Below are 50558 nucleotides of genomic sequence, written 5' to 3'. Positions count from 1 at the left end.
GTCGTTGGGTGTCTTTTGACAGTTGAAGGGCTCTATTTATACAAGCGAATGGTCCGTCTGAGTGAGTCGCGAGAGAGAGGTAGCGGCCGAGTAGGGGTGAATGGGCGATTTGTTTTGAGTCAAAATGGTTGGACCAAGAGTCCAATCGTTCATTTGCACTAGACTTTTATTACGGGATATTTTTCACTGTTTTGGCACATTTCACCGGCTTACCAAAAAAGCGTTATTTAATCACTAGGGAGGTGGGATATTATAAGTTGATGTCATATGATCACCAAAACAAGGCAAGGGATTTATTTTTTTCTTTTGCTTCATGGGCTACACAATGGGGTAGCCCATCCCCCATCCCCCATCCCCCATCCCATGGGCCATGGTGCATGTTGGGTTCTACGAAACCCCCATCATCTGTTATCATCCAATTCTCTCCATTGGCATGGGGGTTTCTTGAATCATTAGAGTGATGTAGGAATGGCAATCAGACGGATTCAGGTTAAGATACGAGTTCAAATCAGCCCCCCATATCACAATGTCCCACAGCATATCCCTGTCGTGTATTGGGAATATCTCTCGATGATGACATCATCATTTATGGGATTATCATCGGGAGATGTTCCCAATACACGACGGGGATGTGCTGTGGGACGTTGTGGGGGGTTGGTTTGGTCTCCTAAGATGCCCCTCTCCATTCTCGCCCAGTCCTAGGTGGTAGAGCGGGTTCGGGGCAATACCCAATTCCTGAATTTTCTCCCACAAGTCCACCACCTAAAAATACATTATATATGAGGGTATTTTAAAAATGTGATTATGAGGATTTGGGGTATTTCAAAATCTGGATAATAAGAATCTGGAGGTATTTTAAAAATTGGATTATGGGATGATCATAAAGGTTCTAGAGATTTGGGAGAAATTTAGGAATGTTTTAGAAATTAAATTAAACTTACACATACTTTAATAATTTACCATTGAATTTGGGGAATTATATGTAAATTCCATCCTCATTTAGGATTGGGGAAAACCTGTCAAATTACTCAATTAGGGGTGAGGTGGAACAAGGGCTAGATCTATGGAGAAAGTTGTCATCCCAAAAATGATGTATTTATTGACTTGCTAATCTTGATGATCTTGAATCACTACAGTACTAAAGCAAGAAGTCAAGGTCTTTGATTTATTGTTGCACCTTACCAATATGTCAGCTCATTTAATTCAAGGTAGGGCCACATCAATAAATCAAAGGCTTTGATTTTATTGTTTCAATGCAGAGCTACCATACTATGGTAGCAAATTTGATTTGAACACACACACACAAACAAAAAAAAAGTGATGTGATACACTGAAATTTGAAAAACTGATAGCTTTAAACACCCAAATGGCATTCATTTCCAGCAAATTGGTTTTTTATGTCTCTTTGAGGAAAAATAAAGGAGATGGTGTTCTTGATTCTTGGTAGAAAGGAACACATATGATACATCAGTGCCAAACACCCTCTTTATTACCTAAATCTCCCCTATAATTTCTAACATCTGCTTAAACCTCCCTTGAATATTGACCTTTAAGAAAATCTATCACATTTCACGTAAATTTAAACAAATTGATCCATATGATTAGTTTGACATTGAGTTGTAAACACAAAAAAAGCCGATATCGCAGTTTTAAATATAAATAAAATTCCAATTATACTCGAAGATTCATTTGTTGTGACTGAATTGCCCAACACTATTTTATATGTTTTGTATTTTTTACTTGCATGAATTCACAACAGAAATTTCTACCAAAACAAGTGATCAATTAAAACATTGAAGGTTTGAGTAGATTTGATTATAGCGCCATCACCATGACCATGGCCAAATGAACAACACAGAGGAGGTTCGAGCAGGTTACTTGCAGCAACATAACCATGGCTTGAACTAGAATTTTACACTACTTCAAGCTTGGGCCCATTCAAAATTTTGGCAAAAATCCAACTCGACTACTCGATCCCGCCAGAATTGCACCTCTCACTTTCATTTCATGCATAACCCAAGATGTGGGTTCTTTTTGCAGTGACAACACTTGCTATTGGACGTGTTAAAGTAAGCACCCTCCACCACCAGCAATGTTTCTTCTTGGCTTATGCCAAGGCATTCAGGCTACAATCATATTACATAGAAAATCAAGGCTAAGTATGGAAGTGATCAACTTGTCTAATTTACCCTTAGTATGGAGGGAGGTTTTTTTATAGGTCAAAGTTTATGAGAGACTTAAGTAGTTGTCAAAAACTAAGGACATCATAACTTGTTAGGCATTGCAATTGGGTGAATTTTCAGGTTGGGTTGGCAAAATGCTAGACCATAACCCTAAATATTTTGGTTAGGGTTGCCTCATGGGTCAGATGGGTCAATGGTTCAACCACCTAAGCCATTAGGTTTTTGATCAAATCAACGCTTTTTACCAAAAAAACATGGGTTTAACCATTCAATTGATCAAATGGTTCAACCATATGGATCAACTAATAGTTTGAAAACATTGGTTTGAAAAGAGGTGACCAAAACTTGACCCAAATTCTTTTGGGGTCACCAGGTTGGATCAGTTTGCCTTCTAGTTCGGGTTGCTAGCTAGATAGGGGACCCTGACCCACTTTTCAGGTCATAGCGGGTCAAGATCGTGGATTGGGTCAAATTTTTTCCAGGTCTACAACTTGTTGATGCTTGACGGCTTTCCTTTCTTACATGCAACTTTGTTTTAGGTACAAAGAATTTAATCATTTTTATCCAAATGATGTATTTAAATCAATACTTTTTATCCATTAGCTCATTTTCTATTGTCCTCCTTTTTAGTTTTGTAATTTTAGTTACATGATGGCATTAAGAATTGGAGAAAACATATGAGGCTCCATGAAAAGATGATGTGGTAGATTTTAGAAGAGAATGGATTGAGTTCCAAATAGGTATATTTACTGAATATAGAAAAGGTATATTTACTTGATTATGAGTTCATAAGGTGTAAAACAGGTCGTGCCTCCCTCCCGTGGGATATTTTGGGGGGTCGGCCTGGCCCGGCCCGGCCTGGCCCATGGCCCAAGGCAATGCGGTCCCATGCTGGGCCGAGCTGGTCCGTGGACCGACCCTTGGGCCAGGCCAGACCGTGTAAATCGGCAGCACAACCCGATTTACACCTCTAGACTATGATTAGGAATGGCAGCGGGGTGGGTATGGGGCAGGGCACTCCCTCCCCATCCCCGCCTCGTGGCAAAAATCCCCCAACTCATCCCTGCCCCGTCCCTGATATCGGGGTAAAGATTCAACCCCCATCTTCGGCCCCGTCGGGTATGGGGAATCCTCGACATGTCCCCGCCCCGTAATCATTAAACTTGGGGACGCGTAATTCCTGACATATCCCCGCTCTAATGATTGTATTATTCCAAAAGAAATGTATCTCTTCTTTTATGCTATCAATTTCTCACTGAGCTTTTCTGCAATCAATCCTATAACTTATCCAATCTTGAGTTGGCTCCAAGATGAGCCTAAGATGTATGAACTTTTCAAGCTCCAACTCCTCAACATTGATCCCATGCAGCCTACACTTTTTTGCATTGTTACTATAATGACTTAACATTTATCAAATAGGCATATTACCGCCTCTTTTTTGTGAGACTAAAAGTATATTCCATTACCAAGTAGAAAAAAATAGAAATGAACAAGATTCCTTAGGACTAATTATAATATTCTTTTCCTGAAAAAAAAAGAATAGATAATACAACGAACTTCAAGCAACATTCACACATAAAGCTATGGATAAGGCAAGAGTACCAGGAAGAAGCATAACCATTACTTTGCTTAAGATAAATCATTATGTACATTCTAACTTCAACTAGAAACAACAAGGACAACTGTATTACTCCAATAGGAAACTTTAGTTGAAAACATCAAACAACATTCAAAAGATTCTTCTGAAATAGGTCCATTTGGAGAAAATGACTGTGGATTGACATTTCCTTTGTCATAAACCACTTAGATGTTGTAGACATCTTGGCCCTGCAAAAGAGGTAATCATAGAAAAGTTTCAAGAGGTAATCATAGCTGCTCTAATGATACAATTATACAAAGTTTTAGATTTTCAATCCATTATGCAGTAGCATATAAATCTTCTAAATATTGTAACTAGCTATGCTCATTTACATGGAACGCTTACATACCATGCATAAATATGTAATCCAAAATAGGCAGATTATGTGACGTGCACTTTTTTTAATTGCATTTTCTAAAATTTCTGAGGCAAGAAAATCTTCTAATTATTTTCAAATATTATTTTCTTGATCCTTTCTTATAAATTATTGATGTCCATGCTTATGCCCCTAGAATTTGCTTCCAAGATGAACTTGAACAATAAGCTTCCATGCTATGGTTGGTTGATAAAATGTGTTTCATAAAAAATGCAAGAACAATAAGATTCCCTGCTCATATGCATCTTGTGCTTGGCATAAGGTAAGTTAACCACCTCTTTAACTACTATGATTTTGCTATGAGCATATGCCTCTATTAGCATTCATTGGTGTGTATGCGTGAGTATGATGCCTAAATAATGGTACTATCATGGATGTAGATATAGGAAATATGGACAAAACTCCTTTTCCATAATATGGTTTTTCTAAAACCAAAAAAGTTGTCAATGCTTTAAAAATATAAAGTTCATTTCCTAATATCTTATTACCCTCAAATCAAACCATTTATGATAGGGGATGGGTTTTAGATGGTTTACAATTTTACATCGATTTTCAAAACAAAGTTGTGGAGTGGCTCTCAAGTGATCATGGGTGGTTAAAGGGGGGTTGGTTAATCTTAGGAATTTCAAAGGCTTCACTTTGGATGCAACCTTTAACAAATTTACAAAGTTGAACTCAAACAAACCCTAAACTTGAACCAGAAAACTGGAAGAACACCAACAGAGCTGATGTACAAGAAGAATAACAAAAAGCTTCGTCAAAGTTCCTAGAGCAACACTTTAAGAGTTAGTGCATGGAGATTAAGTTAAAACTAACCTGATAGAACTGTCATCCAGGCTCCATCTCACTCAAACAATTTTCTACTTTAATCCACAACCCCATTTCCTTGAAACAATTAAAAAAAAAACAAGAGAGTATATGGAGATTAAGTTAAAATTATATCAGAATCATCACTATTTAAATACTTCATCTATATTCAAATCATCACTATTAATTGTGTTATAAGTGTAAGGATCCTTACCAATAGGAGCATCTACATAAAAGAAAAAAGTTAATTATAAAGGTGAAATGATGAACATTCAATTTTTTCAATATGAATATTCAATTTAAATAACATTACTTGGAATTTCATACACCATCCAATTTTAAGCACACATCAATGCCTCCAATGTCTTGGCATGAATTCTACTATGGTATAGACCTATTAGCCTTCCCCCAGTGCTAAAGGCAAACTTTGAAGCAATTGTGAAAATAGGAATTGCTAGCATATCCCTAGCAATTGTTTGTAAGGTAGGATACTTCCATTTAACTACTATAAAGCTAAAATATCAAAGTTTTGAATTCTAGGCAGTACATTTTCTTCCAAATAATGGTCCAACTATAACTTTACAATCAAAATTACTTGAATTCTTATTAATAAAAAAGTAATAATTGGAAAGTGGATCTTGTTCTTCCATATCAATATTTTCAGATGTGCAAACCGGATTAACTAAAGTTTCACTATCATGTCCAACTTCTTTATTATTGGATTTGGATTGGTACTCATGAAGCAAATCATAATACAATTGAAGAATCTTCTCAATCTCATTTAATGTACCATCCACATATATTATAGGAAAATAATACTCCATCAACTTCATCTTATATTTTGGATATAACACTACTGCCACACCCAAAATGCCATTAATCACATACCAATACTTGTTAAATTTCTCCAACATTTTCAACCCCATCTTCCTTACAACCTCACATGAACATCTAAGCCACTGAGATAATGCTATTCTGATCTCACAAACCTTGAGAAAATATAAATTTGTTATGGGATACTTGGTCCCTAAGAATAACTCGATCACATTATAAAATAACTTTAACCTCTCGCAAATTTATTTTTCCAATTCCCACTCTTCCTTACATGACAAACATTTAAATTGTGATTCACGTTGTCTTAAGCGAAATAAAACATCCTTATAAATCAAAGCAGTATGAAGCATCTCATATATTGAATTTCATATAGTTTTACAATCAAAAGACAATTTCTTACTACATTGAATTTGCAATTATCGGGATGTTTCCTCAAATTTTTGTTCTTTTTTGGGGGTTGCTTTCCAATACACAATATTGTCATAAATTTTCTCAATGTCATCTCCAACCACAACTAATCCATCATGTACAACAACGTAAGTATATGTGCACACCAATGTATATGCAAGAATCTTCCATCCAAGATAAGTGAACTCATTGAAAGCTTATCCATAATATCATTGAAAATGACATCATTTGTAAAGCAATTATCAACAGTAATTGTAGATAATTTTTTATCAATATTTCAATCTAAAAAACATTATACTAACATATCTACAAGAACCTCTTTTGTTTGGCACCTAAACAAACCTATAATAATAGATAAAATGGGAAAAAAAACTAAGCGACAAAAATAAATACAAAAAAAAGGCAAAACTTACTTAAGAATACTAAATACTATTAATGAAATATTATATAAAAAATGCATACCTTATAATTCGACATTGTAAATCCCAATCAACATCAATGAAATGTGTTGTGACAGCCATGAACCCTTTCTTCTGATTATAAACAGCCCACATGTCAGTTGTGATTGTTACTCTACTCTCATTCTTTTTAACCATTTTAATTGTCTTTTTCTCTTCTTACTAAAAAATCTTCAGTTTAATTATGTTTCTCGAAACCACTGTAAATGTAGGTTGTAGACTAAATGAATACGTCCCAAATATATTGTGATTGACTATAGAGAGAGGATACTTATGTGGAATGATCATATTAGCAAGTTCTCTCATTGAGTTTTCTGGATCAAAGGTGTTTTATGTGACTTTAAACTTTTCATCCTTATTTTGACTTTCCCCCGAACATTGTTGCCTTATATCCTATTTATTACGCCTTGGGCACTTATGGAAATACTCATGCAAATGTTTAGTTACACTTTTTGAATCCCCGCCAAGCTTCTTATTACAGTAATTACAAACTGACTTGACGTGTCTATCAATAGTTACTTTTTTAAAATGTTTCCATACAATAGAGATGATTCTCTTTTTAGATGGTGCCTCTGAAATTTTGGTACTTGAACTTCTTTTGCCAACATCATTCTTAGAGCTTGAAGATGAAGAAGCTATTGTAATTATATCTTTTGGGTTGAAACAAGAGATGAGATAACATTTTGGCTAACTGGTACTAGTAGAGAGTCCGAATTATTTCCTTGTCCAGACATCAAGACTAACCTTAAAGAAAAAATATATATTTTATATGTAATTAAAAATGTTAGATAAATAAAGAACAAGATAGAAAATAGTGACAACAAAATTAGGTTCTTATAAAGAATTAGAGACAAGGGCAAACCAAAAAAGGACTTGGATCGGGGCCATAAGACATTATTTGGCGGACCATAGTTTAATACTATATATGACACTAAATATAGTGGAATTACCAAATAACATTCATGTAAACTCCCTCCTTACCTCATATAGTTGGAACAAGCATTAACTACTAAATCATGGAGTGTGTGTCTATTGTGATTGATAGTGTTAGTCAATGGATCATGCAATAAATCAATCATTTTATTGAGAGGTTTCAAAGAAGAGGACCCCTCTCACCTTACATATTTTTTTTCCTTGATCTAATGTGATTTTCTAAAAATTTGAACAATCTAGCCTAAAGTAATGGTTTTTTAGGAATCAAAATTTGTAAAAACAAAGAAAAAAAAACAAAAAACTTTTGTCCACCATGTCTTCTTTGCAAATGGTATTTACATTTTTTAAGAATATTTTTCAATGAAGGATAAGAGATTCTGAAAGTGATGAAAAGATATTAAAGAGTTTTTAGGTAGAAAGTTAATTTCCAAAAGTCCAAAAATTTCTTTAATAATATATATATATATGTATATATATATATATATATATATATATATGCATCATAAAATTAAAAAAAAAAACATTGCCAAAAGTTTGGGCTTCAAATTTGTCCAGAGCCCTAGTAAATACTTAAGCCTCCCAATTAATCTAGACTAATCAAACAAGGAATGTATTTTTAGTATCTTAATGATAGAATCAAAAGCAAGACTAATGGATGGGGTCAATTATTTTTCTCGTCTTGAATAGGAAAATATGTTAAAAAGTTATAATCAACTAAATTCTAACTTATATCATATTTTGTTGTCTCCTTTTAAAATCAGGTTTTAATGAAATGACCAAGAACCAAAGATCCTTCTAGCATAAAGGGATTCTAGATAAATACAAAATTAATTAGGTTAGATGGGAATTGATTTGCAATGGTAACGTCGAGGGTAGTGTTGGGTTTAAGGACCCTTATTCTTTTAATTTGGCTTTGTTGGTAAATCTTGTTTGGAAGTTTTATAGGAATTTTAGAAATGTTTGGGTCTAAGTTCTTAAGGTAAGATACTTCAAAAATAAGGATTTCTTAAGAGAATCATTGCCAATGAATGGTTGTTGGGGGTAGAAAAGTGTATTACTGGGTAAAATAAAAGTGAATGACCTTATAAATAGTAGTTATAGGAGTTAGAACAATGAAACTCTGAATTAATTTTTTTTTGTGCCTCGAGGGTATACTTTTATGGATAGTAGAAAAATGTGTTATGTGGTTAAGCTAGCTGCCCCTTAAGCAAACTGAATTATGATGGATGCTTAAGTTCATAGGGTATACTTTTATGGATAATTATTATGAGTTTCGAGGGTGGTTAAAACTAACCCCCCCCTGAGCAAGCTAGTTGAAAGCCTCCAAACCCAAGGTGGTTGAAATTGAATTATGATAAGGTCTTTAAGTTCGTAGAGTGCATTTTTTTGGAATAATTCTTATGAGTTCTAAGGGTTGTGTTTTGTCTACAGTTTGTGACTTCAATAATGGTTATTGTTTGCTATATAAAGGATCCCAGAGAGAGTTTGTTTTTGTCTCCTTATGATGTTAAATTAGAGTGCAAGGTTTTAGATATCTATTTTAGTTTTTGTGCCTAGTTCTCTTAATGTGATACATTGCCTATTGGCTTGGTATGGTTTTGTGTATCTTTTTAATGTTTAATGGGGATGTTCCATTTTAGTTATCTAAAGTATTTTGACTTTAAAAAGTGAACTATTGTTTCTTAGTTTGTGGTGAGTCTTTTTTGCTTGCTTATGATATATTTGGTCTTTGTATATTTTCTTGTTCCTAGTGCACTAATGAATCTTTTTACTACTTTTTCTACCAAATAAATAATTGGAAAAAAAGACATTTAGACCCATTTGGGAGGGCTTTTGGGATGCAACTTCTGATTTCGAGTTAGGCCCCACCCGGGAATGCCAGAAGCTACATTTTGTGAAAATCCAAAAAGCATGCCACTACATTCCAAACACACGACTGCAATACAAAGCTACTCTAGGTATATTCTCCAGAATACAAGTGTTCAACCACCACTATTCTGGCATCGCAAGTTCGTAACTCACATTTGATGCAAAAATTGTACCAAACAAGTTCTTAATTTGGAATGACTTCACAAATAAAGTTGATAATTTTAACTCCGGTTTTTGTTAAAAAAAATATTTTATTATAGTTTATAATCTAATAATTTTATTCTTTTTGCTTACATGGTTGTTGTTTTTGTTTTAGGAAACAAAACTTTTTTCCATGTAAAAGACAAAATATCCATTCACCAAACTAAAAGTCTTGATGCAAAGTGTAATCCTTGGTGAATAGAGAAACAATAAAATCTAAAGGATTTTAAAGCTAGATAAAAGAAGAGGAATGATCCAAGAAGTGGCATGATTGGCATCCCTTTTGTTATAGTAAAAATCCTATTCAAAGACCTCACATAATAGCTTAAACTTTTAGGTTGAACATTTCTTTGAGATGGTTTAACATTACTCATCATTGTCCTTATTATAATTAATTAAATTTTAGCACAAGGTATGGTTGGGCCTATGTCTATCCATGCTTCAAGCCTAATGGACTTTCGTGTGAGGGGGCGTGTTAGATAAAAAAACATATTCAAATTATTCACATAATAGCTTAAGCTTTTAGATTGAATAGTTCTTTGAGACCTTCTTGAAAAACAATTTAGACTTCGTAAAAAATGAGAGAAAAGATTCTTATACTTGGCAATCACAATGTGAATGTACCAATGGGAAATGTAATTTTCTTTTAACCTGAAATGAACAACATCATTTACTTCACCTTCAAAGATAACTTTGGAGAGAGAGAGAGAGAATGTAGCTTTAATTTTCAAAAAATGCTTTAGCCTTGGCTTCTTTCACTACACAAGTGTTAACCTGCATGATCCCTCACAACAATCCCCATCTTCACCTTTGAGTGTGTTGTAGATGCATTCACATTCATCCTCCACCAGCAATGTGGTTAGGAAAACAAGAAATAGTGACAAAAGATATCGGGAAACAAAATGATTCACATTGGCAATCACCCCCTTAAATTTTGAATGTTTTTATTATTATAATTTTATTTCTTATACAATAAGTTATCAAATGTCATATTTAGTAACCAAACATATAATTTGTTCAATGACATTATTTTTATAGATGTCAATGGGTCGAGTTTGGCATGGGTTTGCCTCAACCTTAACCCGACCCTCTAGTGCCCCAACCCGAACCCGACCTAACCCACCTTTAAAATGCATAATTTTTAAACCCGATCCAGCCCTATAGGATATAACCTGATGCCAACTTTGATCCGACCCATAACATTTCAATTGTACTCTTTAACACGTTTTGAAGATCTAGAATCCATGAATTTAAGTTAGGAAATTGTTTTATAGATTTTAAGGTGTTACTTTTCCCATTAAAAAAAAAGATCAACACATAAATAAATCTCAAACTTTAAAATTATAGAGTTAGAAGTAAAAAAATTACAACAATACGTTGTATATATGCAGGGTATCATGACTTGGTGGGGTAGACTTGTTCATGGGCCCAATTCGAAGTCCAAGCCTGATACAATGTAAAATTAGGCATGAAGCTGGGCCCTTGAATAGGTATACAATGGAGTGGGTTTCCCAAAACCAAACTCGATTTGGGTCAAATAATCAAAACCCTAACTCGACCCAAAAGCTAAATATGCTTGACTTTATTTGTTTTAAAGAAAATATACATTATTTCATACTTATAAAAATATGAAAAATATGCTTTTTAGGTTGAAAAATATGCTAATTATTTGGATAAATATATAATGCATGAATATTGAGTAACATAATGATTTTTTAAAAAGGGGTAGGGCTTTTGGCTATCTATGTCTGATTGAGTGAGGCCCACACAGACAACTTATAATCTATTCTTGGTGAAAAACCCAAGAGAGCCAAACTAGTTGTTCATTACTCCATATGCTAGTTGAAGGGCTCTTAGCTAGCTTTCATTCTCTCTAAATAATTACTAGTATGTATGTATGTACTTTACACATGATAAATTTTATGATGATGATGATGATAGTATATAACAATTTTCAAAATTTTCTACAATTTTTTTTAATATTTCTGTGTTGATGAAAGTTACTCTTATTTGTGTGTGTGTGTGTGTTCTTGTCTTTTTAAAATATTATTATTTAATTATAAACTTTACGGGTTGACACATTTGACCTAAAATGTTGAATTGATTTACCACCAAATAGGAAAACAATTTCATTTTTGGGTTGGTTTTGAATTACGAGTTTTATTTATATTATCAATAAAAAGTTAAAAACAATTTTTTATTGTGTCTAATTTGTAATATGATTAATATAAAATATTAGAGATGTGTCCAAATGTTTTCTATATAATTTTTATCTTTTTTTAATTTTTATTATTTAATTATGAAATCAATGATTGACGCATATGACCCAAAAGGTTGAATTGTTGACTTGTCACCGGGAAAACAATTTCACTTTTGGGTTGTCTTTAAATTTTATATTTTATTTCCAACATCAATAAAGAAATTATTATTCATCACATTATTTTTCTTTAATATGATTAATATATGTGTATGTGTGCAAAATAGTTTTCTTTTTAAGTTAGTTTAGTTTTTAACTATATTTTTTATCATTAATAAAAATAGCTCTTATCTATCACACTTATTTTTGTTTAATATGATGAATACATTAATAGTTAGGGCAAATTTCTAAAACTACCCCTATTATTTAGCTAATTGACAAAATGTACCCTTACTGTTTAACTATTGTCTTAAACAAACCCTATTATTTCTGATAATTGACATCATCGTTAAGTGCTAATGGAAAAAAAAACAAAATGTCAAATTTTCCCTTCATTATTCTTCCAATTTTCAAAATAAAACCCAAGTTTCAAGTAGTAGATCGCTACTCTATCTCCGTTTCTGTCTGCAACTAACGGGAAGCAGTTTCCCAGCAAGCCCAAATGGAGAGAGAACCCCTTCTTCCATGCGTAAGCCTCGGCAAGAAACTATATCCACACTCTTCAACGCCTCTCTCGCTAGGATTTCCGGCATTTAGGCTGAGAGCCCAACCTGAAAGGACCTCTGGCTAAGCCCAACTTCTGAGAGCCCAATTTGTGGACTAACTAAATTGTTTGTAACTATAAGTAATTTAAAATCCAAATACATATTGGATATATCAATAGGAGGATTAGTCACTACAATTTTTGTAATAGTGCCAAGGAAGAGTTTTAATCCTTCCATGTATTTGATCTTAAAAAGATTCACGCTTTCTAAAACTTCACTAATAATGACAATCCTTAACATATCTGGAGCCCCATTTCTTAAAGATAGAGCAACATTGATTACTTCTAAGGAATCACATGGCAAAAGTGCCTTAAGAAACATTGAAACCAAACCTATAAGTCCATTGTACGTGGCTTTTCCATGCATTTCTGCTTCAGTAGGAAGAATCAATGTATCAAGCCTATCCTTTGAAGAACCCTGCAAGCTACAAACAAAGAGAACCAAAAATTTTTCCTTCTATAGTGGATGAGAAATCTATCTCCATGATAGCTTTAATGCTTTGAGGATCAGTCTCCCATTTGTCATGGGGCCTAATTTCCACCTCTAGTGGACCAGCTTGACCATTCTTAATCTCCCGCAATTCCTTAACATTCAGAAAAGAATTCAACTTATCAAAAGCCCCAGAATTGTCCAATTTACAAGAAGATAGTTAAATGGATTACTTTGTCAATGTCCTTTTCTTTATAGAAGATAGTTAAATGGATGTATGCAGTTCTTTTCTTTTCCCATTTTTCCTTTTGGAGAACTATATAGATATTGGATTGGATTGAAATGACAACCCACCATTCACTTATGGGGAGCCACAACAGCAGCAAGATCCTCCTAGTTTACCAAGTTTCTCAGTGTCTTACCTCAAGTTGGGTAGGGTGTTTGGTTTACCTCAAGCCCCTGGTTCCATTGGGATGAGCTGTCTTTTCAGGGGATTACCTTTTTTTGGCTTTTAAGTTTTAAATATTTGTTATATTGCAATATACACTATGATTTGTACTTTGCTTTCTTATCCTTGGTCTTTCTGAACTTTTGCTAGGCGTATGATCCCCAGACTGGCTATGATGTAGCATTTTTTAGACCCCTAATAGATGAAAACGTAGAAAGACAGGGTTTGTCGTCCCCCTAGGAGGTATGTTTATGCATAAGAAATTCTTGAATATTTTCATATATTTGCAAAATGCTCTTACTGTTTTATGAAAAATTAACTAGCAATGCATGCAAATGTTTCCTATTTTAAGTTTCTCATATTTAACTTTATTCACATCATTAAATCCAGGACATTTAATGCATCTTATGATCTGCAGGATTTGATCTCACACTTGTTAGCATTTAATAAAAAAAAGGCAAGAACTGAATTCAACAAAAATACATCAAAATTTACATTCAATTGATTACCACTGCCATGCTTTGCACTAATTCAAATGAAAACACCATCACAAGATTCATATCTTGCCTTCTGTTGAGGGCCCACACACTATGGCCTCATTCCTATTGGAATGCCCACCGCAAAGACCACAACTACTAGACTACAATGGGATTTGAGTAAGTAACTCACATTCTATCAATTTTCACTAACCAAATAATTGGACTATTTTAGTTTTTTATGCTAACTAGGGCTGTCAATGGACCAAATATTGGTATAATCTGATCCGGTCCTATATGTGTCCATTGCAGATGGACTAGATCCAATCCAATCCGATGAATACTTTTGACCAATTTGGATTGGTCCAATTTAATGTCTTAACCATCTAATCTGTTACAGATTGGTTTTAATTTACACTGTTTCCAACCCAAACTTGGTCCATCAAAACATGTATTCTTATCTTCTATCAATGAATTGGATATTGGTTCAATATGACCCAATCCAATATAAGTCCATTATGGGTGGACTAGGTCCAATCCAATCCAATTAATACTTTGCACCATTTCATCCATTTCAATGTCATATTGGTTCGTCCAATCCATTCAAATTGATTTTGATTTGGACAGGTTCAACCCAAAATTGGTCCATTCACACCCTTAATGCTAACTAATCACACTTAACATGATTGTGATAGTGCATCTCCCTTGTTAATATGAGCTTTAATTTCTTTATGTTAATCTCCAACTGATACGGAGATGAGGTTTGATGGTTTGATTAGTACATCCAACATCACTAGGGAGAAAAAGATCATAGTGCGAATAGATTTAGATCTCATCCGGACAATATCCATTAAAAAGCTGGAGTGAATCCATCTATGGCTGTTAATATGCCACTATTGGACCAGAACTATCCACTGTAATACTATAGATATTTTTAATGCAGACTGCAAAGGCCTCCTTTATTTGGAATTTTTGTTACAAGTAGGTTTATGTTTGGTGTTTATGCCCATCTTTGTCTTAACCAATTTCCTATGAACAAATAATTAGTGAATGATCTTTGTAATGTGATTATCCCATATGATGACAACTCAACCTAGGTATAGTTGTAAATAGGTGAGATTCAAATCCAACATGCATAGATATGAATTCAATCTGATTACATATTTTCTATATGCAACATCTACCAATTTGACCTAAATCCAACTAGCTGAAATAGAGGACAACAAGAACAGGATCTGAAGAAACCACAACTACTAGAAAATAACATACATAATCCCTCGACATCAGAAAGAGTTTTCACTTTGGAGATAGTTTCTTGTGGCTTCACCCCAATCTTTATACCAAGGACAACAACTGCTAGACAACATTCTACAACCCAGTTGTTGTAATTTGTTGCAACAGTTACTGCTTTCTGAAATTCTGCCAAGGAATGAACTAATCTCCTTATTGGTATTGATTTCACAAAGAGCAATGAGTGGACAGGTTTTCCCTTGTCTATATGCTTGTTTGCAACTTATTGTAAGTATTATGAGACATGCTTAATCTACTGTCAAAACTAGGCACAAGATCATTCAACAATCAAAACCTACATCACATTGGAGTCACCCATAATCCTTATGAGAAAGCAATATCAATAATTGGAAGAACCTTAACTGCATTTGACAATGATAACTTGATTTCATGTTTTAGATTTGGAGATGGTATTTTCTTATGAAGATGTATCTCACCAAATTGTTTAATCACGTTTTATCTGGATTATTGAGAAAATGGTGTCCCTTTTATATACATTGGCAACATTAACGCTTGATCAAGATGTATTCAACTTCTATCTAGATGAGAGATCATGCAACGGATTTGAGAAGGTTTTGAAACGATATAGAGAAATTGTGTCGTATCTAAAACTAGATGATCGCCATTCAATTATGTCATTGCCTTAATGATACTTGTGAAGAGTTTAAGCATTTTGGTTATTATAAAATATGAATTTCTGTTTTCTTGAGCCATGACCAACATCATTTGTCCCTATAATTGAAATGGCTATGACCATTGTTGAGCAAATAAGTGGCCAGTACCATGTTTTACTAATGACAATTACTGATGGACAGGTGATTCTTTTAAGGTTCAACCATGTAATCTTTTTATAGTAAAATGGACATAGATCTTTTTTTGAAGTACTTCAGTTATTATTTTTACCTCTTTTACAGAAAAAAAAAATTATACTTTTCATTTTAATAACAAGGAGAACAAGGTTTTAATCATATATGCTAAAGAAATGTCTTAAATATTTCAGTCCGATAAAGGAGAAAGGCAGCTAAACCCACAATGTCCTTTGTTCACAGGTCATAAGAAGTGTTGATACAGAAGAAGGGCAGCTAAGCCCACAAGAGTAGAAGACCCTAGAAGCAATTGTAGAAGCAAGGTAATAGCTTGTTTCCTTTAGTCATTTTCTTTGGAAATTTACATTCCCTTGTGTTTTTTTTTTCTTGCAACAAATACCCTTGTCCATTATCTGAGTTGGAGTTGGGGATGGCCCTTGGGACATAATGATGGAATTTGATGATAACATCCTTGTTCGGGCCTTTGATAATTTCTAGGTATGTGGTACATATGGTTTATGGAATTTAAACTTTTATCCTTTGTTAATTTGTCATACTCTAATTAATAGTTGTCTAAGTTATTTTTCTGGGGATGATTGCTTTTCCTTATTCAGTTTGTAAATTTTATAGTAATCATGTCGAGGAATATACCAACTTATAAAAGAGAGGCAGAGTTTGCTCTAGTGGCTTTGATGGAAATACCTTCACAGTATAAAACAATAATGAGGCTTGATGCTCAATTCATGTAACTTTAATTTTTGTATACATGTAATTTTAATTTGTAAATAAGTTGCAAAAAGAAGGGCCACTTGATGCTTGATTCATTTTGTTTTGTTTTTTGACTTATTATATTTTATTTTTTGAAGGAATGAGACATGCTCCAAGTATTCCATCACAAGACAGTTACATGTAAAATAAAGTTGGAGCTCTTTAAGATGTGGAATCAACCTCTCATGAGCTATTCATCATTTTCAATTCGTTACTATGGTTACTTAGCCGAAGAACTTTAGATATGTAGGTGGATACATTGGACCAAATTTGTATGTATTAATTGTATTATTTATGATAACAATTTAGAAATTGTAATATAATTTTAACACATTTGTGTATAAATACAGTTGGGATGTATTTTAATAACAGTTCACAAGGTTTGTTGCTTAAAATATTTATGAGAAACATTTATTCAATTGTGGCCACTTTACAATTAGCAATGTTTGATTTGATTGTTGTGTGTGGAAGCTTAAGGTAACAAGTGCTTAATTGTTATTAATTCAACATCAATTTGTAAAAATTGTTTCCATAAATATTTGTAAGAAACAATTGTTCAGTTGTTGCTAATTTACAATTGACAACAATTAACTTAATCATTGTATAAGGAACTTTGGGGCAACAATTGTTTGATTGTTTCCCATTCAACAACAGTTTATACAAATTGTTGCCTAAGATGATTGTTAGATACAAATCTTCAACTATTGCAAATTTAGGATTAGCAATAGCTAACATGATTGTTAGGGATGGTACCATTAGACAACAAGTAATCAGTTGTTGCTAAAAAACTATATGGGCAACAACTTTTTATGCATTGTTGCTAAAAGAATTTGTTTGGTGACGGTTGCAAATGGTTGTTGCAAAACACTATTTTTTCTAGCAATTAGATTGATTGTTGTGAAAAAACATATTTCGCAACACTTGATTGTTGCAAAACACTTTTAATAATGGCTTTGCTAGCAACAACTCATTTAGTTGTAACAGTTTTTCATATATTAGAAATAATTTTTGACTGTTGCCAAAGGTCATTTTTCTTGTAGTGTGACCAGAATAGAAAATTTAGAGATTTGGGCTTTGTGGATTATCAGAATTGCCGATGATGTTGATGCCTTTTTAAATAGGGTTCAATGCCTCGAAGCACACCAACACTCTTTTTTGCTAGGTTTTCTAAATGATTTTGTGTGTCTCCTTCAATGTTTGCTGTTGATCAACATGAAACCACCAATGGCACCGATGGTTGTTATTTTAAGGTTTCTTCTTCTTTTCTTCCCATGTTCTGATCTAAGGGAAGATGCAACGGTTTCTTCTTTGAATCAACAAGCTCCATTTTGATTTTCGAGACCGTTTGTTTAGTGGTTCAAGAAGGTGAACATGGGAGGTCTATTATGGCGGTGGAGAGAAGGGGAGAGAGAAGAAGAAAAAAGGAGGGGAGACAGAGTGAGAGATATAGAGAGAGGGAAAGAAGGGAGACTAAGAGGGAAAAGATAGAAGCACCCCACTGCTAGAAGTTACAGCAATGGAGGTATTTTGACTCAGACAAAAAACATAAAAGCACCCCCAGTCTAATTGGTCTCCCTGCCTTCGCTTGCTTACTGGCTCCAACCCCATTTTGATGTCAAACCACAGTTGCAATTGTGGGACCTATAATCAGCATTAGCGTTTAGCTTGTAAATAATTGATTTGGGGATCGAAGCTGTAGCTTTGGCGAGGATGAAGGGTAATATTGGGATTTTAAAAAAAATTATATGTTATGTGGTGTCACATGTGTACGGATTCTTACGAAACATTAATGGACACTAACGACAGGGGTAGAGCTAGTTAATTGTCAAAAATAGTAGGGGTAATTTAAGACAATAATTAAACACTAAGGATACAGTTTGTCAATTAGCTAAACAATAAGGATAGTTTAAGAAATTTGCCCTAATATTAAAGATGCACCTAAATGTTTTTTACAAAATTTCTATGTTTTTAATAATTTTTGTGTCTATCTTTTTTAAATATTTATTATTTATTATGATATCATGGGTTAATCCATTTGACCTAAAAGGTGGAATCATTGAGCCACCACTTGAACAGGAAATGGTTTCATTTTTTGGTTAGTTTTAAATCTTGCATTTAATTTCCATATAATAAAAATAATTTTAATTTGCATGCTTAATGTTATTTGATATGATAGATAGATAATATTAGAAATGCACCTAATTTTTTATAATTTTTGTTATATTTATATTTATTTAAAATTTTATTATTTAACTATAATAACATTGGTTGACCCATTTAATGCCAATGGTTGATCTATTTACTTACCATTAAGTTAAAAGGGTGGTTTATTTAATTATTTTTCATATTGGTTTTGGACATAGGTTTTATATTATTAAAAATATTAGATATATATTTACTTTGTAGAATTTATTGGCGATAAAAATATTTCAAATAAAGTATCTAAGGAGAATGAATGATAGTTAATGAGAGGAAATTTAATGAAGTGGAAAGTAATAGTACTTTAAATTACATTTTTGGCCAACATAGTTAAAGAGGTATTAAATTCATAAATATGGGTGTTTTAGTCAAGAAAAGTCCACAAAACTCATTTATTTAGTGCGTCTTAGATATAATATTTAATGAAAGGAAACAAAGAATTAATATCTTAAATATAGGACTTAATGATGAGGAGTATAATGAATTTAATAAAAGTAGTAGTTCCAAGCTATGTTTTTGACCCTCATAAATATGGGGAAACCAAGTTCAAAGAGTAAGGGTATTTTAGTAAAAAATCCAAAATCTAGACCTCTTTTGCATTTTTAACAGCAACATTGATAAAGATGGTATACATAAGCATTAAACAAAAAATTGTAAAATGACTAGCTTGTTTTTCAATTATAGAACAAAAAAGGTACTTTTGTGTCAATTTATTAAATAAGTAGTAATAAATGAAAATGCAAAATAACATTTTTTTTTTCATTAGAAGAAATCCTAACTTGGGTTGAAGCACAATGGCATCTAGGTTTTTAAATTGGGTCCCACACATACCACCTACATCTGCAAGTTATGTTAGTTGAAAAATGAAGAAAGCTCAAAATGATTAGTAACCCAATCATTATAGAAGGGCTTTCCACCTTAGTCTACATTTGGCATTCCTTATTTTAAGGACTTATCTCCTTTTTTGCAATTAAAAACTTGGTGTTCATAAGGGCATTTTAAATAGAAAAAGGAGATGTGTCATTTAAAATAAGGAATGCCAAATGCAGCCTCAGCCTTTTTAAATAATTTATCTGGAGTGTTTCAAATCAATTGAACCAGCTTAATTGAATATTTTGTTTAGCCCTTGCAGAAATAGTTGAATCAAGGGCTGTTCATTGTTTGGTTCAAACTACAAAATTGAACTGAATCAAACTAAATTTATAGTTTGCTTCGGTTTGTACGTGAAAACAGTTTGGTCCGGTTTCATATTTTGCTAAATTGCGGTTGTAGTTTCGGTTTGGTTTCTTGGACTTTATAAACCGAACTACATCGTAAACCACACACACACACACACACACACATATATATATATATATATATATAAATGGTGTATAAATATTTATATAATAATACAATATATCTAAACTGAATGTATAAAATTATAAATATATAACAAACTCTTTCATTTTATAATAAAATAATAAGTAAAATTTTAAGTTTTAATTTTAAGGGTGCTATTTGGGCTTTCTAATTGGGTTAAGACCAATAGAATCAAAGAATGATCCAAAGTTCCCTAAACCGTATTAAAAACCACACCAAATCGTAATAGAATGGTTTGTTCTGGTTTGGTTTCCATGCCAAAATAATTTGATTTGGTTTGTGAATTTCTCAAACCGTAATTTAATGGTTTGATTTGATATATTCTCTAAACCGTATCAAACCAGACCGTGAACACCGTAGTTGAACCAAAACAGCCACTTCAAAGCAACTGAACTAGATTAGTTAAACTGAAGATTCCGTTGCTTTGAAGTGTTCTTGTTAAAACCATTCAAAGATGATTAAATGGACAACGCTTTTGATAACCGACTGACGTCCGATTTAGCTTGTCGGTGTTTGGATTTTTACCCAAATAAACTTACAAGCTATCCATATGGGTACAATGGTCCATTACAGAAAGCCAAGAGTTGCTCATAAAAAGTCAAAAAACCTAACTGAAAAATGTTGCTACCAAATTGATCGATTTAGTTTTGGTTCGTATTTCTGAAAAACCGAATGACGATTCAGTTTTTGGTTGACCTAAAAAAATTGGTGGTTAATTAAGCCGATCAATTATATAATTGTATGTATATTATATATTTAATACGTGCCACATATTATTTATAATATACAATATATTGTATATATTTATAGTATTTATAATATAATATACACATTTATAATATATTATATATTGATTTATAATATATTTGAAAAACTAAATAATCAAACTGGTAAAAAATCGAAATTAATAAACCGGTTATCATTTTGATTTCAGAAAAGTACGATCAGACCCAATGCAGATATTTGATTCCCACTGTACAGCTATAAATATTCAAAACATCCAAAAACTACATCTATGCACTCATACTTATCCGTAAATTGGTATAAATTTCGAGCTGACCCCTATCTCAAATATACTAAACCTACAAATTCTGACCCTAGGCTGAACCGTCATTCTCTCATTTGATTTCGGTAAAAAACCAATAAGACCGATTCGGTTTATAAAAATTGTCTATGGTTCGGTTAACCGAACCGTGAGCACCCCTCAGCCGCTCGATGCGTTTCAGTCCTCTCAAATGGGCCCTGAGTGGTCGGCTAGCGGGCTAGGCCTAGCGTTACTCTTTGGAGTTTGGATAACTAATTCCAAAGCCCAATAGCCCATTTTACGCACCGTGTAGGTTAACCCCTAACTAAAACCCCTCGTGCTCGTTCGATTCTCTATTGCCCATCAGCTGAAACGCCTGAAACGCCAGTACGCGCATTGAAGCAGAAATCATGGCGAGCAGACGATGCCTCAACGCTCTCACTCATCAGCTTCGATCTCTAGCCTCCTTAAACTCATCGTTTCAAAGCGTTAGAGCTCTTCATCAACTTCGCACCCTTGTTGCATCTGATCCTCTCTTGCTTGAAAATCCCACCTCAATCACCTATCGTATCGGTCATACATTCGAATCTACGTCCTGCATTCAGTCCCAAACCGTTCGCCCTTACTCATCTGGAAGGAGAAATTCTAGTAAACCCCAGAACGACGACGATGACAACGAGGCCGACGAAGATGATGATATAGACGAAGACGAAGACGAAAACGAAAACGAAGAAGAAATGGGAGAAAGCAGTGATGGCGACGGAGAAGGAGACCATATTCCGGTGTCAAATTGTGTATCGAACAGATCTTATTCATTAGAGGAGACAGAGAAGGAAGCAGATGCAATAGGGTATAAAGTGGTCGGGCCTCTTGGTCCTTCGGAGAGGCCTTTTAAACCATGGGAGCCAGTTTTTGCCGTTGTTCAGGTTTTGTGCATTTTCCATTTATTTGGTTGATTTAGACTTATGCAGTAGCATAACTGTGATTATCTATGTTGTACATGATGGAATTCACCCATTATTAATGTGCTTGATGTTTTTTTTTTTTTAATATTATTATTTGGATAGATTGGTTCTCATCAGTTCAAAGTGAGCAGTGGGGATTGCATTTATACCGAGAGGCTGAAATTCTGCGAGGTCAATGATAAGGTCAAATTCCCTCATTTTTTTTCTGTTTTAATTTTAAAAGTTAGATCACAAATTAGTAATTTAGCATTCGATGTGTGTCTTACTACTTTTTTTGGTTGCTTGACATCTGAAAAAATTTCCCTGCTATTGTATTGACTCGTATGAACAATAACCTTAAACTTTTATGTGGTTTGACTTGATTGATTAGACTGTGGGCGTAAAAGTTTTCTAGTTGAAATATTTGAGCTATATATTCATCCCTTATACAAAGATGACGTTGTTTCCGTTGCCATTTACTTGAAACCAAATTAGAGGGGCAGGGGTGGAAATGGCAACTGAAATTAAAACGTTCAGAAGATTTTCAAGGGAGATGCATTTGGTAATTCAGTGGACTCCAAGAGTGGCTAACAGTCTAGCAGACCAGTTAGCAAAACAAGGAGTTAACAAGGCACATTGTTTTTGGGCTCAGTTGTAGGATTAAAGAACTCAAGGTTTATAGCTTTTTTTTTACAGTCTTGAGTTTACAGGGGGGAGTAGCCGAGGCTACCATGATTTGTACATGTTCTAAGTTCATTAAATAATAAAATTTACTTCTGTTACTTATAAAAAAATGACAACTGAAATAGTTCAGCCTGAAAAGTGTTATGCCCATTTCTTGATCAATAGTTTTATGTCCATTTTACAGAGGAAAAAATGGAGTCTTAAGGAAGTTGATTGTAAATTTTTGAATACATGGTATTGTTATGTAGGTGTCTTTTCTTCTAAGATTCAATGGTACACTCTTAGGAGAGAGAGAGTGTGTCTGGAGTTACTGGCTCATAGGCCTCCTCCAAATCCTATAGATGACTTGCAGCTGGGGAGCACTGAGTGTAGGAGCTAGGAATGGAACCCATGTCCAGGTGGCCTGAGCCAAAGGTGAAAATGTCTGTATGAGGTCAGAAAGGGGGCATTTTATATTCTTATTGAGGGTTGAATTAGGGTTTGTGAGAGAAAAAAACATATTTCTTGGGAACTAGAACGAGAAGTTAGGTTTGTAACTGTAATTGAGATTATATCGAATTTTCACAGGGAATTCGTCCATGGATTTATGCAACCATTGCTGAAGTACATTAAAAGCATGTTAAATCTCGTGTTTTCTGTGGGTTTGCTTTCTTGTTTTTTTTTATGGTTTTATTTACTTTTATTTTTACAGGCACAATATTTTTGAATTTCAAATTATCAGAACTATGGCAGCCTTACTGTAAATTTCATTCCTCATGTTTTCTTATGCCAATCTCAATGTTTATCTTTTTATTACACCATGTATATTGATACTCCACACGCTCATAAGGCTTTCCCACAAATTGTCAACTGAAAAAGTAACTTCCCTATTTAGCACCCCATATTGCATCAAGTGGTTCTTTTGGAGCTAAGTGTGTCTAGGTTTCAATGCTTTTGTTGGTAAAGTTAGCTTGATGTGGCCCATAACAAGTGTTCACCAACCATGGTTATTGTATTCCCTTGCTGTTGATGGGAGTAATAGCATATCTATCTCAAAAGTAAGTAGAATGGTTCTTGTCAGAATTTCTAATTCAAGCTTCCATATTTACTCCTCCTTAAGATGCAGGCTGTTACTGTAGATAGACTTGCAGGCTCCAAAAGGCTCTCTCATGGCCATGTGATACTGGGATTTTGAAGTAGCTTCAATGGATTGTGTAATAGTTTGCTGAATGAAAGAAGCGGGTGTAGTTATGAAGATACAACTTATATGGAGGCTTATGTTGTGGCATTACCGGGAAATAGTGTTAGAGAGAGGTTATTCTTTATAAATAGTGTTAGAGACAAGTTTTTTGAGGATAACACTAGCCCTACATTTCTTGGCTGTGAGTTTTTTTTGGGTTCTTTTAAGCACCCTTGGTTGTTTATACAGAATCTCACTGTGCAGAGGGCTGTAAATAATTTTTCAATGTTAACATGATACTTTACCTTCTCAAAATAAAAGTAGTAAACTAGTCATGTCAAGGACTTGGAAGGAGGCCAAGTGGTTTAAATTACAACTTTGGGGTTTGGATGAAGATTCAGTTGGTTTGTGAGAAGCCCATTGTCCATTCATGGAAATAGGTATAACATGAAAGTTTGGGTAGAAGTCATTGTGTGGAGGATGTGTTGTTGTAGATTGCAGGTTCTGGGACGTTTCCTTGGCATTAGACCTGTTCATGCCAGGCTGGGATTTGCCTCTTTATTAACAGAAAATGTCCAGGCTTGGGCCCGAGCCTGGCCTGACCATCAGGCCTAGATCTTGAGCCCGAGCCCGAGCCCGACCCCTTATATAAAGCCTAGTATGAATAGGAACATGCAAATTTTATTATATGTTGTTACTAGTATATATATATATATATATTTACTAATAATAATATATGAGTAGATGCAAACTAATGTTCAAAAGTGTGGGGTGTGTTGCTGTTCACTCCCACAAAGAAATATTTAAATTATGAGAAAATTACACATATGCCCTTAGCATGCCCAAATACAAAAAATGACCAAGAAAGACAAATAAGCCCTTACAAATAAAACATATTTTCAACACGACCCCCCTTAAGCTGAGCATAGATATCTATCATGCCCAGCTTGCCAAGATTGTTGTCGAGTTTCAGTTTGGGAACCCCCTTGGTTAAACAATCAAATAGTTGATCTTCTAACTTTACAAAAGGTAGGAAAATCTCTCCACTAGCAATTCTCTCTCTAATAAAGTGTCTGTCCACTTCAATATGTTTTTTCCGTCACAAGGGCGGAGCTAGGGGGACTCAGGGGAGCCATGGCCCCCCCTATGGTCTAAAAACACCACATGTAATGCATTTTCCCATGTATGTTTCCTCCCTCTCCCCACTTTCCACCCAATGGTTGCACCCCCTATGGCCCATCCATAAGTTTTGGCCCTCATAAAAAATTCCTGGCTACGCCCTTATGCGGTCATGTTGGACAGGATTATATGCAATGTTTATGGCAGCTTGATTGTCATTGTATAGACGCATTAGAGGTTCTGCTTGTATTCCAATATCTACCAACAAACTTTTCAACCATAGCAATTCTGATACCCCATGAGCCATTGCTCTATATTCAACTTGAGCACTAGATCGAGCTACAACAAGTTGTTTCTTACTTCTCCATGACAATACATTGTCACCAACGAATGTCCAATAACTTGAAGTAGATCTCCTATCATCCAAAACCCTACTCAATTAGCATCAATATAAGCCTCAACCTTAAGATGTTCTTGGTTAGTATATAGCATTCCTTTACCAGGACAACATATTAAATAGGCAAGTATCCTATTTACAACCAACATGTGAGATGTTCTAGGCTTGTGCATGTATTGGCTCACCACACTTACTGCATATGAAATATCAAGCCTAGTCAAACATAGATAAAGAAGGCGACCAACCAATCTTTGATAAACACCTTTGTCTGGAAGAATATCTCCATCGTCATCTCTTAATTTATGATTGGGATCAATTGGAATTTTAGCTGGCTTACACCCCAATTTGCCCACTTGAAGTAAGTCAAGAACATATTTCCTCTATGATATAAATGTTCCTTTCTTTGATCTTGTAACATCAATCCCAAGAAAATACTTGAGATCACCTAGATCCTTGATCTCAAATTTAGAAGCAAGGAAGGATTTCAATTGAGTAATTCCAAAGGTGTCGTCTCTAGTGACCACAATGTCATCAACATATACTATTAGCATAGTCACACGGTTATCAACTCTTCTTTTGAATAAAGTATAATAAGCTTGATATTATGTGAATCTTCACAACGACTTTCCTGAATCTATCAAACCTATTGAGTTGGGCTGATTTCTAGTTATTGGGCCCAGTTGTTTATCTTTTATTTTTAAGTTGTTAAGTTAGGAAGTTATTGGGCTTAGGCCCATTAGTTTATGTTTTTAAGTTGTGACTGTTCAACTACTTAAGTAGTCGCCCTACTAAGGGCATTCTTGTAACCTCTTATTCTTTTAATTTGAGTATATAATACAAAGAGGAGTTGGCGGCTAGAACTAATTCAATTCTGGGCGACATCCCACTCCTTTTCTTCTCCTCTCTTCTTTTCTATTGCTGAAACTTTTCATCTTCTTATTCTTTCTCTTCACAAGGAATTCATCTGAAACTATAATCAACAATTTCTACTTGGTATTAGAGCATGCCGAAGGTTCCTGGAGCAGTTCTATCATGCAGCCCTAGATCGGCCGATTGCATGGTGATTTGGGAGGCTGATCGAAGATCTTAGGTAAGCCCAGTTTTTTGGATTTTTTGGTGGATTTGTTTTGCCTTGTAACTGGTCTAGGGTTTTCCATCAAATTCAGGAAAAATTGGAGAAAGGGGGAGAGTCTTGTTTCTATTGGACTCTTCAATTTTGACCTAGGAAGTGGCACTCTAATTTTTTAGGGTTCCTTGGAGTTTTCTGAAGGGGGCGGTTCAAGTCCTGCATGTTCTGGAGGTCTCTAGAGAGAGCGACTGCCTCTTCTCTCTTTTCTCCCGTTCTACAGAAAAGGAACCTTTTGTGAGAGGATCATCTAGGGCACCAGAAGGGTGTTGGTGGTACCAGAAGTGATATTGCAAGACAACATATTCTTTCAGGGACAGTGTTACTCTCTCCCAGGTATATACCTTTGTATTTGGAGAAGAGGGCAGGAGAAATGTGATGATGAAAAATTCTGGTTTTGATCAATCAACCATGGTTAGCACTGTGAAACCTAAACAAGGTGGAAATCGGGGCGATAGTGAAATCAGGAAGGAAGACAAGAAGGATTTGTTTTGTGACTATTATAAGAAGCCTAAACACACAAGAGATACCTGCTGGAAGCTTCATCCTCATCTTGTGCCGAATAGACTCAAAAACAAGAAGGGAAATGCTCACATGGCAGTCATTGGTGACATACCGACCCCCCTATTACAACTACTCTGGAGTCTGTTGCAGCTGCTGTAGTGAGGGCCGTCGAACTTGAGAGATATGGGCAATTCTTGAATCAGCGGGATATAGTCAGTTCTAATTCAGTAACAGGTGGACAGCTTGGTATAGGTGGTTCTGGTGGAGCACACTCTACTTACTTTGCTTACACAGGTAGTTCACATGCCACTGCAAACTATGTTTCTTTTACAGGTAGGGAGGGACCTCCTTGGATTATAGATTCTGGAGCCTCAAAGCACATGACCCATACTTCTATTATTTTTTCTTCTTACCAACTCTGTTCTGGCAGAGACAGTCTCCACAGCTGATGGATCTCATGTTCCCATTGCTGGGAAGGGGTCTGTCAAGATTAATGATTCTATTTTCCTTCCCTCTGTCCTTTGTGTTCCCAGATTGAGTACTAACCTGTTATTTGTTAGTAGTTTGACTAAGAACCTAAATTTCTCAGTAATTTTTTCTCTTGGTCATTGTGTCTTGTAGGATCTAGATTTAAAGAGGATGATTGGGAGTGGTCGTGAAGTGAATGGAATCTACCTCTTGAATGTGCTTCCTCATCATCAGGGTCATCATGTCAACAGGGATAGTGAGTCGGGGCCTGTGAGGCAGATTATGCTTTGGCATAATCGTTTGGGTTATTTGTCTTTTTCTTCTTTGAATTTCTTATTTGCAAAGCTTTTTAAGTCTGTTAATTTGTCCAGTTTGGAGTGTGAAGGTTGTCAGCTTGGGAAACATTGTAAACATTCCTTTAAAACTAGTAATAAAAGATGTTCATCTCCTTTTGATGTTATTTTTTTGATGTGTGGGGACCTTATCATGTTCCTTCTACGGGTGGCTATTGATATTTTCTTTTATTTGTGGATGATTTTTCTTGATATTCTTGGATTTACTTATTGAAATCTCGAGATGAGGTACCATCCTTGGTTCGACAATTTCATCAGATGGTGCTAACACAGTTTGGGATATGAATAAAGGTGTTTAGATCAAACAATGCAAGGGAATATTTTGAAAAGAACCTTGCTTCGTATCTGTTAGAATATGGTGTTGAGCAGCTGTTCCTACAATCCACAGCAGAATGGTGTTGCAGAGAGGAAGAACAAACACATTGTTGAGATTGTAAGAAGGATGATGATCACATCTACTGTTCCAGTTCGGTTTTGGTTTGATGCTGATCTTATAGTTGTCTTTTTGATTAATAGGGTGCCCTCTCGTATTCTTGGATTCAGCACCCCATTCAGCCTCCTTTTTTCTAAGGGGGAGATGCTCCATATTCCTCTTAGGGTGTTTGGGTGTGTTTGTTTTGCACATATTCTTGGTCCTCATCGCTCGAAGCTTGATCCAAAGGCAAAGAAGTGGGTCTTCCTTGGATATGCAGAAAATCAGAAAGCGTACTGTTGCTATGATCTAGTCTCTGGGAGCCGGTATGTTACTATGGATGTCACCTTTTTTGAGTCCACATCTTTCTTCTCGAAGAATCTTTCTCAGGGGGAGTGTTTTGGGGAAGTGAGTGAACAGTCTATTCCTCTTCTAGTTACAGTTCCCATGTCTATACCCAAGGGTATCAGTGAGGGTCTTTCCAAACCTGAGTGGAAGATAGTTTTGCAGTAAGAGATGGAAGCTTTAATTAAGAATCAGACATGGGAGATTGTGGATCTACTAGAAGGCAATGAGACTGTTGGATGCAGATGGGTTTACACAGTCAAATATAAGGCAGATGGAAGTATAGAAAGGTATAAGGCCAGACTTGTTGCAAAAGGGTACATACAAACCTATGGCATTGATTACTTAGTGACCTTTGCACCAGTTGCAAAGTTGACTTTTGCTCGGATGCTTCTTTTTCTTGCTGCCACATACTCTTGGCCCCTGTTTCAACTTGATGTGGAAAATGCTTTTCTAAATGGAGATTTGCAAGAGGAAGTGCATATGGATCTCCCTATTGGTTTCTACAATGATGTTGAAAAGGGGAAGGTATGCAGACTTAAGAAGTCACTTTATGGTTTAAATCAGTCTCCCAGAGCATGATTTGATAGGTTCAGGAAGGCTTTGGTTGCTTTTGGCTACACTCAGATTCAATATGACCATACCTTATTTGTGAAGCGGAGGGGATCCTTGGTGTCGATCCTAATTATTTATGTGGATGATATTATTGTCACAAGAAATGACCTAAGTGAGATTGACAGTTTGAAGAAGAATCTACACAGAGAATTTGAAATTAAGGATCTTGGGGAGCTTAGGTACTTCTTAGGCATTGAAGTTGCAAGGTCAAAACATGGAATCTTTATTTCTCAAAGGAAGTATGTTCTGGATTTTCTACAAGAAACAGATAAGCTTGGAACAAAGGCTGTTAGTACTCCTATTGATCAGAATCACAGAATTAATGCATCGGAAGGTGAGCTAGTAAAGGACATTGGGAGATATGAGAGACTTGTGGGGTGGTTGCTATATTTGTGTATGACAAGACCAGACATTTCTTATGTAGTGAGTGTGGTGAGTCAATACATGCATGCCCCACGAGTCCAGTATTGGGAGGTTGTTGACAAGATTCTTGCTTATCTAAAGGGACACCCAGGTAGAGGCATACTATTTGCTGATCATGGATAGTTGAAGCTAGAGGCTTATACAAATGCTGATTGGGTAGGATGCCTTGATGACAGGAGATCTACCTCAGGAGTCTGCACCCTTGTTGGGGGTAACCTAGTATTGTGGAAAGTAAGAAACAGATAGTGGTGGCAAGATCAAGTGCAGAAGCTGAATATAGGGCCCTGGCACATGGAGTTTCAGAACTTCTTTGGATCCGTTCCTTGTTAGGAGAGATTGGTGTAAAGGCAGAAGAACCTATGATGCTTTACTGTGATAATCAGGCAGCAGTTAACGTTGCCCATAACCCAGTTCAGCATGACCGGACAAAGCATATTGAAGTGGATAGACATTTCATCAGAGAAAAGGTGACTTCTGGGGAAGTTTGTTAAGTTGTTAAGTTAGGAAGTTATTGGGCTTTAGGCCCATTAGTTTATGTTTTTAAGTTGTGACTGTTCAACTACTTAAGTAGCCGCCCTACTAAGGGCATTATTGTAATCTCTTATTCTTTTAATTTGAGTATATAATACAAAGAGGGGTTGGCGGCTAGAACTAATTCAATTCTGGGCGACATCCCACTCCTTTTCTTCTCCTCTCTTTTTCTCTACTGCTGAAACTTTTCATCTTCCTCTTCTTTCTCTGCACAACACAAGGAATTCATCTGAAACTGCAATCAGCAATTTCTACTAAACCAAACCTTAGGAGGTTGCTTGAGGCCATAGAGGGATTTCTTCAAACGACATACTTTTCCCTCACTATTAAGGAAACTCACATTAGGAGAAAAGTCCATGTAAGCCTCTTCTTGAAGATCACCATTAAGAAAAACATTCTTTACATCCATTTGATACAAAGGCCATGAGAAGTAAGAGACAATGAGAGAAGATTACTCGAATGGAGTTCATTTTAGCCACAAGAGAAAATGTCTTCTGATAATTGATGCCCTAAGTTTGAGTATATCCTTTTGCCACTAGCCAAGCCTTATATCTCTCAATTGAACCATCAACCCTATGTTTTATAGTATACACCCACTTGCATCCCACAGTAACTTTGTCCTTAGGAAGAGGAACTATTTCTCGAGTCTTGTTCTTTTTGGGATCTTCCATTTCCTGGTTCATGGCATCCTTCCACTGAAGTGATTGTATTGCCTCTGTAACACTACGAGGAATGGACACTGAAGAAATAGCAGAGATGTAGGTAAAGTAGGATGGTGAAAGGGCATCATAAGAAACATAATTGTTAATAGTTATTAAAGAAAGTTGGATTTTCTTTATTTTTTGAATTTTCTTTCCTTTCTTCTTTTTCTTCTCATATATATGTTGATTTTCTAGACTTAAACATGAAGTTTATAATTTTCTTATGAAAATCATGAATAGTTATTAAAGAAAGTTGGATATGGAACCTAGGGAACTACCCTAGGATATGTGATTTTTACTTACAAAAAATCCATCGCCTAGGTGCCCGACTAGGCGACAAGGCGCCCCCCTGTCACCTAGCCTTGCCTTGGCGCCTTGAAAACTATGCTCAAACACATATTTTGTTCTTATAATGATAAACTTGAATATATAGGAGAACATAATTCAGTTAAGGATTCTGATGTTCTATCAGTGGAGCTACCCATTATTTCCAAAGCATGCTTCAGGATCTGAGTTCTCTGCATTGTTTTTGTCTAAGGAGCAGCAGCCTTCAGTCCTCTCTTGCTGAGATTGGCAAGATGATAGGTAAGGAATTTCAGAGACATGAAGAGGATCTGAAATTTGAGGTTGTATGCATTGAATTGAAGAGAGTGATATCAACATATGTTGAAGTTTCTTCTAATTCTGAAGTATGCAAGAAATATGAATTTTGGTTTGATATAGACTTGATGAAGGGTCTAAGGCAAGGAGAACCTTTGCCTCCCTTCCTTTTTATTTTGATTGTTGAACCTCTTGGAAGGCTGATTAGAAAGACAATGGATGGTTGGTATTTGGACAGTTTTCAGGTAAGCCTGGAAGCACCTCAAGTCCCGTTGATGCAATTTGCTGATGATGCTATCGTTTTCTCAAGAGCAAGCCACAAAGACTTTTTTTAAGTTGTGTTCTCATTTGCTTTGAAGCTGCTTAGGGGCTGAAGATAAAGTTGCAAAAGAGCCAGCTTATCCCAATTGGTGAAGTCCCACAAATAGCCGAATTGGCAAGGGCCCTGGGCTGTAAAGTTGGTTCCCTCCCTACTAAATGCCTAGGCTTGCCCTTGGGTGCACAATATAATTCCTCTGCTATATGGGGTCCTGTCATCGAGAGATTCTGCAGGAAGCTAGCAGGCTGGAAAAGTTCCAACCTTTCAAAAGGTGAAAAACTTGTTCTAATTCAAAGTGCGTTCTCAAACCTGCCCATTTATTACATGTCTTTATTTTGCATCCCCTCCTCGGTGGCCAACATTTTGGAGAAGCTCCGCAGGGCTTCCTTTGGGAAGGTCAAAATGGTGAGAAGAAATTTCATTTAGTGGCTTGGAATAAAGTGTTTGAATCTATATCAACTGGCGGCCTGGGTTCAAGGAAGCTGCGCATAACGAACAAATCTCTCCTTCGCAAACGGTTGCAGAGGTTTGGGGAGGAGAGACTTTTTGTGGTGGAAGTTAATAGCAAGCACATATGGTTTGTCTCCCACTGGTTGGTTTCTCTTCCCCCAAACTAATCTTATGGTTGTAGTGTTTGGAAGGGTATCATGAGAGTGAAATCAGATTTTGAAACCTTCACTAAGCTGAAACCGGGTCAGGGTGATAGAACTCTCTTCTGGCTTAGTTTGGAAGGAGTACAAATACAAATATGTACAGTGTAAATACATACAAAATAATAGAAAATACAAGATTTTGCACTCTACATATTTGCATTTGTACTCCTTCCAAACTGAGATTCTGGAAGGACGCCCTGGTCCAAGACTGTTTTGAAAGGATGGATTCGAGCATAGTTTGGAGTCCCACCTTCAGATGCAATTTGAATGACCGGGAGATGGATAATCTTGGATTGCTACTGGAGAGATTCCACAATTTTGATTTCAACCTAAAAGCTAGTGATGGAAGGATATGGATTGGTGACAGTTTAGGTTGTTTTTTTTTGCAAACCTGGCCACAAGGCTCTCACAGGTCCAGCAGCTCAGCCTACTCCTTGGGCTTTGATCATGTGGGGACTTATACCCACCAGATACCATGGTCACTTTCTTTCTTTGTGCATGTGGAGAATTCTTGCTGTTTCTGTAGCATGTTTCAGGAATCGGTTTCTCATCTCCCTATTCATTCTGCTTTCTCCCAACAAATCTGGTCTCATTTTTTGGTTCTGTTTGGGAGATTCTGGGTGACACTCCCTGACATGCCATCTTTGTTAGCCTCTTGGAATCAGCCTGTTTTTCAGTTAAAGGAATTTTCTGGAAGTCCCTCCCCCTTGCTTTGTGCTGGACTATGTGGAAAGAGAGGAGCAGTAGGATTTTTGAAGTGAAGTCCTCTCCCATTGAAGTGGTGATTAGAGATGTAGAATGGTCTCTTATTAGGTGGATGGGGGTCCGGAAGATTTTTGCTGATGTCCTCCACACTTTTATATCAGTGTATAAATATCATTTTTTTATAGTTTTTGTGGATTTATGTATAGAGCTGAAATGGTTTTTTTTCTCAGCTATTTAGCAGCCTGTATATGATTATTGGGGTACCTTGCCCCTCTTTTTTTTCAGTAATACAAATTTTATACCATTTATCAAAAGAAAGGAGCCTCTTTTATCTGGGCTGCAGTTTTTGTTTTTTGGTTGTAAAGGGATAATTTTTTTGAAAGGTAAATTGATGCATTATAATACTAAAAAAGAGGGTGACACTTAGGGGTGCTCACGGTTTGGTTAACCAAACCGTGGGCTATTTTTTGAAACTGAACTGGTACTATAGGTTTTTGAAAATCCCTAAAGAACCTACCAGTTGATTGGTTTTGGTTTTTGACCAGTTTGGTCCTTTGGTTTTTTATATTTATAATATATATTATAAATAAATATATAAATATATAATATATTACAAGCAGTTTATTATATATATATATATGTATGTATATGTATACACCAATCGGTTTTGTTAACCAGTTTTTCGGTTTTTTATGAGAAGCCCTAGTGAGAGTCCCTTAAACTAAGTATAGAATAGAGAAGTATAATGATTGTCCTTTAATATAATGATTTCTGTTATTGATAAAAAATATAATGATTGCCATGCCTGTAGAATACATCTTCCCTTTTAGTTATTGTTGCTGCAGGCAAGTAGGTTAGTATTAGTGTACAAGGCACTAGTTTACTAAGATGCTAAGGAGAGATGGTTGCTGCAGATTTAGACAGGTTTACTTGACTTACTACCTTGTTGCATATGCCAAATAAAAGCTAAATGGATTCTGGGCTAGCTGATCCAATGAGACGGTACATTGGGACAAATACCACTTCCACCTAAATGAACCTATTTTATGAAAGCTTCATCAAGAACCTTGTCCTTACCTTGGATGGAAAATTGACACTGTTGTTGTATTTCTTCTCATGAATCTTGAGTGTGCAAGCCAAATTTTTGAAGGGACAGTTACAAATAGTGCTGTAGACAGATCGGATTCGAATTGGATCCAGCTACATCTGGATCCAATCTGATCAGCAAACCCATGGATTCGAATCCAACCTGAAATTTGACATGTTGGATTTGGATCAGATTAAGAATTAATCTGCATCAGACTTATTATGTTTAAAGTGACAAAAAAATTTTATAAGTTTTTTTTTTTTTTTAAATATACTAATTATTTTATCGCCTTTGTACTCTCTCTTTATTAATGTAATAATTCAATTTCTGTTATTCATAAAAAGACTAATTATTTTTAACTTGCACAAAAAATGTACGTAAATATAAAATATTAAATTTATTAGTTATAAACTCCTTATATTTGTGTTTGTGTAGACACACACATGCACACACATACAAACATAATTACATATATATAACTTAATTATACTACATATAAACTAATTATACTACATATATATAAACTAATATTTTTCTTGGACTTGGATTTTAATTGGATCGGATGGGGTTAAATCTGCATCCAGTCTGATCATTAATTGGATGCAACTTCTGACATCCAAATCCAGGATAATTGGATTCAGGGTTGAATCAGATACCAGAGTTTTGGAGTCTGTTGACAGCCTTTGTTCCGAATTGGTTATAACACAATTAGAAACTCTATGGGTCCTTTATTTTCCAAGTGTTTTCCTGATTGGAAAGGCCTTACCTTTCATATCCCTTTCTGCTTCTGATGATGGCTTCTTTACTGTTACATTAAGTATTTTCCTCGGCCTTATTTAAGGAAGCAATTTTTGTAGTTAATGAATTTTTTACTTTCTCAAAAAAAAAGCCTTATTGATGTAGTCCCTTTGTTAATGAAGGCATACATGGCAACATTTTTTTTTTTTTGATAAGCAACATGGAGAAAATTCATTAAAAACAAGCTGCACACAAAAGTACAGCCAAAGAAGCATACAAAGCTGGGCCTCCTAAGAGGCCATCCACATCTGACAACAGAGAAAATGAAATACAACAAAGAAGAGCACTGGTTACAAATTATACATTAGTAGCCAGTCCTGGGCATCTCTAATCTAAACTAGACTTCCCAACCACAGCCTTAGCCAGAGAATCAGCCAAAAAAATTGGCATTCCTAGGCACCCACTTGAATGAGGTGTTCAAGCCATCACCTAGAGCTTGAGCCATTCTGACTAAAGATCTGGACTTCCAAGGAGTTTGGTTTTGCTTTGTCATCCAACCTATAACCATTTTACAGTCACCTTCAACTTCCACATTCCTTAGATCTTGCCTAACCAACAGCTTTAATCCCTGAACCAAGGCCAAAAGTTCAGCTCTAGAGGAATTTCCTTGTCCCACCGGGCCTGAGAAACTTAAAATGATACTGACCTCATGGTTTCTAACAACTCCTCCCACCCCCGAGGGCCCTGGGTTTCCAAGGCAACATTGTCAAATGTATTGTCTGGAGAAATTGCATCACATCATCTTATTCACTTCTGTTGCTGATCACCTTTCAAGATTTGACATAAACTTGATTGCGGTTCATTTTTTGCTGACACAATTTTCTCTTGCAGTTGATTTTGAACAGGGTTCTCATGCTTGGATCAAAAACTCAGACTATCATAGGAAGGCCCACATTGTCAGATGCGGCTGTTCATGCAGTTGTTGAAGAGCATGTAAGAGACACAATCTATTTCTTTTTCCCTATGACTTGTAATGCAGATTTATATGCTTGGGTCATTTATCGAGACTAACTTAGAGACCAGTCCTGTGAAATATTAAGGCTAAATGTGCAACTTGAGAGTATGAATTGATAACTAGCTCACTGAAGACCCCATTCAAATGGATTAGAGGATCAACAAATAATTAACTGATTCTTTTGGTTGGGAATGGTGAAAATCAGCTTGAGTTGTATTGTCTTCCTACCCTTCCTGGATAGGCGCTTATATGAGAATATGAGGGTGGTAGGACGAAATGACTGTTGTTGCTCATTCAGAGAAGTCTATTATATAGTGCTTCAAATATATTTCATTTAATAAAATTCATTGGTTGTTTCATGATCATGAAAAAGAGATGCAACTAGAGGAGTCAACCAAGGTTCTAAATATCGATACAGGCTGCTATGCCGGATCATGGTATATCCGGGTGCCACCCAATTTATTGGGGCGTATTGACCTGTATCTTTGACCGTTTTTTACTTTTTTTTTTTTTCTTCCAAACCTGTTCAGGGGGTCAGTATAAGGCCCATTTGCCCCCTGAAACAGGTCAGACCCCGAAACACTTACTGTAGGGGAGTATTGGAGGGTAACCGATACAATACGTATCAGCTGATACGCCCTAATACGTTGCAAAATTTTAATCCTTGGAGTCACCTATTGATGGTGAAGCAAGATGACACTGTTCAAGTTCGGTTGGATTGGTCATGCCTTGAAGCATATGCTCAAAAAAAAAAAAAAAATTGAGACATCAATTTTGCTCATCCCAGACGACAATCAAAAGTAATATTGCTCGAGTCCCCTTCCGGTATTTGTGACATCGGAATTCTTTAAAGGATTTGGCTCATCTAATAGTGTAGAAGATCTAATAATTCTTGAAATATAGAGTTACTTGTACTTGTTCTTGGTTTCATTTGTGTAGAAGATAATAATCATCCTTGTAATAAGGTTGCTCAAAGTTATTCAGTGTTGTATTTTCGTGCTTCTTCCTCGTGACTGTTATTGGTAAGAAGTATAAACTGTTCTCCTCAAGAATTGGATTTGTCATTGGTTTTATATCTGGTCATGCTTTTATATTTTTGACGTGGAAGTCCTTGATGTGTGAACTGTGGCATAAGTTCTACAGTTTATATCTGATCGTGCTTCTGAAATTTCTCTTGCTTTTCTTTCAGGCATTAGATGCCAAGGTTATTATATTTAAGAAAAAGAGAAGGAAGAACTACCGACGAACTAAGGGGCACCGCCAGGTATGTTGAAGATTAACCCACCACAGTGAATCTGCTGTCATCCAGTTGGTTGATTTGTTGTTCTTACCATGTAGCTTTTCTACATTCTTCTCAGGAGCTGACCAAGCTGAGAATTACTGATATCCAAGGAATCGAGAAGCCAGAAATGGCAGCGGCTAAGAAGCCAGAAAAAGTAGCAGTTGCTGCTTAGGAGCTCTTCACCCATGATCAGTGAACTGCAATAATGATGGCTTGTTCCTTTCTTTTTTGACTCTGGGTTACTGAATCCCCGAGTACCTTCTGGCATTCCTTATTTGCTTGATAATGTGCAGCAGGAAAGAGGATTACCATTCTACGAGGTTGATTTTATAGGAGGGCACATTTTATAGCATGCGTCAATGTATTTGTGATTTTCTAATTAGCAGAACCGTGAGTAGAATCAGAAGCGAAGATTTTTGGAATGGTTTCCAAGTGTATTTCTACAATTTTCAGAAAATTCGTTTGGATGAATTAAGCTGTTTCTCTTTGTAAGGATTTTCTGTTGGTTGATCTAACTTCTAACCAGGTTGAAAACGTATTTCTATCTCAGTGGGTTTTGCTTACTTCTTGCTGATGTAATCATGTGGGACCTACTGCAAATATAACAAATAACAAAGAGAGTTTTCACTGTGTTCGGGTTATGGAAATAGTGAAAATGCATTATGTGGGGCCAGTTTTCTTGAGAAAACTGCTTCTAAGAAATAAAATATAACCCTATTGGTGAATACCACCTAAGTTAGTGGGGGAATGTGCAATGAACGTGTAGTTTTTTTTTTTTTTTTTTTCTTTTGGTAAATCAGAAATTGAACATGTAGGTGGACGATTTATATGTTTTCCAGGTGTTGAGCGAGTTATTTTCCAATTTATATTTGCTGTTTTGCTCTATGCCGTGTCACATGAGCGCAAGCAGGCCAATATCGTTTGGTGACTTTGATCAGATCTCAAAGTAATGGATATCTTAGTCATCAAAAACAAAAAAAAAAAAGACAAGAAAATCGCTCTCTGGACCCCATGTGACTCTCTCTTCATCAGATCAGATGTATGGATGGAAGTTGGAACTATTAGTGTTGCTCTGGCCTCTGTGAGCCTTTTCATCAATGCTACTGGAAAAAAGGACAATACAAAAGGGACACTTGATTGTTCCTTTTTTCCTATTTCCCGGTTCCTTTTGCCTCCCGGGTCGCGGGTCATTGGTTCAACCGGCCAGGTCGATTGGTTTAAGCCGTTTTATGTTATCATACACACACATATATATATATATATATATATATATATATATATATTATTAATAAATGATGTATAAATAGGTTTTAGATATGTTATATGTATTTTTAAATTCATTTTTAAAATTTTTTATTTATAAAATATTAAATTTATGGCCAAAAAGGATTTTTTTTTGTGTGAAAATAGCAGAGCAAGGCGCCTATGGTGCCTTGGAATGCATAGATCTCTAAAAGTTACCCAAAATCTCAAAAAAAAAAAAAAATTCCAATCGGACATCAGTAAAGTTATGGCCTCTAAAAGTTTGCATACATTGAGTGTATAACCCGTGACTTGGTGACCGGGTTGAACGGGTCAGTGGTTGAACCGGCCAAGTCGAACGATTCTTCGCCAAGCCAACAATTTTGACCGTCTGACAAGTCTTAATTAAACCAGACTTAGAATCATGGTAGAATAACGATTCGACCAGCTGGGTCAACGACAGGTTGAAAACATTGGTTTCTGAGACATTCCCCTCTTTAGCAATCTTCCCCCTCCCAAATTTCAAGGGTACGAAAATGTCTTTCCTTGGGTATACAATATACTTTGTCCATATGAATAGTTCAATAGGTTGAATGACCACTCACATGGATTTTCACTACTTGGGTCTTGGGGAAGTAGATGGAAAATTTAATCTTCTTAAAAATAAATATTCACGTTAATAAAATTCGGGTTTTTTTCCATGTAATGTCAAAATACATTGATTTTCAATTAAGGAGGTCTTTGTCAATACGTATAGTTTTGCTTTTCTAATGTTAGCAAAAATCATAAAATCATATTTTTGCTGATATGATGGTTGTTTTTGTTTTGGATAAAATCATATACGTTGATGAACACCCCTTGAGGCATTAAGTGATCCTAGTGTAGAGATATTTGGCCTACCTGTAGATCTTGACACATAGTATTGGTTGGATGCATTCTGGCCATTCATCATTAATTACTATCAACGGCTGCCACCTGCTCTCAACTGCCCTTCTTCTGAGGAAATTGTGGCTATAAAAGAGGGCTCTTACATTGAGTCAAACACACACAAAATTAAGCTCCAAGTTTCCTCTCTTATTTGGTTCGACCCCTCACAGCTTTTGGCTAATTTGACCGTTGGAGCCTTCGCCCCTGAGGTGACTCCCGTGGCCTCTGACATCTTCTTGCTTTCAGCAGATTGAACCTGTCGGCCTTAGACACTAGAAATTACATTATTGCCCTTAGCTCCGTATCCGGCAACAACAGATTCCTTTTTGGTTCCATTCGTATAGAAATGGGGTGTAAACGATTTTCAAATTAAATTTCAATATATTTTGTGCCTTCTATTGCAATTTAGGCTTAAAGTACTAGTTTAAGCCTCAAGGACTTTGAGGATGACTTTGGATCTCTTGTTCCTCCACTTCCATTCAGTTTGTGACTGGTGTCTCCTTACATGCCTGTAAAAACTTGTACAAATGAGAAAGAATTAACTGAATTTGGTAGCTGTTTTACTAGCTGTACGTGGGACCAATTATTTTACTCCACACCAGTCATAAAGTGCATGTGTCTCAGAAGCATTCTTCTTTCACTTCCATTTTTGGATGGTATGGAGCAAAACTGATCAGTCCCTCATCCAGTAAAACATCTATCAAATTCAGCTAATCTGATCTCAATGGCATTCAAGATCTGCTGCTTGTTTGGATGTGTATCACTTGTCATGTAATCAATCACGAGTGAACAGTGTTTTGTACTCTTAGGTCCCACATGTCAGTATATATACAACCAAGGGACCAGCAATTGAATTCCGGGCACTACCCGTTGCAGACTAAATTGAAGTGTAGGTTAAAGTGCAGGAGATTTGGGCTTGAGTTTATAGTGGTTTCAACTTTCAACTGTATTCAGGGTATTTGGAACTGTAATCTCGTGTTCTTGTTTAGAGTCCATATCATGGTTTTCAAAATGGGACTGGAAAAATCAGGAACCGGTCAGGTGATTGATTTTGGTTTTCGCCAAAACTGAAAATTTGCCTAAAACTGTTGATTTTGATTAGGAAACTATTGACCCGGGTGATTAACTGTTTGAACCATTCGAATGGTTTTGACCATTTTTTATTTTTATATTTTTTATCAAAACGGATCAACCGTTCGACCCGATAACTGGACCCCTGACCAATTCGGTCTCCGGGTCATTTTTAAAAATCATGGTCCATATATAAGCACCATGTAGGCATTTTGACATGAGAGTTATACCAAAATCATATTTGGTGGGGCAGGTATAACTTCAAACGTTTGTAATACCATTTGGGGTGTTGGGGAAATGTCTTTCTGGTACTCTTACAGGGGTGTGATTTCATTTTGGTTGTTTTATGTGGCACCTAGTGTGCAACTGTGCTAACATGGGCGTTTCCACTTTAGTTGTCTTATGTGAATTCATGTACCTTAAATTATTGTGCATTATGTTATTTTGTTATGAGTCAAAAACACGTTAGGCTCCATTTGGGAAAAGTGCAAATATATGTTCAATGCAAATACATATAATATATATTTCTAATGTTATAATCTAGGTTAAGGCAAGATCTATTTAGCCAAAACCAAGTGTTGGGATGTCATGTAAATGTTGTTTTAGTTTGAGTGATAAACAAGAAGTTATATTTTTGCAAAGAAAATTTGGAAACAACCATATAGGCTTTTTGTCAATTCGTTTTAATTAATGCTATATCCAATGTTAAATTATTAGTGCTTAAATCACTCTTTATTATTTATCTACGTCTTTTTGATCTATTCCTAACCCTTTTAAACTTGAAACACCACAGCACCATGCTAATTATATTGGGAAGAAACTATTGATAAAAATAATAGAAATGTCGTAGATGTATTAGAAAATAATAAAGAAGGCAAAATGAAACTTATTGGTAATTGCTTTTCAAACCGAAACTTGTAGGAGTGTGATGTTGCAGAATTGCGGAATGGAGAAGTTGTAGAGAGAAGGGTTGAGTCGTGCCATTTGGTCAGTCTCCTTAAAATCGTATTTGCCCCCTATGGTGCAACTGGGTGATCGCAAATTGGTCGTCAAGATAAAACAACCCACAAGCCATTGATAGACATACACTCACTTACCAGACCTCCACGAACCATAAAGAATTGATGTTTAGAATGACAGAGAAGAAGAAACTATTGAATGCACATACACGGACACATACCCACACCCTAACCCGACCCGGCCCGACTCGATATACACATGTAAAAAGCACCCCCATGAAGAATTCCTCATAGCATGCACCATTAATGAAGAATTCCTGATAGCGTCATGTGAGATCAATTAATCGCCTGAGTTTTGGCAAAGAATCAGCTCTACTCAAGGATTAATTTGTAAGCGATGCAAACAAAATGTATGCCATCAATGTAGATTAGTATCAATATCTCCATCAAAACACTGCAATAAATACTCTGAGACCCAGAGAGAGGATGGGCACATATAGGCTATAGCTCGATCGACTATACTTTTCTGCCAGCCCAAGAAGGCCAATGAAGACCTTTGGGCACGTGGGTGCATTGGTTGAAGACAGCATTGCCACCCTAATTAAGTCAGGTTCTAAATTAATTACTAGTAGAGAGCTGTGTCATGCATTGAAAATATGAAATTAATAATTTTATTTTTTATTTAATGTTGATTTTTAAAAAATAATTATTATTAATTGAATATGAATAAATATTTTTTAATAAATTTAGTTTTATTAATAATTTGTAGTAATTTTAATAATTTTTATTCTTTTATTATTTTTAAATGAAATTTTGATTAATTTTAAATAAATAAAAATAATTATAAAAGCTAACATTTTTATTAATTCCACTAATGATTAACAATTATATAGGAATGATGACGTGATGGGTTCAGGGTAGGGCACCCCATCCCTTTCCCTGCCCCATAGTCAAGACACTCTACCCCATCCCTGCCCTGTCCCCAGTGTCACGCGGGTTCAGGGCAAGGTAACCACTCCTCAATGTCGGGCGAGTTTAGGGGCAAGGCACCCCACTCCTCATTAAGGATGGAGAATCTTCGAATTCCCCTGCCTCGTCCCTAGTATTGGGCGGGTTCAAGTAGAGGTGTAAATTGGGTCGTGCTGGGTCGGCACGACACGATCTGCATATGGCTTGCACAAAGTGCGAGTCATGCTGTGTTGGCCCACAAGGCGTCCCAGGTTGTGCCTCCCTCCTCTAAGGGGGTTGGTTTGGCATGACCCATGGCTCGAGCCTACACGGGCTCATGCCGTGCCGTGGGTCAGGCTGGTCTATGGGTCGGGCCTTGGGCTAGGCCATGCCGCACACCAAGCCAAGCTCAAGGCAAGGCGCCCACTCTCCATCCAAGGTTTTTAAAATTGGACCAGATAGGGAACTGTTCTGGGGTCGAATGGTCTAACTGTTCGGTCTTAACGGATGACCCGCTTTGTCAAAAAAAAAATACAAAAACAAAAAAAGACAAAAAATTGTTGTCCGGGTTGACGGTTCGACCGCCTAGGTTAGTGGTTCGCTAACCAAATAAACGGTTTTTGGACAATAAGCGGTTTTGAGGTGAAACAGTGTTTGGTTCCCAATTTTCCGATCTAACCATCTAGTTTGATCCAGTTTTGAAAACATTGTCCCTATCAGCCTAATATTTAATTTGATGGTAGAAATGATCAAAAGGATCTATTGAGTATCAACCACATGGTAAATTTCTAAAAGTACATTAAATTGTCTTTAATATTCAAAAATGTAATTTTATGAGTATTTTGGAAAATTTATTGTACTTGTGTAGTTTTGAAAATTTATTCAAATTTATTTAAATTTTTATTAAATAATTTATTTTTCTTTTTAAATGGTTTACTTACAGAATTATACTAATTTATCTTATAATTTCTAATATAAACTAACCAATAATTTCCTTTTTCCAATATTATACTAATTTATCTTAATAATTTGTATAACTATTTGTTCAAATTATAGTTTTCCATTTCCCATAGTCATTTATCTTTAATAATTTTGATCAATAATTTGCAATGAAAATTACATAAATTTTTAATGATTTTCCAAAATCTACCAAATGTAATAAATTTTCCTAAAATTTCCAAAATATTTTAATAATTTTTAATAATTATTTAATGCATTTTAAATAAACTTTCAAATACTTTATATCTTTTAATTTCAAAAATGTTATTTTTATGAAAATTTTTGAAAAATTTATTACATTTGTGTAACTATGGGGAAGTAGGAAAATTCCCATATTTGTTAGTCTAAAATATTTTATATCATCGATTTAATTTTTGTAATTTATTTTTTAATAATATCATTGTAATTTATGAAATTTAAAGTAAATTTTTAAGTTTAAATCTTTTGAACAAACGAACTAAACCGAAAATAGACCCAAATTGATACAACCTGAGTTGGTGGGTTTTTGCTAATGGTCAATCGGTTTCGAGTGACAAACTACGGACTTGACCAAATCGATTTGGTTGGCGAAATAGCCTACAACTGAACTGAACCAATCATTGAGCACTCCTAATTTCAACTAAATTTATAGTCTAATATCTAATAAATAACAATAGTTTAATCTCCAATAATTATTGAAAATTTATAGCAAATGTACACAATCATTGAAAATAAGTTTATAATGAAAATATAATAGATATATAATAAAAATACAATAATTACAAAAATATAATAAATACTAAAAATATACTAAATTAGTCAATAAATAGTGTAATCTCTAATAAGTATTAATCTATAAATTATAAAAAATATATAATTACTAAAAATAAATTTTTAACAAAAATACAATAAATACGATAAAATAAATTTCAAAAGTTAAACAATAGTTGTTTAATCTCCAATAATTATTGTTTATTTTCTATTAAATAAAAAATACTTTTATAAATAATTATTGAAAGCATATTTATAAAAAAACAATAAATAATTACTTAAAATAAAACAAATATTAATTATAGTATATATAAATATATAATGAATATACACTATTACTAACAAATATAGTTTTGTTGATAGTTATTTTCTATAATTATTAATTGATATAAGTGAAATTAATTATTTACAATATTATTTAGTTATTGAAATAATATTGTTATTTAAATTCTTAAAATATTAATTATTTATTGAATTTAATAATCCATAAAATTATAATTGTACTATTATTGCATAATTTGTTATTAATTTTGTAAAATTTTAAATTATTATTAATATGAATATTATGAATTCTATTATAATTATTTTTCTATTTTTAAGATTTTTTTAAATTTATTACATAATTTTGTTATTTTAACTATTTAAAATTTTGTCATGTTAAATATTTAAAAATTTTAATATTTGAATTTCATTTATTTTAATGTTATTACGTAATAATAAATATTTTGTTATATTATTTATCTATTTTTAATTTTTTTATTTAAGATATTTAGCTGTTGAAATAATTAAATAATGTTTTATTTTTAATGTTAAATTTTTATTATTTTAATAACATTTAAATTGATTAATTCATAAAAGTATAATTTATATTGTTACTACATAATTTCATGATGAATTTTGTAAAAATATTGAATTATTAATAATATGAATATTATTAAATCTATTATTTTTTTGTGTTTTGAATAAATATTTTAAATTTAGTATATAATTTCGTTATAACACTTAAATAGTTTTGATTTTTTTTTAATTGAAACTTTATTTAGATAGATATTGATAAAAAGTGGGGAGAGGATAACTAGGAATTAGAGATAGTTTAGGAGAGAATCTCTCTACTGAAATAGAGATAATTTAAGAGATAAAAAGGAGTTAGAGATAATTTAGGAGATAAATAGGAATTAGAGACAATTTAGGAGGAAATGGGGGAAAGTGGTGCCACTTGGCTAAACATTAGAAAAACAAATCCCTTTTTCTGTAGGAAAAACTTTAGCTGTTGGGGGCCAAGCCGATGCTGTTAAGAGAATTTCCGAGAATGCCACGTTACCATGAGAATGGGTAAATTAGTAATTACATCTTAATTTATTTTGACTAAAAACAAAAACATGGACGTGAATAAGTGAACTGCCCCAGCCTAGAAAATGTCTCAACAGCCAATGCACCTATGCTGTTGGGCCCAACAGCCAAAGTTAATCCCTTTCTTTATGGTTGTTAGAAATAGTTAAACATATGTGATTTTCTTATTGATTTAATGGGTAATTATGTGAAATTAAAAAAAAAAAAATAGAAAATTAGAAAGGGGATATATATAGATAGATAGATAGAGAGATACCGAGCCAATCACGATGGACGGATCCCACTCACATATGTTAGTATTTTACAGGGTCTTGAATTGGATGCATCCAATCTTTGTCGCCAAGTCTTCATTTACAGATTGACGAATTTTTCTAGTGCGTGGGAAAGTGGGTTCTGTGGGCAAAGACTAGGTATGAAGTTTCGACTAGTCCGACTCCCACTCTCTACGACTACGAGTCTCATATCCTCAACTTCTGTGATTTGTGAAACAACCTTTTTTCCTCAACTTTCAACGGAGAAAGCACAGACCGGTTTTGGGTCAAACTCGATCAGGATGAAGGTTGTTGCTTTTGGCCACCACAATAGTGACATGGCTGCTCTCTCTCTCTCTCTCTGATGATGTTCACTTTATTACCACCCAGATGTCAACCATCTTAATCCTTTACAATCTGAAAGAAGAAACTAGAGTTTCATTTAGCGTCTGTGTTTCGGAGAAGGGTCCCAAATAATCTAAACAACAACAAAGGTTGTTTGAAATGTGAAAATGATGGATTTGGTAGAAGTCAGAACCCACTATATTTTGATTCCTTGGATGCTAGCTTCATGCCCTTATACGCTCTTCTGTCACTGGTTTGTTTGAAATGTAATTTGATTTATGCTGGTGCAAAAGTATGGGAGTGCAAAATCTTCTGATTTATTTTCATTTAAATTTTTTCTTTGTTTTGCCTGTTTGCATTACAGATGAAGAAAAAATGAATCAGAATTTGCATTTGTATTAATGCAAGTGAGAATTCTAGGTTATTTTTTATTAGGATTTCACATTTTTCTTTTGTTTGTTTGCGTTGCCCATGAAGTAAAATAAAACCCAAAACAAAGAAAGCAAATAAAATTGCATGGCAAGCAAAAAGAACGAAAGGAGTGGATCATATGGGGGAGGAGACTAGGAGAGGGTCTGATTTGTATTATTTATATCCGAAAATGCAGTTCACAGTTCAAACTGAAGCTTCTTTTTTATATTTAATTTAATTTATTTTCTGGTGGGGGGCCGGATAGTGAGTGGAGATCAAGATGTCCACGAAACCTTGGAGCTTGATTCCAGGCCATTTTATAGCTAGTGCCCCAGCTTCCTTTTTCATTTGTTGTTTTTCTTATATTTTGCTTTTAGTGTGTCCGAGCATATCTCTGATTCTCTTCCGATCCCTACAATGGATGGCTGAGGAGTCGGGACTTTTTTAAATTGGACGACACTGGGCCGGTGGCAAGTGCCTTTTCTTTTAGTCTTAAATATGATCAAGATAATGGAATTCATACTCACTGTAACTATAACATACATCTTACTTAGACCTAACTAAATCCTTTCAGACTAGACCATATACATCACTAGATACAAACCTAATCTTTGGTATTTTTCTTTTACATAAAGTGGCGAGTCTCAATTATCCTGTTCTCGATGTGCAAATGTAGTGTTTTAAAAATCGATTTAAAACCGAAACCGTTTTAATTACCAGTTTTCAGATCAGTGGTTCAACTGTCTAATTCGAATGTCAAAAATCGTTATTCAGGTTTGACCAAATCAACACTTTTTGACAAAATGGTGAATTAGGAGTATTATAATGAAACCGGTTGCCTGACCAATTTTCTGGCCAAATGGTCCGATCATCTGGGTCAACGAAAACCATCAATTAGGGTGTGGGTAACAGACCCAAGATCTCTCAAACATTGAACTATCCAATCAGTTTGACCTTGGACTTAATTAAGAGATCTACATTAATCACGCAAATAAGTTTATATTTGAAGGCTCACGTCAAGTGCAAGTGCAACCCCTAATGAAGCTTTATTTTGCTGCTACCATGGTCTGAAAGTGCGTCCAACCAAAAAATATAACTTTTATATTAAACCTTAAACCCTGAGCCCTAGACCCTTAAACCCTAAGTTGGAGCCAAAGTTTGTCACAGAAGTCATTTTTGTCACACAAGCGCAAGATTCTGAGCTTAATGGTAATCTTCGTTTGCAGATGGAACCCAAAACAAGATTCTGGGTACTTCTGTATCTACTATTTGATCAGCATCTAAGATTAAATGGAAGCAATTTTGACAATGGAAACTGAATTTTTTAAGTTAGATCACTGAGAATATTAAGTGAGGATGCCATACCATTTCCCCACCAATAACCTAACAACTTCACAATGAAGTATGCTTGTACAACTCTAAATTAAATTGTATGGCTAGTGGCAGTCTACAACATTTTTTAATGTTAAATATCTGAAGAGACGCACTACATAAGGTGAAAATAGTGGTGTATGATAGTACTTCAATTTTATACAACTTTTTTTGTTAATCTAATGATTTTTTTTTTTGTTGTTGCACCAAACAAAGAAACTGCTCATTGCATTCATAGTGGGCATTTCTTTTCTTGCTTTTGTGAGATTTTCCCACTTTCTATTATATGCCTTTTCTTTCCATATTCCACCCACATGTCAAACCCTAGCTTAAACACTAAATGCTCAAAACTTAACTTTTTTTTTTTTAATGTTATTTTAGTGGGACGACAACCATACACAGGAATGTGCACATTCACATACACAATATTCTCATAACCCCTCTCTCTCTCTCTCAATACACACAAGGCCATCTTATTTTTCAAACTGCATAAATTTGCAGACTATAAAAAAGAATTCAAATCAGCCCCCCACAAGATTGTCTCTCACAACGTCTCACAGCACATTTCAGCCGTGTATTGAAAATATCTCCCGATGATGACATCATTATTTTTGGGATTATCATCGGAAGATGTTCCCAATACACGACAGGGATGAACTGTGAGACATTGTGGGGGGGCTGATTTGGTCTCCTAAAAAAGTTAATCTTTTTGTATCGGGAAGGCCATTTGGTGCCACCAGACGCCACCTTCAAAGGGTCAGGATAGGGGCAGGGGGAAAGAAGGCAATTGGAGTAGAACTCAAACTCGTTCAAACTATCACCACCATCATCATTATCATCATCATCATCATCATCATCATCTAAGCATTGCCCCATCTATATGAGATCTGTTACATAAATCCTCTTCCACCATTCTATCCTATTCATACCATATTCTCGTTAAATTATGGCCCTTAAATTATATCATGTCACAATATTTTCTTGCAACAGAATAAAACACAGACGTAATCTCCTTTAATTTAAATTCAGAACACCTAATGATTTGCTTTTTGATTTTAGTCACTGTAGTGTCTGTATTTTATTGGGCGGTTGCAAGAAGTGTTGCATTAACAGTATATGTAAGATTGTCAAGAGTGTGAATATCCTTCCAAATTCCAAATGTGTGAATTGCAAGTTGACGATTGTATATTTGTATTAATCACATAAATTAAGCGCACATCAAACTCTTCTACCCTCCAATTTCATTCTTTACTTTTTAGGCCCCATTTGCTTTTCCCTAAGTTATTTATCCGGGAAAATGCAATTACCTAGGCAAGTTTTTTTTGGGAAATACTTACCTAAATAGGTGTATTTACCCATGTTCTTTTATTTCTCAAATAAAAAAGGAAATGATCATTTTAACCATAAAATTTCATTATTAAAAGGGGCATTTTTGTCCTATTCAAGTGTTGAAAAATTTCCTCCCAAGTGGGAAAATTATTTACCCACCTACCAGAAAAATAAACTTCCCCTGGTCCTCACATTAATCTAAAAAAAGAACATGAGATTCTTGGTCAATGAGAACCAAAATCCTATTAACCAATTTTCTCCTCTCAAAATTCAAAAAAAGAACGCCCCCTTAATATCCACAATCCATTAGCCAAGTGAGAAAAATTGCCTAGATTAGGATTTTTGAAAACAGATATTAAATTATGTATCTAATGGCAGAAAGGCTCACTTAAGTTAATGAGTTTAGTTGGGCCTACTAGATACTAAGCAAGCCAATCATTGTTTTTTGGTAGAAAAAAATGTGCGCTCCAATCAACGTAAAATTTTTGTTGGTTGTTAATTAAAGTGGGATTTAATTATTTAAGCATGGGTTAGGTTTAAAGTAGAGAAAATGGAAGAACACAGTTGGTGCTTTCCAACTTTCTATTTGACATGGAAAAGCATGTGGTTACATATGATTTTATTATCAGACAACACAGATACACACACACTCTGAAGTCCAAAAGAATCACAAAATATTTAGTGGGGTGTACTTTGCTCTTTATTTTTGGGAAAATTGCTTAAATTTCTTCTATACTTTTCAAAATGGGTTGAAACCTCCCCTACCTTTTAGAAATGGGCTTAAACATTCCGCATCAGTTGTGTGATGACAAGAAAACCCTCCAAAAGTTAGGCTTCTCTTACCTGTTATACAGGCAGCCAAGTTTGAATCTTTGTAATTACATTTATTATTCAGGGTTAATAGGCATTATATACATCGGATCTTGCTTCAAATGGAATTCAAATAGGTGATAG

At 35.0% G+C, this 50558-nt stretch overlaps 1 protein-coding gene and 1 pseudogene across 1 annotated transcript; both read left to right on the top strand.

The window, feature by feature from the left end:
• The first annotated feature begins 12892 nt into the window (after window positions 1-12892).
• LOC104608264 (E3 ubiquitin-protein ligase RGLG1-like) lies at window positions 12893-16867 on the top strand (annotated as a pseudogene).
• Window positions 16868-21817: 4950 nt separating this feature from the next.
• Window positions 21818-38214, top strand: NFD1 (Ribosomal protein L21). The gene is made up of 5 exons (XM_010274150.3): window positions 21818-22397; window positions 22539-22619; window positions 36246-36347; window positions 37559-37633; window positions 37728-38214. The coding sequence occupies exons 1-5, from the start codon at window positions 21882-21884 to the stop codon at window positions 37821-37823; spliced, it is 870 nt and encodes a 289-aa protein (XP_010272452.1). The 5' UTR covers window positions 21818-21881; the 3' UTR covers window positions 37824-38214.
• The last annotated feature ends 12344 nt before the right edge of the window (window positions 38215-50558 follow it).

Source organism: Nelumbo nucifera, chromosome 1 (genome assembly GCF_055504915.1).
Source record: "Nelumbo nucifera cultivar China Antique chromosome 1, China Antique-T2T, whole genome shotgun sequence".
NCBI classification, from domain to species: Eukaryota; Viridiplantae; Streptophyta; class Magnoliopsida; order Proteales; family Nelumbonaceae; genus Nelumbo; species Nelumbo nucifera.
The sequence above is the reverse complement of the archived record's forward strand: the minus strand, read 5'-3'. Positions and strand labels throughout refer to the sequence as shown.

Excerpts from the sequence above, each read along its gene's own strand:
- NFD1 (XM_010274150.3), top strand. The coding sequence starts at position 21,882 with ATGGCGAGCAGACGATGCCTCAACGCTCTCACTCATCAGCTTCGATCT. Across the intron at positions 22,398-22,538 it reads CAGTTTTTGCCGTTGTTCAG|ATTGGTTCTCATCAGTTCAA; the intron begins GTTTTGTGCATT and ends TTATTTGGATAG. Across the intron at positions 37,634-37,727 it reads GAACTAAGGGGCACCGCCAG|GAGCTGACCAAGCTGAGAAT; the intron begins GTATGTTGAAGA and ends CATTCTTCTCAG.